This window comes from Humulus lupulus, chromosome 6 (genome assembly GCF_963169125.1).
Source record: "Humulus lupulus chromosome 6, drHumLupu1.1, whole genome shotgun sequence".
Classification (NCBI taxonomy): Eukaryota; Viridiplantae; Streptophyta; class Magnoliopsida; order Rosales; family Cannabaceae; genus Humulus; species Humulus lupulus.
Window position 1 is genome coordinate 11694828 of NC_084798.1, and position 70592 is coordinate 11765419.

At 35.3% G+C, this 70592-nt stretch overlaps 8 protein-coding genes, 1 non-coding gene and 1 pseudogene across 9 annotated transcripts; 7 read left to right on the forward strand and 3 right to left on the reverse strand.

Annotated features, from left to right (window-relative positions):
* Positions 1-9549: 9549 nt before the first annotated feature.
* Positions 9550-11065, forward strand: LOC133781662 (probable polyamine transporter At3g13620). Its single transcript, XM_062220722.1, has one exon. It carries the CDS (start codon positions 9656-9658, stop codon positions 11024-11026), a length of 1371 nt encoding a protein of 456 aa, XP_062076706.1. The 5' UTR covers positions 9550-9655; the 3' UTR covers positions 11027-11065.
* Positions 11066-13658: 2593 nt separating this feature from the next.
* Positions 13659-13730, reverse strand: TRNAG-UCC (transfer RNA glycine (anticodon UCC)). The gene has a single exon. It is a non-coding gene; the product is annotated as a tRNA-Gly (tRNA).
* A 99-nt stretch (positions 13731-13829) lies between these two features.
* LOC133781663 (uncharacterized) lies at positions 13830-16474 on the forward strand. Its single transcript, XM_062220723.1, has 3 exons — positions 13830-14013; positions 15089-15463; positions 15554-16474. Exons 1-3 carry the CDS (start codon positions 13848-13850, stop codon positions 16249-16251), a joined length of 1239 nt encoding a protein of 412 aa, XP_062076707.1. The 5' UTR covers positions 13830-13847; the 3' UTR covers positions 16252-16474.
* A 1537-nt stretch (positions 16475-18011) lies between these two features.
* On the forward strand, positions 18012-19976 carry LOC133781664 (phytoene synthase 2, chloroplastic-like). The gene is made up of 6 exons (XM_062220724.1): positions 18012-18458; positions 18555-18605; positions 18729-18901; positions 19037-19272; positions 19363-19555; positions 19638-19976. Exons 1-6 carry the CDS (start codon positions 18053-18055, stop codon positions 19824-19826), a joined length of 1248 nt encoding a protein of 415 aa, XP_062076708.1. The 5' UTR covers positions 18012-18052; the 3' UTR covers positions 19827-19976.
* Positions 19977-23865: 3889 nt separating this feature from the next.
* LOC133781665 (conserved oligomeric Golgi complex subunit 8-like) lies at positions 23866-29662 on the forward strand. The gene is made up of 12 exons (XM_062220725.1): positions 23866-24168; positions 24252-24404; positions 24665-24813; positions 26483-26560; positions 26674-26767; positions 26875-26949; positions 27116-27412; positions 27645-27712; positions 27818-27872; positions 27992-28130; positions 28515-28699; positions 29004-29662. The coding sequence occupies exons 1-12, from the start codon at positions 24046-24048 to the stop codon at positions 29304-29306; spliced, it is 1719 nt and encodes a 572-aa protein (XP_062076709.1). The 5' UTR covers positions 23866-24045; the 3' UTR covers positions 29307-29662.
* A 2327-nt stretch (positions 29663-31989) lies between these two features.
* On the forward strand, positions 31990-33780 carry LOC133784704 (phytoene synthase 1, chloroplastic-like; annotated as a pseudogene).
* Positions 33781-35127: 1347 nt separating this feature from the next.
* Positions 35128-46091, forward strand: LOC133784705 (phytoene synthase 2, chloroplastic-like). The gene is made up of 7 exons (XM_062223989.1): positions 35128-35551; positions 35652-35702; positions 35802-35974; positions 36113-36348; positions 36429-36621; positions 36707-36856; positions 45735-46091. The coding sequence occupies exons 1-7, from the start codon at positions 35128-35130 to the stop codon at positions 45777-45779; spliced, it is 1272 nt and encodes a 423-aa protein (XP_062079973.1). The 3' UTR covers positions 45780-46091.
* LOC133781667 (serine/threonine-protein phosphatase PP2A-3 catalytic subunit-like) lies at positions 38063-45782 on the reverse strand. Its single transcript, XM_062220727.1, has 11 exons — positions 45535-45782; positions 42607-42663; positions 41979-42062; positions 41478-41549; positions 40671-40742; positions 40310-40350; positions 39562-39628; positions 39174-39365; positions 38978-39067; positions 38782-38889; positions 38063-38596 (listed from the first exon to the last, which is right to left on the reverse strand). Exons 1-11 carry the CDS (start codon positions 45619-45621, stop codon positions 38531-38533), a joined length of 936 nt encoding a protein of 311 aa, XP_062076711.1. The 5' UTR covers positions 45622-45782; the 3' UTR covers positions 38063-38530.
* Positions 42627-45527, reverse strand: LOC133781666 (pentatricopeptide repeat-containing protein At5g66520-like). The gene has a single exon (XM_062220726.1). The coding sequence runs from the start codon at positions 44877-44879 to the stop codon at positions 43284-43286; it is 1596 nt and encodes a 531-aa protein (XP_062076710.1). The 5' UTR covers positions 44880-45527; the 3' UTR covers positions 42627-43283.
* A 9275-nt stretch (positions 46092-55366) lies between the features above and the next one.
* LOC133781668 (proteasome subunit alpha type-5) lies at positions 55367-59845 on the forward strand. The gene is made up of 10 exons (XM_062220728.1): positions 55367-55522; positions 55761-55806; positions 55905-55986; positions 56151-56231; positions 57104-57217; positions 57302-57403; positions 58344-58402; positions 58806-58908; positions 59309-59374; positions 59463-59845. The coding sequence occupies exons 2-10, from the start codon at positions 55793-55795 to the stop codon at positions 59553-59555; spliced, it is 714 nt and encodes a 237-aa protein (XP_062076712.1). The 5' UTR covers positions 55367-55522; positions 55761-55792; the 3' UTR covers positions 59556-59845.
* The last annotated feature ends 10747 nt before the right edge of the window (positions 59846-70592 follow it).

Genomic DNA, 70592 nt, shown 5'->3' on the forward strand with positions numbered 1-70592 from the left:
AGTGAGAAGTTTTTTTTTTTTTTTTTTTAACTCTACTCAAATTACTTTCTTGTTATGATTATATATATGATCAATGTAAACAAAAGGGGTAAAAAAAAATTTTTTTTTTTTTTTTCATTTATGTTTGATATCAACTAGCATGTTCCAGCTTCATTCTGCAAACCTAACATTTTTCTCAGCACACAATTTCTTCAAACTAAGATATAATGGTGTATATCTGTTTGAAGAAATTTCTTCGAATATTACAAAGAAGAAAAAAAAGAGAAGGTCTGAGACAAACATATTGGAATAATTAATTTCCACAATCAAGACTTGTCAATTTACATGACTTTTTGCAAGAAGACAAATAATGTTTTACTTTTTATGCATAAAAGTGATATTTTCTACATTTGGTGGGATCCATCGATTTTGTTTGATATACTTTCTTTTGTCTTTATTTGATCAAAAACTCAGTTCAATTTAAATATTTAATTGGACCACCAAAACTGTTAGTAATTAATTAGAAAATATAAAAAGTAAAAAATTCATGGATGAAAAGTTTAGAATTAGCAATCCCAACTAATACTCTACTCTATTCTTTAAAACATCTCACAAAAAAAATCTTTTTTTTTTTTCTATTCTTTAAATTGGTTTACATTATTATAAAAAATTAATGTATTGAGGATGAATGGCTAAGTCAATAATTGAGCAACGATTAAAGAATTATAGGAATGATCAAATTATTAGTGTTGAATAAATCCCAATATAAGCTGCAACAAACAAGCCAGTAACAGAAACAAGTTACAACAGAAATCAGCCAAACAACTACTCAACTACTTCAACAGATAAATAAAACTAGTTCACTCTACAGAAGAAAAAAAAGAAAGAGAAGTGATACACAATTTTAGATTCTTCCTAACTTCGGTTTTTTTTTATAGAGATAAGCTCCGTGAGACTTCTAGAGAGAAATGTGTTTGTAGGATGGGAGAGCTCAAGAGGACGACGTAGCCCTAATTTTGGGGGTGAACCTCTATAACTCTCCGTGTTTGATTTTCTCTTCCTTTCTTCTACTAATTTCAGCTTTTGTGCTTGCTTTGTCTATAGCGTGAGCCCTAATTTCCTTAATGTGATGCAGTGTGGTCAAAGATGAGTACAACTTTGCATTAGGAAAAAAATTTGGCTTAATTTGATATAGGCATTTACTTTTCCAATTATTTTTGTTCAAGATTCATGGTTAATTTAGAACCACACACGTATTGATTGTAAAAGAAGAAAAAGGTCATAAGTGACCTTGTGAATCTAATATTTGTTGAGTTGTATTGGTGTAGGGTATATATGGTAATTTCTCTATAGTGGTATGAGAGCCAAGTTCCTTGGCTGGAAGATTCAAAAATTGCAATAGAACATTCAAAGATTTAGGTCTGAACGAAAAGGAAACCAGCAAGACAAATTGAGTTATTGACCGATCAAGAGCAGAGGATTTGTTAATTGTTTTAATTTCATTTTATTTAATATGAGTAACTTCATAATGGATATTGACAAGTTTGATAGTTCAGGTGATTATAGAATATGAAGAAAGAAGATTCAAGCACTGTTGGTTCAACAAAAATGGTTAAGGGTGCTTGATGACCCTATTGAATGGCTAGAAAACACTGCCAAAACTCAGAAGGAAGAAGTTCTTGAAACTGCCTTCGGTATGCTAATCTTTAACTTGTCTGATTATATTATCAGATTAGTAGATAATGAAGATACACCATCCAAAATATGGAAGAATTGGAGCAGTTTTAGAAGAAATTACTCACCAACAAGATCTTCTTAGAGGAAAGGATTTTCATATTCAAGATGAGCCAGTCAAAGACTCTAGAACAGAATCTTGATTAATTTCTAAGAATGCATATTGAATTGGCAAACTCAAGAGAAAATGAGTCTTTAAGAGATGAGAACCAAGGCTATAATCATCCTCACTGCATGAATCCTATAGAGAAGTAAAGACAACTGTGGATGCTCAAAATTCAACACTGGTAAAGAACCCACATCTAATGCCTAAGGTCTCCGTAAGGTCCAAGGCAACCATGTTTGAAGTCCATTTGAACCCTCAAATTATTGCTCAAAATGACCCTGCTCAAATTGACCAAAATGACCCAAGCGTCTCGCGCACGCTGCCTGCGCGCGCACCCCACGCGCACGCCGCCTCGCGCCCGCAAGCCCCGCGCGCACGCCGCCTCGCGCCCGCGCGCACGCCGCCTCGCGCCCGCGCGCACGCCGCCTCGCGCCCGCGCGCACGCCGCCTCGCGCCAGCACGCCCCACGCGCCTCGCGCCTCGCGCCCGCGCGCCTCGCGCCTCGCGCCCGCGCGCCTCGCGCCCGCGCGCCCCGCGCGCCTCGCGCCTCGCGCCCGCGCGCCTCGCGCCCGCGCGCCCCGCGCGCCTCGCGCCTCGCGCCCGCGCGCCTCGCGCCTCGCGCCCGCGCGCCCCGCGCGCCTCGCGCCCGCGCGCCCCGCGCGCCTCGCGCCCGCGCGCCTCGCGCCCGCGCGCCCGCGCGCCCGCGCGCCTCGCGCCCGCGCGCCCGCGCGCCTCGCGCCCGCGCGCCCGCGCGCCTCGCGCCCGCGCGCCTCGCGCCTCGCGCGCCTCGCGCCTCGCGCCCGCGCGCCTCGTGCCCGCGCGCCCGCGCGCCTCGCGCCTCTCGCCCGCGCGCCCCGCGCGCACCAAGGGCTCGCAGTAAGGTCACCTCACCTCGCCCCCAAAGGCCTCGTCCAAGGGCCACGTGTGCCTCGCTTCGCTCACCGGCCACGTCAAAGGCCTCAAGAGACATAGCCTCCACTAAACACCCTTCGACCATGTATCAGGAGCCTCGTAGTATGGGGGATGCAAAGTTATGGTTTCACAAGATAAGCCCCTCATCTCATTTGTAGGCGTCATGCCTCCTCACACACGCAGCAGGCCCCGTTGAAGAAGCCTTATCTCTTTTCCTTAGCTTCCCTACCCTTAGTAGGACGAGGAGTAACCATTGGGTACATGTTACCCGTACGTGTACGGGTGCATGACGCACAACCATGGGGAGGACAGGAGCATGACCCTGACACCTGTACCACACAGGTAGTGGAGGTGCGGATCAGTCCAGAGAGTGGAGGCACTATATGCACGCCTCTGACTATGTACCAGGCTGACACTATGATCCTCTGCTCCACCACTCTTCCCACACCACTGCCACCTGTGCTATTACCCTGACAGGGTACTTTTGTACTATTTTGTCTCACGGGACCACCATGTATAAGGGGCCATTAGAGCCCAGCTATAAAAGGGGCTTGACCCCTCAGAATGGGGGGTTGGAAAATTCATTGTAAGGAGAGGCTATTGAGAAATATACGAGGACTTGCTCCATCATTTATCTGTGTTTACTTTTCCTTAAAGTTTATTCTTAGTTCTTATATAAACATCACATAACTTACCTTTGAGTTTTCCGATCTAATTTCGTTGACGAGATTTCACCGTCAACAGTTTGGCGCCGTCTGTGGGAAGAACAAGCATCAAGCCAGTGTTCTTCCATCACTTCCAAAAAAGAAAGATGCTAAGACGTTCAAAACGCCTACGGCAAATACAAGAGGTTGAGGCTCATCGAGACGAAGTAGAGCGAAGGGCCTCCAAGAAAGACTCCCCTCCGCCCGGGCATGGAGGTGGGCCGGAAGAACCTCTTCCCCCAGGGGAGGAGAGGGAAGCATCGTCCCCAGCTATCCAGCCCAACGGAGGTCATTCAGAACCACTAGTGCATCCACTTAATCGACCTCGGTTGACCCCACGCTCAGGCCACCAGGACCCCGGTCCCTCGACACACTGGCTAGGCAAGGGTCCCGGGGTACGCCCGGTAAGTTCCTACTCAAGGAAGCACTTCTACAAGGGCGAGATTCACGAGTTGCGTAAAAAGACTCGAAGGCTGGAATCCATGATAGAAAACATGCAGGAGGTTTTAAATGACCTACTACAAGGGAAGTCAAGCATACCCCTCCCTAAGCGTAAAGGGAAGGAGTATGAAAAAGGGGAAAGCACTGTCCCCGTAGACAATGGGGGAACCAAACTTTCCACCAGTAAAACCCCCCAGACAAAGTACCAGGAGGGACCTAGGCCAATGAAATGTCCCCAGGAGCCAAGGCGGAGGGAAGATGATGGTCGTAGGAACGAGGCCGAAGTCCCCTCACAAGAATCACCCCCTGGCCTAAGAAAAGAGCCCCATGGAGAGAGGTCAGAAGTAAGAGACGTACCCCCCGCGGTTCCCCCGAGGGACACAACCAAGGCAAGGGATCAGCCCGAGAGCACGCAAAACTCCTTATGCAAAAAGAGGAGGGGACTAGACACCAAAATGCGAAGCCCTCGGGGCAAGATCACCACTGCACTTGGGGGGTACATGGATGATGAAGAATTTGACCGTGAGTCACCCTTCACAAGGGAGATTCAGGTTGAGCGAATGCCCACTGGCTTCAGAGAGCCTCGCATGACTCCGTACGAGGGTACTGCTGACCCTAAATATCATTTAGACTCCTTCAATAGTCTGATGAGGTTAAGGGGGGTCAATAACAGGGCAAAGTGTCATTGCTTCGTCGTTACGCTTAAAGGAGTGGCGTATAAGTGGTTCAAGAGGCTAAGGCCAGGAACAATCAAATCATGGCAACAATTCTCTGATGAATTTCTCCAACAACACCATGCAGCCTGTGATTATGTCATGCCAACTACCAGCCTCGCTAACATAAAACAAGGCGAGAATGAAAGTCTGAAGGACTACATCCATAGGTTCAGTATAGAAGCTACAAAGGTGAGAGGTTTAACCAAAGCGGAGCACAAGATGGCTATTACAGCCGGAGTTCGTCCAGAAAGCAAGTTGTGGGGTAGCATGCTCAAAAGAGAAGTTTCGAATTTGGAAGACTTCTTCGAAAGAGCACAGAAGTACATACGTGTGGAAGAGGGCCATAAGAACATATATGTGGAAGAAAGCGAACCTTCCTTCAGTTGCCCTACTACCGATACGTCTGAAGATTCCATATAGAAGGGGGCGTCGTGTTAGAGGGGGCGCTAACCAAGCTTGAGATTGAACGAAGACCATCTAGCCATGAAAAGTCCCGACCCGAGGGGAGATCACCTCAAAAATTCAAAAAGGGTCTCCAAAGTAGACGCTTGCAAAAAGGATCTCCAAAGTAGACGCCCGCAAAAAGGGTCTCCAAAGTAGACGCTTGCAAAAAGGGTCTCCAAAGTAGACGCCTGCAAAAAGGGTCTCCAAAGTAGACGCTTGCAAAAAGGGTCTCCAAAGAAATGCCTGCAAAAAGGGTCTCCAAAGTAGACGCCTGCAAAAAGGGTCTCAAAGAAGACGCTTGCAAAAAGGGTTTCAAAGAAGACGCTTGTAAAAATAGTACTATGCCTAATGACGAGAAGGACGCTTCTCGCAAGATATAATAAGCGCGCGCAAAAACATATAAAAGGATAACTAGAACCCAAGGGGTCAATATATCCTTATAGATACGATCAAGGTCCACCAAAGAGAGACCTATCAAACCACCTTTCGCATGGCCTCCCAAGGACCTCGAGCATGACAAATATATATATAAAAAAAAATCTCCAGTGCATGGTTAAAATACAAGACTAAAGGTCGCTTAGTCACATTATCAGGCTCTGACATGTAAGTCTTGTGAAACTGGAAGATTGTCCCAAGGAAAGCATCACCTTACGAGCCGTGAAGTATGGCCTAGCTAGGCTAAGAGGCCAAGCTACGCATCACGAGAGGACAGGGGCACGAGGCCCTCCCATGGCGAGGCCCCGCTTATCTTGACGCTAAGAGATGTCGAGGGCACCAGAGCTGTGAATGTAGTAATTCTTCTTTTGTGAATTCCATCCAAGAGACCAACCCTCGCTACGCAAGGCTCACGACTGGCCTCCTACGCGCATCGTCTCTATGCGAGACATCGCGCCCTGCCTCCAAGTAATCGCATGGGGGCGGCCTCGCTAAACTTCTCGTGTCCGGCATGCATAGACTCACGCATCCAAACATAGATCCCAAAGGGTCGCCTAGCATTGCGAGACAGTCTAAGGGCCCTGAGTTCGGCACCCTGGAGTTCGGCTGCTAGGCTGGTGACCTATTCCAGCAACATCGTGGCCTTGGCAATTGCCCTCTCCTACTTTTTCGATGAGGAAGAAATTTTCGCCAAGGCCCTTTCTAACATAGACCTGGTTTCAGCAAGCTCCTAGACCCGAACCGCAAGACGGTCCCTCTCGGCATTAGACATGGAAAGGTTAAGAGCTGAGTCGGCAAATCGCTGAGCCACAGTATAAGCCTCGCATGGAGATATAAGAATTAAAGAGAATAGTCTACCAGAGCACCTAAAGGTCCTCTCCTAGACTGGGGGGCAAGTGTGGATGCTCAAAATTCAACACCGGTAAAGAACCCACATCTAATGCCTAAGGTCTCCGTAAGGTCCAAGGCAACCATGTTTGAAGTCCATTTGAACCCTCAAATTATTGCTCAAAATGACCCTGCTCAAATTGACCAAAATGACCCAAGCGTCTCGCGCACGCTGCCTGCGCGCGCACCCCACGCGCACGCCGCCTCGCGCCCGCAAGCCCCGCGCGCACGCCGCCTCGCGCCCGCGCGCACGCCGCCTCGCGCCCGCGCGCACGCCGCCTCGCGCCCGCGCGCACGCCGCCTCGCGCCCGCGCGCACGCCGCCTCGCGCCAGCACGCCCCGCGCGCCTCGCGCCTCGCGCCCGCGCGCCTCGCGCCCGCGCGCCTCGCGCCTCGCGCCCGCGCGCCTCGCGCCTCGCGCCCGCGCGCCTCGCGCCCGCGCGCCTCGCGCCTCGCGCCCGCGCGCCCCGCGCGCCTCGCGCCCGCGCGCCTCGCGCGCCTCGCGCCCGCGCGCCTCGCGCCCGCGCGCCTCGCGCCCGCGCGCCTCGCGCCCGCGCGCCTCGCGCCCGCGCGCCTCGCGCCCGCGCGCCTCGCGCCCGCGCGCCTCGCGCCCGCGCGCCTCGCGCCCGCGCGCCTCGCGCCCGCGCGCCTCGCGCCCGCGCGCCTCGCGCCCGCGCGCCTCGCGCCCGCGCGCCTCGCGCCCGCGCGCCTCGCGCCCGCGCGCCTCGCGCCCGCGCGCCTCGCGCCTCGCGCCCGCGCGCCTCGCGCCTCGCGCCTCGCGCACCTCGCGCCTCGCGCCCGCGCGCCTCGTGCCCACGCGCCCGCGCGCCTCGCGCCTCTCGCCCGCGCGCACCAAGGGCTCGCAGTAAGGTCACCTCACCTCGCCCCCAAAGGCCTCGTCCAAGGGCCACGTGTGCCTCGCTTCGCTCACCGGCCACGTCAAAGGCCTCAAGAGACATAGCCTCCACTAAACACCCTTCGACCATGTATCAGGAGCCTCGTAGTATGGGGGATGCAAAGTTATGGTTTCACAAGATAAGCCCCTCATCTCATTTGTAGGCGTCATGCCTCCTCACACACGCAGCAGGCCCCGTTGAAGAAGCCTTATCTCTTTTCCTTAGCTTCCCTACCCTTAGTAGGACGAGGAGTAACCATTGGGTACATGTTACCCGTACGTGTACGGGTGCATGACGCACAACCATGGGGAGGACAGGAGCATGACCCTGACACCTGTACCACACAGGTAGTGGAGGTGCGGATCAGTCCAGAGAGTGGAGGCACTATATGCACGCCTCTGACTATGTACCAGGCTGACACTATGATCCTCTGCTCCACCACTCTTCCCACACCACTGCCACCTGTGCTATTACCCTGACAGGGTACTTTTGTACTATTTTGTCTCACGGGACCACCATGTATAAGGGGCCATTAGAGCCCAGCTATAAAAGGGGCTTGACCCCTCAGAATGGGGGGTTGGAAAATTCATTGTAAGGAGAGGCTATTGAGAAATATACGAGGACTTGCTCCATCATTTATCTGTGTTTACTTTTCCTTAAAGTTTATTCTTAGTTCTTATATAAACATCACATAACTTACCTTTGAGTTTTCCGATCTAATTTCGTTGACGAGATTTCACCGTCAACAACAACCATCAAGTATGGAAGAATTGAGATTACCCTTGAAGAAGTAATCTTAGCCTTGAAATCCAAAGACTCTTGGAAATAAATGTTGAAAAGCCAAGAAATGGAGAACTTAAGCATTTATGTGTTGGTGATATTATATTATGAGTAATGATATGTGCACATACAAATTATACTCAAATATTATACACTCATGTGGTTTACTCAGTAGGATCCATCTTGAATAAATATGATTAGTTGAGAAAAATTGTTGCATAAGTATGTGTAATAATGTTTGAGTGTAATTTGTGTCTGTACATATCATTACTCTTATATTAGTTATGTGTGTAATATGCATTGATATGTGATATTATATTATTTATGTGTTTTTATGTAATAAGTATTTTCTTACTAGGCTTTGAAGCTGACTCTCCTTATGTTTAAATGTGTGCAGATTAAACTAGGTAGAACCTAGCTATAGTCTGATTATTGGTGGCGAGTTGATTTCGATTAGCGGTGAGTGTATTAGTAAGGGTCATATAACCAATGGTAATCTAGAACCCCACGCGAACCAAACTGAACCTACGTACTGTTGTGAGCTTTAAAGCTTAGTTATGCCCAAGCCGACCCAATGGGCCCTGATTAATGTGTATTATTGAGCAAAATCATTTGTATTAAGCTTCTATTAGCGAGCTAACCATGATTACATCCCTATTGGGCCTGGATTAGTCCGGCCTCAGTCCATTACACCGAACTGCATATAAATAGGATCAATTGTGTAATGTAGAAGGGATCCTGAATTTTCTCTTGAAAGCAAATACTCAGACTCGTGGACTAAAGCTCATTAATGCCACAACTCTGTTTGTTTATCTTCAATCTTTTCTTTTTAGCTCTCTTATTTATCATAATTCTAATTTCCGAAAAACTAGGTAAATACAAAGTATATCATTTACAAATTCTAAATCAATCATTTCTTTTTATTTTTCTAGTTTTGATATTCTATTATTAAAAACACACATTGATATAATATAATCAAATAAATTATATAAAATTATTGATATTTACTTATAAATTTATCACAATATTGTTTTTGTTATTTGATTATTATTTTTTTTAAGCATTGAACAATTTATTGAAAAATATAATATATACAAAGATACATAGGATATGTATTTTTCTTTCTTTCTTTCTCTAATTTTCTTAACAATTTGTTATCAGTTTCTCTAACCTTCTTATCAATCAGTTTCTGTGGAGGGTGTTTTATTTATATAAATGATTTAATAAACTAAATATCTTTATCAATTTGTTAATATTGTTTATATACTTCCTCAATTAAAATGGTTATTTATCCAGTTATCTAGTTATAATAAAGAACGTCTAATTATACACTACTTAAATTAAATAAGTAAAAAAAAGTGATTATTCACTTACCATATCTTCTTGTCATTGTAGATATTATTCTTATAACTTTTTAATTTAAATTCCAAGCGAAAATAATGCTATAAATATATACAAATATATAATAAAATTCAAAAAAAAAATCACAAAATTTAAATTTAAATTTATTAATTCAATTTGAAATTAAACTAAAAAAAATCTGAGATCTGTAATTATATAAATTAATAGATTCTTCCGAAGATATAAAAATCTCATTCTTCAGCAAAAGCAAAAACCAACCATGGAGGCTGTTCAATTACCAACCACAACCAAACCACCCACAAACCCTAAAAAGCTTACTCTTCTCCCTCTCATCTTCCTCATCTACTTCGAAGTCGCCGGAGGTCCCTACGGCGAAGAGCCGGCAGTCAAAGCCGCCGGTCCACTCCTAGCCCTAATCGGCTTCCTCGTCTTCCCATTCGTATGGAGTATTCCCGAAGCCCTAGTCACCGCCGAGCTCTCCACCGCCTACCCCGGCAATGGAGGCTTCGTCATATGGGCACAGCAGGCCTTCGGACCCTTCTGGGGTTCTCTCATGGGAACATGGAAGTTCTTAAGCGTCGTCATCAACATCGCAGCCTTCCCCATTCTCTGCGTTGACTACATGGAAAAACTCTTCCCTGTTCTCCAATCGGGTTGGCCTCGTTACGTAACCATTTTAGCTTTCATTATTATCCTTGCTATTATCAACTATATAGGCCTCACAATCGTTGGCTACGTAGCTGTGATCTTAGCCCTAATATCGATCTCACCTTTCGTGGTGATGACTTGTTTTGCTATTCCTAAGATCAGGCCTCGGAGGTGGATTAGCTTAGGGCAAAAGGGTGTGAAAAAAGACTGGGGTTTGTATTTCAACACCCTTTTTTGGAACCTTAACTTTTGGGACAATGTATCAACTTTAGCCGGAGAAGTTGAAAACCCTCATAAGACCTTTCCCAAAGCACTCTTCGTAGCCGTGATCTTCACCTGTTTGTCGTACTTGATCCCTCTTTTCGCGGTGGCCGGTTCGGTCTCCGTCGATCAGAGCCTGTGGGAGACCGGTTTCCACGCCGAGGCAGCCAGAATCATAGCCGGGAATTGGCTGAAAATCTGGATAGAAATCGGTGCAGTGCTGTCGGCCATTGGACTGTTCCAAGCCCAGTTGAGCAGCAGTTCGTACCAAATCCTTGGCATGGCGGAAATCGGAGTTTTGCCCAAGATTTTCGCCTACCGTTCGAAGAAATTCAACACTCCATTGTTGGGAATCCTGGTCTCGACTGGTATAGTCTTGGCAATGTCGTACATGGATTTTGAGGTGATAATTGCTGCTGCGAATTTCTTGTACAGTTTGGGAATGTTGTTGGAGTTTGCCTCTTTTGTTTGGTTGAGGAGAAAGTTGCCTGAGCTGAGGAGGCCGTACAAGGTTCCGATGGGGTTGGTTGGATTGGTAATCATGTGTTTGATTCCATCTGCATTTTTGATCTTTGTCATGGCCATAGCCACCAAAGTTGTTTATTTAGTCAGTGGAGTTATGACTGCTGCTGGAATTGTTTGGTTCTTCTTCATCAAATTTTGCAGATCAAAGAATCTTTGCCAATTCAATAGTAATCAATTTCAAGGAGATGAAGAATGAACACACTCAACATATATACAATATATATTGGATAATTCTCATATACCGGTGGCCATGGGTTCTTCAGTGTTCTAGACCGATGAATAGTTTTTGCATGATTTTTTTATGACTGCGTAGTTATAGCATTTGTTTACGATACCGAAAATTTACAGATGTTCTAAATAGGTACAATATACACTGTCATCCGAACGGGTCAAGAACACTTGCAGGACTCGGCTTTTTGTAGGTTGTACAATCAATTGAGATTATTGGTTTGGTTTGTGATTATTATTATATGGCCTGATTTTGTGCCAATATATGCTAATTAATAAGTTTATTTTAATTACCTGATTAGGTGGAATCTAGTTATCATATCCAGAGAGCATTTTTATAATTTTGAATTAATGAACTAAATTTGGAGATATCTAAACTAATAAACGAATAGTTACTAATTGGTTTGGTAAGATTATTGCTAACCCAATTATTAATTATTTTCACCGTTAATTAATCATTTATATATTCTCTTCAACAATTGGGAAAAGTAGTAGATTTGTTTGATCGATATATAAACTATATTAAAAATAAGATTCTATTAATCTTTTTTTTTAATTATCATTTTGATAAGGAATTAATTAAGTGACGTTACTTAGTAAATTACTATTTGATGAGAATAATTTCCTTATTATAATTGAAAAAATTGTTAACCCAATTTGAAAATTTTGCTTCTTAATCTAGTGTATAATTAATTTGAAAACTATTTGTGTCATTAACTTTTCTTTTCTCAATCAAAGAGCAGCATACATAGATGGAGCCAGACTTTACATTATGGGGGCTATTTAATTATGAGTTTAAATTTTCTAATAGGGTTTACTTGTTATTTTGTACAATTATATTAGAAATATTTAGTCAAAATTTTAATAATGTTAAGCAACTAAAATTTTGAGGTGGGGCCCTCAACCCTCACTCCCCTATCAACCACCAATGTCACTACATACAAATTGTAAGATCTACAAAATCCAGAATAAATCTCTACATTTTGAAAAAGGAAAAAAATACACACACAAATAATCAAATTTACTGAAATAATAATGTGATTGTCACCATTTTCTTTGCTCTGTTAATTCTTATTAATTGCCGACTAAATCAACATATAGATGCCGCATTCTAATTAGTCTATATGTTTAAAATAAAGAACAAAAAGAAAAATTAATTATTATAATCAATTGAGAATCTAATAATTATTTAAAAAATTTATACAAATTCCATTCAATATATGATTTACAAACACATAAAAACTTCATATTATCATAAATGTAGATTTCCACCCGGACAAGTGCACAAAGCACTACACCTAGTGGTACTATTTTATTTTTTTGCGAAAGAAAAGAACTACATTCAAACAACTGAAAAAGTGGTAGACACACATGGATCTATCTCCCCAAGTAAGTTGCAAGATACCAATCTTGTTCTGTGTCGCTGCCGAGGCAGCACACATATGGGCAGAAACATTTTTATTTCTAGGAATCCAAAACAAAGAAAAACCTAAATAAGTTCATAAAAACCAAAGTTAAAGTCCAGTTCACAATCGTTTTGTCTTTAATAGCCTCAACCAGAGTTTTGCAGTCTGAGTGGAAAATAACATTCGTCTTCCTTGTTCAGCACATAATTTGATTGCAGTCAGTAGAGCTTTTGCTTTCGCTTCTAGCGCAAATGTCACCTTGAATTTGTTGGATATCTGGAAAGCCTGAATGCCATCCTCCCTCGAGCCAAAAGCAACCATTCCTCGAATTGTTGCATCAACAAACACTATCTTTGATCACTGTAGAGATATAGCAGGGTCTTTTTTCGACATGGGAAAGGTTGGGGTGGATTTTGTTCCTCTCGGTGGGTGGAGTCTGTGAATTCCTTTAGGTCTGGATGGCCCATGCAGTCCACTTGGCTCCCTCATGGTAAGATTTGTTTGAACGTACGTATGATTGAAGGTCTCAAAATCCACTCTACGTCCAAGCCTGAGGAAAAGTGTAGAGAGTCGCTTCTAAGAGCCCAAGGGCTGCTAAACTATAAAGTTGTCTAGCCAGAGGACAATGAAAGAACAGGTGTGTAAAAGCGCCACTCTTTGAATCATTCCAAAACAATATATCATTTTTACCACTAACACTACAAAAAATTTTAGTTTTAGTCCCAATAAAATTTGTGATTACAAGTAAAAAAAATTATGACTAAAGAAAAATCATTTCCATATGTTATCACTAAAAAGTCAATGGCTAAAAGTATTAGTCACAAAAGTCATAATTTATTTGTCATCAAATATATTTTTAGTCACAAAAAACTTTATCGCTAAAAAGAATAAGTTGTTAATAAAACTACATTAGTGATAACTTTTAATTAAATATGACTTTTTAGTGCATGTAATTTTTTGTTGTGACTAAAAGTAACATTTAATCACACAAAATATATGTTGTGACTAAAAAGTTGTCAGTAAATAATATATTTATTTGTAGTGTAAGAAACTAGGAACAAACCATCTTCTTAATTCTCAATCTTCAAAATAATAGATCCAAATTTAGCAGTGAAATACACTTAATAATGTGACTGTTTTTTAAAATAATCAATCATAAATTATTAGTACCATAAAAAAGGTATAAAACAAAACTGCGTCTGCCGGGAGTCGAACCCGGGTCTATTGCTTGGAAGGCAATTATCCTAACCGTTGGACTACAAACGCTTCGATGAACTACAATTTAATTTATATTTACAAATATTATAATATTTTTATGTTTATGGAATTTTTTATTTTTTTAAAAATAAAAATAATAACCTGAGGAGTTCGGTTTGTGGAGCTATGGAGTCCATTCCGCTGAGGCATTCAATCTCTGCAACTTCTCAAAGCTTCGTTAGACGAAGGAAGGGAAACCATGGAATCCCTTTCTATCGCAGGAGGTTTCACTCACGACGAACTGGACTTCGTCGATTTCCTTCTATTCATTCCAAGCTATCTGATTACCAAGGTGAATTCTTTTCTTTTTTGTCTCTGTTTGCTCCCTGATAAATCAAAATGGGATGTTTAGAACCAAATAAGAAAAGGGTCATTTTCTTTCTCAGCTATGGAACTACTAAGCTTGAAAATTTTAAACTTTGGCAAGAAGTTGCATACTTTATGTCGAATAGCATCTATAGGGAACTGCTCATTCATCAAATTTAAAACTTGCTCACTTTGTTTTAGTCTTTCTTGAGTTTTTTTCAGTCATGGAAGTTGTTTCTTGTGAGACTGTTACATCCACTTATGTTACGTATGTGTGTGAAGAGATATAGAGAAAGAGAACAACTTTGAGTGAAGACTACTGATTCAATCATTTTTAATCTTTTGAAAAAATTTCAAAATTATGAACAACAGTAGATGTTGAACTCGAAAAGGAAACTAATTGTAACGATTCAAAAACATACTACAATTTCAATTACTGAAGCTTAAATAAATCCTAATTATATTGTTTTGCATCACATATTGCTTCTCTTTGGTAGAGCCTATTGAATTTTGTGAATTTACATGTGTGACTGTGTATCATAGATGTAAATAAGATTATGTTTGGAAAACTTTGTTGCGTGTATGTTTATATCCATAGTTGGCAAACTAAACAAATATAGATTGAAGTTTGTGGAGATTTAATACCCTTAAATCTTGGATTAAATCGGTCAAAACTCAAACGAACAAATCAGCACAGCAATTAGATTCAAGGATTACTCCCTCAACTCAAAGAGAACACAGAACACTTTTCTGTAGATACTCGTTCTGGGCTTGGTCTAAAAATTCACGTACATGACCTCAAGGAACATAGCCTTATATACATATTGAGCAACCAATCAGGAGAGTCTTTAGAGTCTTGGACATATGAGCCTTTAAACCAACCAACTAACCGAAATAATGAATTGTAGTCTCAATAGATGGTTATAACTAACATACCAGTCAGCTAGATAGATACAAATAAGGTGCATATCCAACATGAGCATTGAACAGAAGAGTCTGTTATTGATTTGTGGCCCTGGGGAAACCAAGGAAATTCTATCTGAAAACTCTTCTTATTACAGATTTCCAGGACTATGCAAAGCCTGCACGCCTTTTGCAAGCAGCAGAAGCTAAAATATGCACAGATAGCTTAACAGAAAAGGATTTCACTTCTCTTAGGAATGATGTATCTCAATCTTTGTATAAAGTTAAGTTAGATACTAGTAATTTCTCGGCCTCAACTCTGACTGACTTGAATGCTGGAGTTCTATTGTGTTTGATAGATGAAAATGGAGACTCTTTATTACAGAGAATACCTGCAAGTTTGGTTAAACAGAGGTCTGTTGATTCAGATAATGACTTGTTATTCCCTTTTCAAAGAGGTTCTGTGGATGAATTAACCTTTACCGGACCTAACTTAGAGAGAATTAAAGCTATTTGGATTGGTCTTGAATCAGGTTTGTAAGTCTATGCTAATGTTGAGATTTAAGCTTTAAAATTTTGCTTCGCTCACAAGTGATCCCTGTTTGACAATTCTCTAAGGTCAGGCCAATGGAGGTTAGGAAGAGCGAGCTTGGTGGTTGTTTCTGAGTCCCATCCTTCGTCCAAAAAGAAAGGCAGAGAAGATCTTCAGTATGTCAGTGTCAAGTATGAATTTCAAGCTGAGGATATCCTGCTTGGGGAAGGAAGTAACATTTCGATGCTAGAACTTAGACCTTGTCTTGCTACCGAAATATCTGGGGTTGATCCCTCTACCTTAAGCCTTCCTGCATCGACGACAATCGAAACCCAAAAGATGTCAAATGAGGAAAGCATGAGACAATATGCAGATCTTAAATTCTCCTTACTACTTTATGATGCCATATTGATCCTTATCGGTACATCAGCTGCATCTTTTTCGGCTGGAGAACATGCAGCTTTTGCATTTCTAGCCGGTGGGATTGGTGGCTTCTTGTATCTTCTCCTATTGCAAAGGTCAGTCGATGAATTACCAGCTCCGGAATCAAGTTCCCAGAACAAAGGAGCAACTGATCAAATGATTGGAGGGTTTAAAGGCCCCATATCTACCGTTGCATTGGCAGTTGGGTTTGCCTTATTTGCGGTTAAGTATAGCTCTGGAGATTTTCCCATGGATTTTACACCAAAAGATCTCATAGTTGGTATGCTGGGATTTCTTGTATGTAAAGTTGCTGTAGTATTGGCAGCTTTCAAGCCTCTGGAAAATGGTTTGAAGATAAACAAGTGAATTATTTTTCTACAAGACTAAATGTTTATATAAATACACATACAGGTATAGAAAGAAATTGATGGCTCTCCTTAGTTCCATGTTTATATTTTTATTTACCATTTAATTCTTTTTTTTTTAACTTTAGTTTTCACAAGTCTTTTTGTGTAAAATTTATCAAAGGAATTAATTAACTTTGGAAACATGGTTACACCAAATTGGTGATGCCTCAGTTTTATGATTACTTTCTGTCATCAAGTCTTTTGATCTCTTTTGTTGAACATGACTTTTTTATTTTTTGGGGGATATTTATTTGAGTGAGAGAGAGAGAGAGAGAGAGAGAGAGAGAGAGAGAGAATATAATTTATTTTATTGTGAGCCTGATCTAGAGTGACTTCAAAAGAGAGAATAAGATTGAGGAGCTATAATATAATAATATGAGAATGGCACTAAGAAAACTTAGGAGCTTCCTTTGAATAGAAAAAGACACCCCTTCATTATAAATATTATCATCAAATGCCTTGAATTTTATATTTTTAAAAAAAAAATTTCTTGTAAAGTTGTTTCATATAATCACTAATCAACAATTTTGATCAAAAGAGAAGGCTTATCCTCATTATTACTTGAAAATCACTATTATTTAGAAAATGGATATTGGGAGTGAAAATATTTAGGGTTTATGCTTTTTTAGTTCCTATGTTTTGGCTCATTACCTGTTTAGATCCTGAGTTTTGATAAATTACTTTTTGGATCCTGTATTTTCTAAAATAATTCAAATAGACCTCTTAATCCAATTTTGATCAAAGTTTTTTGAATTAAAATCACAAATAATTCATCAAACTAACAACCCAAAACAAAAATTCAGTCATTCTGCTTAAGAACTGTGATATTATATTCAATCTTTTGTTCATCAAAATTAGTTTTAGAGGCCTATTTGAACTATTTTACAAAATACAGGATCCAAAAAATAATTTGTCAAAACACAGGGTTTAAACAGATAATGAGTCAAAATACAGGACCTAAAAAAGTATAAACCCAAATATTTAACATATTTAAGCTTTTGTTAGTTACAGCAAGTATATGTGGTTCCCATTCTAATAGGCTTTCGGCAGTACAGTACACTCTTAAAAATCCATTGACAACTCTTAAAATCCAAACAAAACCAAAATCAAAATAATATTTATTAAAAAATAGAAAAACAAACAAACAAAGTAACAATAATAATGTTAATAATAAGCAAAACAAAGAAAGGCTTCCAATAGAGGAATCAGATTTGATAAAGATTCCAATAGCAAACTGCATAAGAAGACAATGATCTGCAACTATGCTTTGGACATCTTACTTGAAGACAAAACCAGCATCTTCGTAGTTTACGCTGTTATTATCCTTAGTTTCAACAAAATAAGAACATTTCAATGTTACTATCCTTAGTTTCAACAAATTAAGACAATGTTCATACGTAATCTAACACCTTAACATACTAAAATAACATAGAAAAAACAAGCTAATAACACCCTGTCGTACAAGTCACTTGCTTTTTCTCTTTATTTTTTTCACTTTGGCATCAAATCTTGGATACAACTATAAAATGTTTCATATTGTGTCATTTTCTGTTACATGATTAGTGGGGTCATATTTACATCATACATCATATGTATAATAATATATATTATGCCTCAAACTAGTTCTACTAGTTATATATAACATACTTACATTAGAGACAATACAAGAAAAAGTGTCAAGCTTTGAGTCATCTAACCCTTTAGGGAGTTATGTTATAATTCTCTTACTGAAAAAGAAAAGTGACAAAAAGACTGTTAAAATGAGTCCAACATTTTCCCTTGTATCACCTAAGCCTTGTAATATCAGACAAGGAAATGGTAAACAATTCATGTCACAAAACTCCTTTAATCTTTCTACCATGAGATCAGAAGTGATTAGTGTATCTTCTTCTATTAAGCCTCAAAAATCTATAAGAGCTGAACTTACTATTATGGCTCCTGCCAAGCAAAGTAGCATACCTGTTTTTCCTGAATTAACAAAACCAGGAATTCCCTTCTTCGATTTACGCTTACAAGAAGTTGTCAAAAGACAGTCTCAGAAGTCTCACAGCTTTGATGTTGATGATCAAGCTCGAAGAAAGCCGCAGTTCCATCCCAGCTTTCTTGAGGAGTCATATGAAAGGTGCAGGTGTATTTGTGAAGAATATGCCAAGTCCTTCTATCTAGGTTCCATTTCATATCCCTTAAAACTCTATGAATCTAGCTGATACAATTTGTTGGTATATTGATTTTGATTTTTTGCTATGCTTTAATGATGTGCAGGTACCATGTTGATGACAGAAGAAAGAAGAAAAGCCATATGGGCAATATATGGTAAGGATTTATTTCTTAAACTTTACAGCAGCTTATTACATAAAAAGTATGCATATTTTTTGTCAATATTTTGATAGTTGTTCCTTCTCAAAGTAACAAAATGTTGAATCTTGCGCTATGTAGTTTGGTGTAGGAGAACAGATGAGCTTGTTGATGGCCCTAATGCTGCTTACATGAGCTCTGAAGTTCTTGACAGATGGGAAGAGAGGCTTCAAGATATCTTCGATGGACGGCCTTATGATGTGCTCGATGCTGCGCTCACAGATACTGTTTTCAAGTTCCCATTAGACATAAAGGTGATTCTTCTTCTTCTTCTCTTCAATAAATAATCCTTTTTGAAGCTGAACTTGACTACAAAAGAGACATTCTCTAGTAGGAAATTCCCATGTTCTACCATCCATTTCGCGTTACTCAGCTTTCTTTGATCACAGCCTTTCAGGGATATGATTGAAGGTATGAGGATGGACACTAGAAAATTTCGATACGAAAACTTCCAAGAACTGTATCTTTACTGCTACTATGTAGCTGGAACTGTTGGGTTGATGAGTGTTCCAATAATGGGAACTTCACCAGAATCTTTGATCTCTGTAAAGAGAATATATGATTCTGCACTCTACTTAGGAATTGGCAATCAATTGACAAATATCCTAAGAGATGTTGGAGAAGAGTAAGTTCTAATAATCATTTCTTTCTTTCTTTCCCTCTATGCTGCAATCTCTCTCATTAGTATTCCTTATACTTATTTTCCTTTCTCTAGTGCTATAAGAGGGAGAGTTTATCTTCCACAAGACGAGCTAGCGCAGTTTGGATTATCGGACAAGGATATTTTCTCGAGAAAGGTTACTGAGAGATGGCGAGAATTCATGAAAGAACAGATAACAAGAGCAAGATTCTACTTCAACTTAGCAGAGGAAGGAGCTTCTCAGCTCGACAAAGCTAGCCGTTGGCCGGTATGACACTTTTCCAACTCCTAATCACATACATGGCTTTGGTTAATGAATTGATTTGAGGCTTTTTGGTAACCATTTTCAGGTGTGGTCATCCTTGCTGTTGTACAGAAACATTTTGGATGCAATTGAAGAAAATGATTATGATAACTTCACAAAAAGAGCATTTGTAGGGAGAACTAAGAAGCTTCTCATGTTGCCTTTGGCATACACAAGATCACTATCAACACCAAACATCAACATCACTCCATTCACCAAGTTGCTTAAGCAATAATATGATCAATTGGAGTGAGAGTCTGTAATCACCAAATTTCAACAATCACACATTCACTAAAAACATATGTGTATACTATACTTATACCTCTTTTAATGGTGAAGTTGGATCACCTTTGTAAAGATTGTACACATGGTTCCAATTAAAGGATTTTTTTGAATGTGTCCATGATCAGTGCACAAAAATACATATTTATTAATATTTATATTAGGAATTGGGATATTTGCGGCTAAAATACTTAAATTTTATAGATTGTGATACTTAAATACCTAAGTTTTTTTTTTTTTTTTTGCGGCTAAAAGATATTCCGTCAACATTTCTTAGCACCCGTAGGTGTCTGGCCATTAAGTGCTAGGTAAATGTCTCTACGTGGCAGCTTCTGATTTGTTCAAGTGGATATTTTTTATTTTAAAAAATTCATTTAAATATTTAAAAATCTAATTAAAAATAAAACAAAATAAAATGGAGAAAAAAAATGAAACAAAGCTGAAAGAAAGAAATAGAAAGAAAAAAATGTCGTTTTTTAAATAAAAGTCCAAAAAGGAAAATGGCATTTCTACCACCCAAGTCCATAGTTCAGCAAGTACATGCCTCACATTCAGTCAATTAACACTTGACATGTGTCAGGGTGTCCTAATAAATAAGAAATTACATAAGGACCCAGATACAATTTGTACTAATTTTATTTTAATTTAGTCTTTTAGCCTATAAATAGCTTTATTTTTCTTTAGAATTGGATACATCAATTTTAGGAGAACTCTAACTCTTTCTATTCAGCTCTTTGTGTAGAAATATGGAGAGTTATCCTAAAATTGGTGTGTCCACTCCTAAATAAATATCAATATATTTATAGGCTAGCAAAAAGGATTAAATTGTAATAAAACTTAGTACAAATTGTATTTAGGTCATTGTGCAATATTTTATTTATTGGGACACCCAAGACATGTGTCAAGTGTTAATTGGTTGAATGCTAGGCATGTGTCTGTGTGTGGCAAGCGTGTGATTAGTGATGCACACGGGGCGGAAAATTAGCAGAGAGTTCTCCCCTGTCCCCATCCCTATTTATAATTTCAATTCTCGTCTCCGCCCCATCCCCGCTTATTCCTCGTCAAGGACAGGGTGGGGAATCCCCTATTAGGGTGGGGAATCCCTACGGGGAACCCATTTATTTAAAAAATTAATTTTAGATTAAAATTTTAAAATAAAAATAGTAAATTATATGTAAGTTAAAATATTACACAATATTTATGATTTAAAATATTAAACATGATCTCAAATAAAATTTAAAATGTTAAAAAAGTTACTAATATAATACAATAACACATAAAAAAAGATATATAATACATATAAAATATTACAAAAATATATAATAATTTAATCGATGCCCCTTCGGGGGGAGTGTCATCCCCGCTCCCGCCCCATTTAACATTCGGGGATTGAAAATTATCTCCGTCCCTGCCTCGTTTCCTACTTAAATGGGGATTCCCCACCCCATTAGGGGTGGATCCCCACGGGGCCCCATCCCGATGGAGAAAATGTGCATCCCTGCGTGTGATAGAGTATGACAAGCGTGTGTCATAGACTTAGCCTTGGACTTGCTGAAATATGGACTTGGGTTGTATAAATGTCATTTTTTCTTTATGGACTTTTCTTTCAAAAATGTCACTTTTTCAACTTTTTTTTCTTTCAATTTTGTTTCATTTCTTTTTCTCCATTTCAATACTAAAAAAATACATTTAATTCCTACAAAATAAACATAAATTCAATTAAAACTAAATATTTCTATTAATACAATATATCACATTAAATTCATGGAAATATGAATAAAAAATTAATTTATTTTAACATTAAAGATTAATAAATATGTATTTTCGAGCACTAATCACAACTCCAACCAACTTATTGCTAGTCTCTAGCAATTCAATCGAATAAAAATAATTATCAAATTGAAAGGTTTAGTCAAGTGGAAATTGGATCTTATACCCATTTTAAATGATCCATTTTAATTTTTACCCACTATTTTTAACTCTTATTTTAGTACCCAAATTTTCAATTAATGTACCTATTATACCCCTTCAATTACATGTTTTTTTTTCTCCTTAAACACACTACAATTAGAATGTATTTCTAATTTAACTATAATATGGCACATATAATACACATTACAACAACACTTACAATCATGTACTCAAATAAGGGTAATTTGGGAAATCTCATGATAATAATGGGTAAAGTTCAACTAAATATATTTAGTGTCTAATTTTAGTTAACTACTCCTAAAAATGGGTAGTTCTCAACTTTTCCCTTTAGTCAATTATGCAAAACTACTAACAAAATAATTAGTGAGAATTTAAAAAATGTTATTTAAAATTATCATAATTATAATTTGAGAGTAAGAGCATGTGTGCACCAAACCAATCCTTCTAATTATATTCCATAACATAAATAGTATCGAAAAAAATTGTTGAAGAATAAAGTCTCAACTCCAAAATCCTCACAAGTATTGAAAGTATTTTTACAAAAACGGGTTGACTCTTGGAGTTGTAAATATATTAATTAACTCTCAAATGGATGTTATATTTTTAGGACAAATAATTTAAACAAATATTAATCAATAGATAGGCTAATTAGGTATTTGAAATTTAAATGACATATTTCCAAGATTTTACAATATAGCACCTAAAGCCAAAATTAAATATAAAAACAAATATTATCACTGTCTTTTCCTTCTCTTTTTTATCCTTTTTTTAATACTAAATTTACAAAGGGATGTATAATGTTTCTTTTGATATAGTATTTAATTCAAACAAAACTACAAATGGTGAAAAATGAAAATGTTGCTGTTATTCTTTTCTTTCAATTTTTTTAATAGTATTTTTTTTTTTTTTTGACAAGAGACAGCATGTATTCAAAGAAAAATACAACAAATAAATGTTACATATTAAATTCCAAAATTTAATTTTACTTACTCAAATGATTATTAAAGTTTTCAAAGTTATTTTCTCATTCTCACAACTCACAAAAAGTAAAATTTTTAAACTTATGATTTTTATCAACGGAATGTGTTAACAACTTTTCTTACCATATGTTCGATTGTACATAAAATTACTCTCAAAACTACTTCCTAAAAATAACATAAACTTGCTCAATCTATTAATTTTGTTATCACACTTAAATGAGGCATTGTCTTCAATGTCCAACATTACGCGCATGCTAAAAGCAAAACAGATAAATACTTCCAAATTATTTATTAAAATAAACACATAAAAAAAATACGCAAAAATAAAATTACTTTACTTAAAATAAATACATGCTAAAACAAAAAATAACATAACTTAAAGTGATAACAAGGAAAGAAGAAGAAGAAATTAAGGTCGGCTGGAATGAAACATAAGAGAAAATAAGAGAGGAGTGTTTTTTGAGAGTTTAATTAAAGTGTGATTTTTAATTATTTTTAAATTTATATCAATTTTTTAATTTCTAAGTTAATAATTATTTATACTATATAATTTAATTCATTAATAAAATAAAATTCATAAGTATTTTATTCATATTGAAAAAAAATTAAAGAAGTAATATTTGTAAGAAAATTTCTATGGTAGGGTTTCAAGAAAAATTTATTGGTGGGGCTCTTTTATATTCTCAACTTGTGAATAGTTTTTAGCGCGATTTTTTTTTATGATAGTATATATTATAGTTATTTAGAGCATTCTGCAAAATTTTAGAAAATTTCAAATAATTTATAGTGCCGAAAAAGTACTAGTTTAAAAACAATTTATTGCACGCGTGACTAATTTTTGTATGGGTATAAAAAATAGAATATTTTAACTTAGTTTTCGATCGTGTAAATTATTCAAAAATTTTTAAAAATTTTTAAATAACTATAATATACACGATTATAATCTACACCATCATAAAATAATAGCGCCAAAAATTACCCCAGGATCAGAAATACAAAATAGTCAAACACAACATTCAAAATGATATTTTTCTTTTTTTGTTTTTAATTAAAACAAGAGCAATATTTAACAAAAACAAGAACACAAATGAAAGAGATGTCTTCTTTATAGGAAGCTGGAAATTGAACCAGTTGAGTTGTCCCTTGCTTCAAATATATCCATTTTCAAACTTCCATGAACTACTGATATCAGATCGGACAGCAGCGACGATTGCTCCACCAGATCCAACCCCCTACGAATCAATCTCCTTCGCCATTTCCATGGAGTTCGATAATGCGGCGGAGGACTCCTCCGCGCTCGGCGGCCTTCTCCCTCTCGCCTCCGCCTCTCAGCAACCCTACGTCTCCGAGCTCCTTTCCTTCACTCTCGATCGCCTTCACAAGGTTCTCCTCTTTCCTCTCACTCACTCTCTCTCTCTCATTATCGTCATGTTTTCTTCGTTTCATTGGTTTGATTCAATTTTCAGGAGCCTGAGCTTCTTCGAGTCGATGCCGAGCGAATTCGGAGGCAAATGCAAGAGGTTGCAGTCGGTAATTACCGAGCTTTCATTGCTGCTGCTGACGCCTTGCTCGCGATTCGGGGGGAAGTATCTTCCATTGATAAGCATCTTGAATCCATGGTGTGCTGCTACCTTCTCTATCTCTGTTTTTTTTTTACTTCTGACATTAAGTTTGTTATGTCAATTTGGTGGCATTATTGTTTAAATAAAATTGTTGAAATTTTTTTTTTAACTTTAAATGTTAATTCAAACTAGAGAGTCGCGTACATTGCTCTGCATTGCAAATCTGGACTTGGTCTTTGCTAATGTAAATTTCGATGGGTAGAGCTGAAATTATGGTGGATTTAGGTCTTGCTAAGGTATATTTGTTTTCCTTGTAGATAGGTGAGATCCCAAAGTTGACATCTGGATGCACGGAGTTCGTTGAATCTGCAGAGCAGATTTTGGAAAAGAGGAAGATGAACCAAATTTTGCTAGCAAATCACAGTTCTTTGCTTGACTTGCTTGAAATTCCTCAGCTTATGGACACGTATGTATCTGAATATATTGTCGAGGTCTTTTGTTGAAGTTGGATAGTTCACTTTCAGGGGATTCTTATGAAATACAAGTACATTTCTATTTGGTCAAGTTTTTCAATGTACTCTTTTTTCTAGTTATGTCAACTAAGTGGATATTCTACGACTGAGTCTGATAAGTGAAGCTATAATTAGTTGCTATTTCTTAAAACATCTGTTTTGGAGCCAATTAGACAAATCAGGTCTGAGAACTAGATAGTGAATTTTTAAGGAATGTGATCAAGAATTTTTCTTATTGACTTCACTTCTTATACAATCAAAGTGAGTAGATTAGTATTTTTGTATGCATTTTTTTAAAAGCTGTTATCTGTGCAGCTTTCCCATTCTCATTTAGTTGTCTACTATGCTCATCGATGTTCAGTAGATTGTGATGAATTAATGAATTATTTGAGTTCACTCTTTATTATTCTCTTTCTTTCTCTAAGCTTCCTCAATTGATTTTCTTCCATCTTTTAAAATTCCTTTATTTTATTTTCTTGTCTGATCTTCTCTAAGTTCTTATTGTCGCTCAATCTTACTATTAACTCTTTTTATTTTCTCTCTTGATTTTATTGGTATCCAAGCTTAGTATTTTTCTTTCTGCCTTTCACCAAAAAAAGTTCTCAAGCCTTATTTTTTTCTTACTGCTGCCACAGCATAGGAAAATTTTCCTCAATGTTTTAGTGTTTAATTTTGAATTTCAGATTAAAAGAAAAAAGATCCTAAAGAAAAAAAAGACATAACCCCATATCTACCTGCCTCCGATTAAGCCCCACCAGCTGCTTCCTTCCCCCTGGCATCACTAACTGGACATCAAGTACCCAGAAGTTTCAAAACTTCTCGATGTTTTTGCCAGTATTGACACCTCCCTGTGTTCTTATTGCTGATGCTCTCTCTCTCTCTCTCTTTTTCACGTTTCCTATTGCTTTGTTCTTTCTGTTTGATGTATGAAGCATTATTGTATTTGTATTAGACGATGATCATCATATGTGTTGAATGCACACAAATTGACATCAAAGGATAATAGGGAGCCAAATTTGCGTATGAGATTGAGTTAGAATTAGAGTTTGGGAAAGATCAGTATGAGTGAGATTTCTTGTAATCGTTTTCTTCTTCTTCACAGTGAAAAGTTGCTGCTATTAGTGGATATGACTCTCATATTGAGGATGAACTACTATGCATCCTATTTGTGTGATTGCTCATTTACCGTTTTATTACTAGGATTGAGGGCATTAATTCATGACACTTTCCATTCTTTTATTACTGTTTGTATGATATTTACCATTCACCGTGACTGCCAAGGGAGTATAACAAGCTTTTATTCTTTACACCAAAGTGGATAACTTTTGAACTACTATGCAGCCTAGTATTGCCAAAATATGTTTGAATGATGTAGAATAAGAAATGAATACTATATAACTATAGGAATTATTATTATTTCTATTAACTTGGATTTAATCTTTATTCTCTAATTTTGTCTCTTGAATCAACGTCTGTTCTTCGTAAATTATGCAAAAATTATTACTGAAATTATAAGAACATGACAATTTTTTGGTTTTACGTAAGTAAGGGCAATGTTTAAATTTTTTAGTGATTGTAGCATCTTGTTTAATAAAAGCATTATTGTTATCTCTCCTTTTTCAGATGTGTAAGGAATGGGAACTTTGATGAAGCTCTTGACTTGGAAGCATTTGTTAGCAAACTTTCAACTATGCACCCCAAGTGAGTTGTTCGTGTTATTCTCTTGTCTACCTCTTCTTTGTACGAGTTGTCAACTTCATGAACGACCATAATATGAGGCTTAATCCTCTCTCTACCGTCCTTTTGTCCCTTAGCTTACCAGTCATTCAGACACTGGCTGCAGAAGTGAGACATACCACCCAATCTCTTCTTTCTCAGCTTCTTCAGAAACTTCGTTCTAACATTCAGGTATGATCAAATTATAAGAGCACATACAAGCAAACAATTTGATTCCTCTAGGCATGCAGTTTGAGAGTTTATGCATCATTCTGGACGTATAACTTTATTTCTTGCAGCTACCGGAGTGTTTACGAATTATTGGATACTTGCGTCGAATTGGAGTCTTCAGTGAGTATGAAATGCGTTTGCAGGTAGGATTATAATTGATGTATGTTTTTTGGGGGCATAATTTCAGTAAATATTTGGTGGTGATAAGTGTGTGACATGAATGTTTATTGTTTTAGGGCTTTAAGTTTGCTCATATACTCATCTTGGTACATTCTTTTAAAAGATTTTATCTGACAAATATTTCTTCAGTTCCTGAGATGCCGGGAGGCATGGCTTACTGGAATGCTGGAGGATCTGGACCAGAGAAATGCTTACGAGTACTTAAAGGGAATGATAAGCTGCCATCGGATGCATCTCTTTGATGTTGTTAATCAGTATCGAGCAATATTTGCTGATGATACATCAGGAAGTGAAGAAAACTATGATGGGGGGCTTCTCTTTAGTTGGGCCATGCATCAGATCACCTCACACCTCAAGACTCTTAAGTTCATGCTCCCAAAGATAACCGAAGGAGGATCTCTGTCAAATATATTGGATCAATGCATGGTGAGCATCTTCTTCTGAATCATTTTCTGTATGCATAGATCTTTTGGTGGAAAGTACATATTCCTACAAAAAAACACATGCCAAAATGTAGTGTTTTGTTTATATTTTTTGGCTTTTAAACTTACTGATATGTGCTCGTATATTGTCAATAATATAGCTAATAGCATTATATGATCATTCTGCAACTAAAATGGTATTTATGTTGACATTGTTAGTTTTTTTTTACTTTCAGTATTGTGCGATGGGCCTTGGTTGGGTTGGACTAGATTTTCGATGCTTGCTTCCATCTCTTTTTGAAGAGTAGGTTTTTCTTTCCCTTTTTTGTTTTGGTTCCTTTTCTTAAGATAGGGGTGTCTCTTTTCAAACCTATATTGTCTTGAAACTACGTTTCCTATTGCATTGCAGGGCTGTGCTGAACTTGTTTTCAAAAAATATGAGTACAGCAGTTGAGAACTTTCAGGTAACTAGACAGTGATATGAGTATTAATATCAAGTACACAGATCAGTATTGAATCAGGATGAAGGCGTCGTTTTGTTTTCTATAAACTGGTGTGAATATTAATTATTCTGTTACTCCAGTTAGTCTTGGATTCCCATCGTTGGGTCCCTTTACCAGCAGTTGGCTTTCCAGTAAATAGTTCGGGTGAAGAAACTCAGGATGAGGTTAATCCACCATCTCATCTTATGGAGCATCCACCACTTGCTGTTTTTGTCAATGGTAAATTCAATATGTCTTCTCAGCTGTCTCTCTGTATTTTCAATGTATATTTCTTTTGATATGCCTAAAACTGTGAGGTTCTGTGTTCTTATGTTGCTGTATTATTTAGATAACTTGTAGCAAAAAAAGGGTTCTATGGCTGATGATTTAATATAAAAATGAAGTTACTGTAAATCTTCTTCCATGCTAATGCAAAAGAAAATAACTGATTCCTGAGCCATAGGAGACAAAAAATATATTAAACCGAAACAATGACCTCTATTTTTCGTGTTTGCTGATGCAATTATTGGATATATATGAAGTGTTAAATGGGGCGGTTGCCTTTAACACCATGGATGAAGAGGATTGATTGAATTGACTATTCTCTCTGTGTTTTGGCAACAGGTGTATCTGCAGCAATGAACGAATTACGCCCTTGTGCCCCGATAAGTTTGAAGCATGTGCTTGCCCAGGAATTAATCAAGGGATTGCAAACTGTTTCCGACTCTTTGTTGAGGTACAATACGACTCGGATGCTTAGAGAGAACGAATCTGGACTTTTCCTCTCGCTTTGCCGGGCCTTTATTGAGGTACTCCTTCCACCGAAATGACTGGTTTTCATTTACACTGTGTATCTATGTTTACCTTAACAGTCTTCGCAACACTTGAGTAATGAAATTGAAAAAAAAACCATTTTCATTTTATTTATTTATTTGGTTGCAATTTAAAATACTGGATTATCATTCCAATATAATGATTTTTCCACTGTTTGGACATTTCCATGCATAATGAGAGAAAAAAAAATTACTTATTTGTATATTAAATTTTATTCTATTTCTATTCTTCTATATTCATTACTCGTAACCATACGTACCATTACTTCATACTTCATAGGTTGTTTACCCACATTGTGCCACATGTTTCGGCCGTTGTTACCCTGGCGGAGCTGCTCTTATCATGGATGCAAAGAGTTTGTACGAAGGAGTTGGCCGACTTCTAACAGTTTCTTCGTCAAGAGAACTCCCGAAACCTGTCATCAGTAATGGGGAAGAGGGGAAAAGCACGACAGAGATTGGCGAATTGCCTTCAGCGGAAAATGGAACTGCTTCGGTTGAAAAAACTGGGGGTGATAATGATGATGATGATGATGCCGATCGAAAAGAGCAGAAAAGCTCGAGTTTGCAGACAGATGTGTGACCAGTTGTTGATCCAATGTTGCTGTTGTAGCTCACCAAGAAAAAGAAAAAAATGAAGTCGATTGTTTTAGTTGGCTGTGATTCATAACAAGTTACATATCAAAGTAACAAAAAGCAATTTTTTCTGAAAAAAAAAAAGATGAGAGAAAATTTGATTGTAGATGTTAATAACACATTTTTGTTTATTTGTAATATAATAGAGATTTTTGTTCACCAAAATAATTATGGTGTCTTGTAATGTCTATAGGTGAGAGAACTAGAACGATTGAGGAAGAAAAACACTTGAATATTGTTGATTTTCTATGTTACTTGAACCACTGAAAAATACAAGAGATTTATAGGCGTAGCTTTGAATAACTATGAACCTCCAGAGGTGATTTCTTTTTTCTTTTCTTTTTTTAAGTTAAATTTTAGCTAAAATAGCAGGAGTTATTTTTGCTAATTTTTTTAACGATGTAGGGAAATCTAGAATAAAAATAAGTAAAAATTCAGTATTTACAATAAGAGAGGTCATAACTGAATTCATTTTGGTTTCTTGGGCAAATGATTTGCAAAATTTTCTATTCTTGAGTTTTATATTTCTGGGACTAAGCAACTAGTTCTGGTTATTTTTGTAACTCTTCAACTACATGTCTTAAGAATTATTATTTGATGTAGGCATCATTAGCTTAGATGGCTTGTTGTGAGAGAATTCAATGAGAAGTTGAAAAGAACTTAGATTTGAGTGCAATGAAAAGAGGCAAGTGTTCCAAAATATTTATTTTTTTAGAAGGAATAAGGAGATTGGTGGTGTGATGACAAGGGAACTCGTCCCACGTTTTCTTTGATGATTATCTAAGAAGTCCACTAACATTGGAATCCATACATGGTAGGTTTCGATTATTATCAAGAGAGTCATAATAGGTTCATCCCTTACCATCATATCACCGTGATATATAGTAAGTATTTAAAAAAAATATATTTATAGGCAACAGATATTTTTGTTCTTATGTTGTATACTTATTTTGAGTAGCCAAGTACCTCAAAAGTATTCGTCGTTTTAGATGAAAGCACCACATACTATTATAAATAAATTTTACAATATTAAATTCTTATACACAGAGGCCGACCGACGTGCCAAATCTATGAGCCAGAACTTTGGGGATTTTTACCCTCGATTCAAGAGATAGAAGTGAAAGTGTTTTCCTATGCAAACTTTATAATTTAAAAAAATATATATAAAAAATTCAATGCAGCAAGTGCCAATCACTCACTTTGAAATATTTATTTTAAAACATTTACAATTGTAAAAGGCAATGATGGAGCCAAAAGACCACTAGTTGAAGAGAAAATCTTAATAAATGATTAAACTAATTAATCTAAAACGACTTTGACCTAATCAGAAGGGTCTAGCCTCTATCTAGGTCACCCTCTTTACGTTATAACAATTAATATGTTATAAAATAAGGCTAAGAAAAGACTCATTGCGTGCAGACCATGGAGAAATCTTAACATTATAAACTTCTGTGGCTTAAATTATAAGTCAATGCCAATCTTTCATTCTTAACCGTTGGATTAATTTGACCAATCATACTCAATCAATCAAATCCCAAGTTCATCAGCACGATATGAATAGTAATTGTACATAGGATTAGTAAATGTATATTAAATAATATGATATGATTTATAAATATATATATATATAGGTTGATATGACACAAGTACAAGTGATAACACAATATACAATACAACACACAACACTAAATAAACATAACAATCAAGACATTACATGCACGATTAGTCATAGTAATAATATTTTATTTGTAAAAAATATTTAAATTATATAATTTTTTTTTTAGAATGAAATAAAATTAATTCGGCACATAAAATTAAAAATAATAGTCACTTGCCAAAATGGTTTATTTTTTTAAATCATTTTGCAACCTAGACTGGTTTTAATAATTTTTCGCAAAATAATTTCTCATAATTTAGACAGATGATCGAAAAATTTAAATAGTCGATCAAAAATTTTAAACAACTGATGGAAAAACTAAGATAACTGGTCGAATTTTAAGCAAATGTCATTTTGTAAAAAATTATCAAAAGTAAGCTACAGTGCAAAATCACTTAAAAAAAATTATTTTCACCAATTTATCAAAATAATACAATATATACATATATTTAAATCACAATTCATGCTATTACACTATTATAAAATATTTAGAGCGTAGAGTCAAGCTATAATAAAATATTAGTGTATAACGTTACAAACACATTCAGTATTAAACTATTAAAAGTTATTAGAAAAATGGAAGCTATTAACACCCTGTCCCACACTTTGAATTTGACAAAGTGTCAAATTCAAAGCTTTGAATCATCAAATCCTTCATTTTCTTTCTAATTCTTTCTTCACTCATTCAAGTTTTAAGAGTTGTTTTATAATTTTCTCTTGAGAAAAAAGGCTGCTAAAAATGAGTCCTGCATTTTCCCTTGTATCAACCAAGCCTTGTAATATCAGAGAAGAAAATAATGGTGAGCAGTTCATGCCACAAAACTCCATTAATCTTTCTACCATAAGAGCAGAAGTGACAAGTGTATCTTCTTCTATCAAGCCTCAAAAATACACTAAACTCTCAACCACAAGAGCTGAGCTTACCATTCTGGCTCCTACCAGCCAAAGTAGCATACCTGTTTTTCTTGATTTACATGTACAAGACATTGTCAAAAAACAGTCTCAGAAGATTAGTCACTGCTTTGACAGAGATGTTCAAGCTCGAACAAAGCCGCTTTTCGATCCCAACTTTCTTGAGGAATCATATGAAAGGTGCAGGGGTATTTGTGAAGAACATGCCAAGTCCTACTATCTAGGTTCCATTTCATATTCCTTGCCTCTGTGAAATCTGGCTATTATATCTTGATTTTGATTAGTTTGCAATGATAATATAGTTTGATATCTTCTATGCTTTTATGATATGCAGCCACATTGTTGATGACAGAAGAAAGAAGAAAAGCCATATGGGCATTATATAGGAAGGACTAATTGGACTGATTTCCTCAGTTCTCTCATGTCAACAAAAGGGTCACTAGAAACAAAAAAGAATTGAATAATACTATTTTTGGATCCTTTATTTTGGAAAATACTTTTTTTTTTTTTTACCTTAATTGTCTTTTATAAATTGGTTAAAAATAGTCTATTTTTAAATATGACTCATAAAGATCAATGTACGTTGGAAATCCAAGTATTTCTCGTACCAATGATCTCGTAAATAAAACTCGAGGGCAAAAATACTTTAAGCGAAATGGAGCGAGGAGACTCTTTTTAGCCAATTTACAAAATATGGGGTCCAAAAAAGTATTATTCATAAAAAAAAAATAAAAGAAAAAGCTCTAGAACTTATATTAGCTTATCACATAAGTATGCATATTTTTTTGTGATTTTTATGTAGCTTGGGGTGTAAGGACAGATGAGCTTGTTGATGGCCCTAATGCTAAGTACATGAGCTCTAATGCTCTTGACAGATGGGAAAAGAGGCTTCAAGATATCTTCCATGGCCAACCTTATGACATACTCGATGCTGCACTAGTAGATACTATTTCCAAGTATCCTTTAGACATTCAGGTAATCTTTCTCAGTAAATCTTTTGTTAAGCTCAACTTGACTGAAAATTCCCCATGTTCTACCATTTCTCATCTTTCTAATTTGATCACAGCCTTTCAGGGATATGATTGAAGGTATGAGGATGGACACTAGAAAATTTCGATATGAAAACTTCCAAGAACTCTATCTGTACTGCTACTATGTAGCTGGAAGTGTTGGCTTAAAGTGTGTTCCAATAATGGGAACTTCGCCAGAATCTTTGATCTCTATAAAGAGAATTTATGATTCTGCACTTTACTTAGGAATTGGCTTTCAACTGACAAATATCCTAAGAGATGTTGGAGAAGAGTGAGTTGTAATCATTTCTTTTGTTTGGCTCTCTCTATCTATTCTGCAATTTCTCTCATTTGTGTCTCTCCAACCAGTGCTGCACTAGGGAGAGTTTATCTTCCACAAGACGAGCTAGCGCAGTTTGGATTATCCGACAAGGATGTTTTCTCGAGAAATGTTACTGAGAAATGGAGAGAATTCATGAAAGAACAGATAACAAGAGCAAGATTCTACTTCAACTTAGCAGAAGAAGGAGCTTCTCAGCTTGACAAAGCTAGTCGTTGGCCAGTATGAAACTTTTCCAAGCATAGTTATTGTGATATTTTACTCCTAATAATGGCTATCCTTTGGTTGATTATTTGATTTGAGTTTTTTGGTAACCATTTTCAGGTATGGTCATCCTTGCTGTTGTACAGAAACATTTTGGATGCAATTGAAGAAAATGATTATGATAACTTCACAAAGAGAGCATGTGTGGGGAGAAGTAAGAAACTTCTCATGTTGTCTTTGGCATACACAAGATCACTATCAACACCAACCATCATCTTTCATTGACCAAGCTGCTTAAGCAATAATATAATCAATGGAATTAATGTGTAAGTATTTCATTGTTTCACTGGTTAACTAACTGGTTCTTTTGTAATAAAATATAGACTTCTCCTTTGATAACCACATTCAAGCATTTATAAGAACTATGGATTTAGATTCAAGCATTTATAAAAACTGGGGATGATGATGATGATGATGATACCGATCAAAAAGAGAAGAAAATCAATTGAAACCACTTGTTGTTCCAATGTTGTTGTAGCTCACCAAGAAAAAGAAAAAATAAAGTTATTAGATGTGAAAAAATTCCACTATCGAAAATATATAGGAACAACAATATCATTATAAAGGAAAGTGTTAATCCACTTAGTCTCAATTGGTTTTAAGATGAAACTCCATTCCTAGTCCTAGTGGCCTTTCCCCACAATTGTAATATGGTATCAGAGTCAGATAACTTCCGCTCCACTCCAAACTTCAGTTTGGGACATTTTCAATGTATGTCGATTCATGTTGGATTCCATGATTTGTTTCGGACGACGTGTATACCCATAAATATTAGTGTCATTCTATCAAATATTCACGTTCGGCCATATTGTATCAAAGTTGTTCATAATATCCACACCTTCAGGCTCAAACGTAAGGGGTCGTATTAGATGTGAAAAAAGTCACACATGGAAAATATACAGGAAGAACAATATGCTTTTAAAAAAAAAGTTACTCCACTTAATACCAATTGGTTTTAAGATAGAACTCCAATCCTAGTCCTAGTAGTTTTTCCCACTCAAATTGTAATAGAAGTCGATTGTTTTAGTTGGCTGTTATTCCTAGTTACATATCAAAGTAACAAAAAGCAATTTTAGCTGTAAAAAAAAGAGAGAGAGAAATTTGATAGTAGATGTTAATAACACATTTTTGTTTATTTGTAATATAATAGAGATTCTTGTTCACCTTTGTTTTTTTCTCTTTTGCTGAATCACTCTCTTCACTTTAAATGGATTTTTTAAAACATAAGTTTCACATTCTGCTATTATATTGTTATAAAATATTTAAAGAAAGTCAAGCAATTATATATTATTATATAACACCCTGTCCTACATCTCACTTTCTCTCTTTATTTTTTTATTAATCACTCTCCTATCAAATCTTCATCAAACCTTTCTCATTTTCTGATACATGATTTGTGGGCCATATATACATCATATACAATATATAACTTACTTATAATATTAGAAATTAATTCAAGACAAAGGGTCAAAGATTTGAATCACCAAATCCTTCATTTTTTTTTTGTTCTAATTTCTTTCTTCCTTTCCTTCTTTATGTCATAATTCTATCTTGAGAAAGAAAAAGTGACAAAAAGGCTGCTAAAATGAGTCTTACACTTTCCCATGTATCAATCAACCCTTGTAAGATCAGAGAAAGAAATGGCAAACAATTCATGTCTCAAAACTTCATCAATATTCTTTCTACCAAAAGAGCAGAAGAGAGTAGTGTATCTTCTTCTATTAAGCCTCAAAAGTCCATTAAACTCTCAACCACAAGAGCTGAACTGACTATTGTGGCTCCTACCAAGCAAAGTTGCATACCTTTTTTTCCTGAATTGACAAAACCAGGAATTCCATTCTCTGATTTACATGTAGAAGAAGTTGTCAAAAGGCAGTCTCAGAAGATTCACAGCTTTGACAGAGATGTTCAAGCTCGAACAAAGCCGCTTTTCGATCCCAACTTTCTTGAGGAATCATATGAAAGGTGCAGGGGTATTTGTAAAGAAAATGCCAAGTCCTACTATCTAGGTTCCATTTTTATACTCCTTGCCACTATGAATCCAGCTGTTACATCTTGATTTTGATCAGGAACATGGTTTGATTTCTTCTCTACTTTTATGATATGCAGCCACCTTGTTAATGACAGAAGAAAGAAGAAAAGCCATATGGGCAATATATGGTAAGGACTTAAAACTCTCTCATGCTAAAAAGAGGGTTATTAGGAAAAAATTAACAGCTTATCACATAAGTATGCATATTCTTTGTCATTTTTGTATAGCTTGGGGTGCAAGGACAGATGAGCTTGTTGATGGCCCCAATGCTGAGTACATGAGCTCTGAAGTTCTTGACAGATGGGGAGAGAGACTTCGAGATAACTTCGAAGGACGACCTCATGACATACTCGATGCTGCACTAGTAGATACTATTTTCAAGTTCCCTTTAGATATTCAAGTAAATCTTCTGAGTAAATCCTTGTTTTAAGCTCAACTTTTCTCTAAAAATTTGGCATTCTTTAGTAGTAAATTTCCTCTTGTTCTTCCATCCATGTCACGCTACTCAGCATCGTAAAATTTGCTTCTTTGATCACAGCCTTTTATAGACATGATTGAAGGTATGAGGATGGACACCAGAAAATTTCGATATGAAAACTTTCAAGAACTCTATCTGTACTGCTACTATGTAGCTGGAACTGTTGGGTTGATGAGTGTTCCAATAATGGGAACTTCACCAGAATCTTTGATCTCTGTGAAGAGAATATATGATTCTGCACTATACTTGGGAATTGGCAATCAATTGACAAACATTCTAAGAGATGTTGGAGAAGAGTAAGTTGTTGTCACTTCCTTCCTTCACTAATTTGTATCTCTCTTACCTGTTCTAGTGGACTCAATTTCCATTTTTTTAGTGCTATAAAAGGGAGAGTTTATCTTCCACAAGACGAACTAGCGCAGTTTGGATTATCCGACAAGGATGTTTTCTCAGGAAAAGTTACTGAGAGATGGAGAGAATTGATGAAAGAACAGATAACAAGAGCAAGATTCTACTTCAACTTAGCAGAAGGAGGAGTTTCTCAACTAGATAAAGCCAGCCTTTGGCCGGTATGAAACTTTTGCAAGCATAGTTATGACATTTTAAGACACAAATAATAGTAAATTCTCTTCGTTTTTTGGTAACCATTTTCAGGTATGGTCGTCCTTGCTGTTGTACCGAAGCATTTTGGATGCAATTGAAGAAAATGATTATGATAACTTCACAAAGAGAGCATGTGTGGGGAGAAGTAAGAAACTTCTGATGTTGTCTTTGGCTTACACAAGATCACTATCTACACCAACCATCATCTTTCATTGACCAAGCTGCTTAAACTAGAGCAGCCATAGATCACAGAAGCATAAAAGTTGAGAGCATTCAGCAGCAATGGTCAGGTAGTCTCCAGGGTACAAATGTCAATAATAAACTCGGGGCAAATGTGTAACATTAATAAAAGGCTATTTAGGATTTTTGCCTAATGAACTATGACTTATACATTATTGTGACTTATACATTATTGTGCTTTCAGGTTTTTTTTTGTCGTTAAAAATTCTCTCTGAACTATTCACAGTGTTGTAAAGTGGGACTTCCGTCCAATTTTGTCCAATGTGGGGACTAACGACATGCTGACGTGATTTTTTCTTGTTAATGTGTCTTGGTTACGTTAACACCACATGTAATTTAATAATATTAAAAATTCTTGTTTCTATTAAAAATTAATAAATTTAAAATAAATCATTACACTTAAAATAATTTAAATTAAATAAAATCTAACAAAATAAATTTTTTGTATACTTTGCTTTTACAAAATTAACAAACTTGGGTATTTTAAGTAAAAATCTCAAAAAAAAATCTCCATTGGTTTGTATTAGGCTGATTTTGTTTAATTTGGGCAAGTAGAGTGGACTTGTTATTAAACATTACACTCAGTGATGTACCAGTTTAGTCTAGTCAATCACATTTATTAAAACTGAAACCCACTGTTTTAAAAAACAGTGACACGTCACTGTGTATAATATTTGGGTGCATAATTTGAGTGCACATATCATTACTCTATTTTAAAATAGAATTAAATTTTTAATTTGTATACACTAGTCATTTTGTACAAGGTCAAATATGTAATTAACTTTCTAGGGAAATAGTATATTTATACTAATTGGGAATAGGGGTACAAATATAACTCCCCTTCATCAAACGTAGGAATATCACAATATCAAATGAAAACTCACTTGCCCAAATCATCAATCCAATTCCCATTCCCATTCCCAGAAAGAAAATCATCAATCACAATATCAAGTTTCTTATGCGACAACGACAATGGTGGAATAGAGACTCTATAATCAATGGAATGAGAGTTTTTCTGTAATAAATTGTCATATGAGGAAATTTGCAACGAGCAACAATTAGAACATAAGATCGAACTACTTATATAGAACTGGTCAAAGTTGGTCAACCTATTCGGAAGAAAATTTGATCCATACTAAATGAAAATATATATATATATATAATATATATATAAAAGCACCATTATAATTTAAGAGAAAGCATCATCCCTCTACAAAACCCCAACCAATTAAAAAAAGAAAGAAAAAGAAAAGAGCATCCTAATACAGAAAAATAAATGTGAGGAATGAGACGAGAATGGAAAACCAAGTAAAAGAGAATATTCCATATTTGTCCTCTGGACATGGTACACTCACTAAGCTGCAAAAGTGTCCCCAGCCATATACTGTGCCTTCCCTTGCAGAGACACTACCTGAGCATAAATCACGAGAACCAATCGTAGTAAGCTTCGCCTGCTCGCTGCACATGCTTGTTCGCTGCCCGATCCCAACCGCCATTACCACCGCCGCCACCACTACCACCACCGCAGCATAATGATAACCTCACTACTATATATAAAATGCAGCTCTCAAAACATATGTAAAACAGCGGTCAGGCGCTACCCACCGGAAATTCAGCAACTAATTTACTGTTACATCATAGGAAATAATCGGGTGTTCTTCGCGTTACATCCGGCTCTCCTCTCCTTGGGGCCGGCTCAAACTGAAACCAAGAACAGGCAGACAATCAAGCTATTGGCGTGAAACTAGTGCATATGAAGCAGCAATCAATTAAGTTTTACGATGTAAGAGTCTGGAAAGGAATTGATGGAATCATACAACACAGAACAATGATCAAATATATAGACATATATATATATGTGCCCCATAAAGAATAGTGAGAGGAACCTGAATGAATGTGTGGTTTTTGCAGTCATCAACTTCCAGAATGGATGCCATGTTTCCACAACGATAGCAATAATTAGGTGCACTGAATATAGTGACCACTTTTTGTTCCTGTGACAAAAATAGGAAATCAGACAGTTCCCAAAAAAGAATATATTAATTAAAACCTCAGCAACAAATATAGGGTATAGATACATACATGACCCCAGTTATACCCTTCCATAACCAGCTGATGTGCTCTAGCAATAAGCTTCAAGTTATTGGTGTGATTGAACTGTTCAGATATGTCCTGCCAAACCGAATTTTATCGAGGGATTAGTTTGAATGAAGCTTCATAGAGATAGAATCAAACTTCGAAATCACCAACCCTGAGGAAATAGCAAAATGTAAAATACCTGTCCAAATGTGTATCCAGCACCTCTTGGAGAGATACCCCACCCACATCGATCATCTGGGTCGGACCATAGAAGATCACACATAGGACCCTCATGGGGAACCTCTTGAACACGATCAAAATTGCGAATGTTATCAAGTGTTTCAATGGATGGTGACAATCCACCATGCAAGCAGAATATTTCGGATTCAACCTGCAAACAAATGAAAAGTTTAAAAATGGACAAAAATGAACTACTTTTTGCAAAACTCCAAATCTTTACTAACATTAGAAATGATAGCCAAAGAATAAGCAATTAAACTTTTTTTTACTTCTAACAAACAGGAAAGGAACCAATTGCTTTGACAATGACAAATATTCAAGAAAAAAGAATATCTAATTAAACTCACCAAAGCTGTAAGTGGAAAATAGTCAAATAAATCTGTAAAGATCTTCCAAACATTGGCATTGCCATACCTACACATAGAAAGATTCTCAAACTTTAAAAATGACATCACAAAATACTGAATATGGAATGCAAATGTGAGATGGGTGATATAAGTAAAATAACAGAACCCCAAAATGTCATCAAATCACAACAAAAATAATCACATGTACTTTCCAATCACTGGAGACTCGGTGAACATACGAAAGACAATTTATCGTCAGTAAAGGAACGAGTTAAAATAAGTATAGGCGGCAATGCAATTATCACAACAACATTAGATGCAAATAAATTAGAGCAGCAATAGATCAAAGAAGCATAGAAGTTGAGAGCATTCTGCAGCAATAATCAGGTAGTCTGGGGTACAAATGCCAATAAGCTCTTAAGAAGTTTCTTTTCAAGACTGCCTACTAGATGTCATAATCCTGATGCTGAACAGTTATCATTAATTCTGACAAACCCTTGACAAGCATCGCCATCACAAACTGGTCACCTGTATCTTTGTACCACTGACTTACAGACTTGTACGGCAAAACAATTGATAATATGATGATTAAAAGAAACAAGAAAATGACATATTTACTCTTTTTTGGGGTGCTACAACAGCAGCAAAGCATATGGTAAGGTTGAAGGTATGTTCTTAGACGAAAGTAACAAGTTACTTTAGTATCTTATTATGCTAAACACTCTTAAGAAGGTAGTGAGAAACTCACTTCCGCAGGCATTCATCATAAAACCCATAAACTTGAGTAATCTGCAATGAGGAAGAAAAAAAATACAAGTCATTCAGCACCCAAAAAACAAATAATAATAAATATAATGATAATAAACTCAGTGCAGATATATATCATTAATAAAATACTGGCACTTGAATTTCAAAACCTTGAAAACCCCTAGGAAGAGGAAAACATCAGGTAAAAGGCGATAAAATCGAAAAACATTATCTCAATATTAGCTCCTAAAGAAAATAGCTATGATCAAACCACTTTCTAAAAAGAAACAAACATACAAAACACCCCACAGTTTCAAACGTCATTAAGAAGCAGATCCATAATACTAAAATTAATGTTATACCTGACGACTTTCATGATTTCCTCTTAAAATAGTAATCCGTTGAGAATACCGCACTTTCAAGGCCACTAGGAGCTGGGAAAATAAAAATCGAACAACCGTATTATAATTGACTACAAAAAGAATCATGTCAAGTAAAAAGTCATTGTAAAGCACTGATTTATTTTTTTAGGATGAAAGCAAAAAAGCAAGATTAAGAATGCAACTTAGGTCCATAACCAAGAAAATTCAACAGATACAGGAAGCCATTTAAAAAAAAACCAACAAGCAAAAGCAATCACGATACCCATTCAAATTCATTGATTACAAAATCCACAGTTTCTCATAGGCACTCTACTTAAAACATCTATATCACCTTTATAACCCCCTCAATAAATATGAACAGAAAAGACCTCCATCAATTACTCCCTCACCTGACCTTGGGCAAAAACATCTTCTCTAAAATCTCCACAACAAACTTAAATCAACTGAAATCGTCAAAAAGAGCAGTTAAAAACCCTATGGAGCATCATTTTGAATCGCATGATAACAAGTTTCAGCAAGTCAACTAACTACCCATTACCTTATTGCTACAACTTTAGGTATTAAAACACATTTCAATCAAAGGAACCTTGCATGACCTGTACAAAAAACCTGGATTGCATGCAGAGGCAAACACAATAAATTCAAGGAACCTTTTGATCTTCCTAAACCTAATACTTCTAGTCCTAGAAGTAGAAATAAATACACATGCACAATCAACATATACTAAAAATGATAATAGAATCTATATAGAAAAATTGTTAGTTGAAAAGAGCTAGTCATACTTACTGTTACAGTCTCAACCGAATAGTAGCCACGATCAACATAATCTCCCATAAACAAATAATTTGTATCCGGACACTACAACAAAATTGAAATTGAAGATTAATATAATACTAAGAGACAACAAATAACCAAAACATCAATATGGAAACAAAAATTAGAAGGTGCTGTGTGAGAAGGCAAAGGAGATATTAATGGATACAAAATTTGTTTCTATATTCAACAGAAGTACTAATTGTGAAAGACATCATTGATAAAACAGCAGCGAGAGATTAAACAAGAAATGTCTCTAAATATAATGATACCACCTTGCCATTTATTCATTCACTACTTTATAGGATGCCAAAAGTTCTAGCACTTTCAATCGTGAATAAGCGACAATTAAGTATATAATTCCAACAAAATAACACTACATATATATTATCTGGATTAAAAATATACAGCTCTCCTAGAGTATTTCAATGGCTAACATAAATGCAGTCAAAGGCCGCCAAACATAATGAATACCTTCCCTCCAATTCGGAAAAGCTCTGCCAGATCATGGAATTGTCCATGAATATCACCACAAATAGTAACAGGGCTCTTCACAGGCTGCATAAAACCAAACAGTCAATATTGACACGTTGAAATCGTTATAAAATAATACTGAATATACTTTAGTATAGAAACAAAAACAATGCAAACTAATTTTAGATCCACTAATAATTGGGTACCAAGATCATGCAACCAACAATAGATAATAATTCCCAACAGAATATACCTATTATCAATCAGAGCAACAAATAAGCAGATATTAAAAAATATGTACAACCAAAAACAAGCGGACAAGAAAAAGATGGCATACAACTAAAAACAAGCAATAGAAGACATACCAGCATATCATAGTGCATTAAGTAGAAATTTAGAAAAGGATAAATATGCAGAGGTACCTCCCAAATGATCTCAAATAGTCCTTATTGACAAGCACAGATGTCTATAACTAACCAGTCTTCTCATTATTGGATACCTCAAACTTAAAAAGACTTGTTTTTGAGGTGTGTGATAATAGATGTGAGATAAGTTAAGCAAGACAGAGTTTGAATTAAAAAAGTTATTTATTATGAACGATGATCATTAAATATGGCAAGATAAGCACCTGAACATTGCTTTCATCCATTAATATCTCCTTAGCCTTCTCGCACAGCACCCTTACCTACAGTGAACAGTTAAGATAAATTAACAATAGTTTCAACCAATGAAGACAGAAAGCTTACACAAGGGAACTTCTAGGCCAGGGTGATAAAGGATTTTCTATAAGTTTGAAAAAGAAAAAAAAAAACTTTGCAAGCTACAGTTACATCAAATTTGTAGCACCATATTGAATACACAAACTAAAAAAACACCATCTGGGATAAGCTGGAGCATTCCCACCAACTTCATTAGTGAGGATTGTCACCCTAATAGAAAAGGGCACGCACTTGTTTCCTTACATCATATTTGAAACTTCTAAAGTTATTAGAAAGGGAAAAAAAAAATCGTTCTTATATTTTCTTTTTTATTTGTGTTGGGAGTCAAGGGAAGAAACCCAGATTGATTAAAATAAACTACTATTAATAAAACTAAATGTCCGTACCACATCACTGTATTAAAAAATGTTTTTTAAATAAAACAAAATGGACAGATCCCAGTGAAGTCAATATCCAACATAAAAAAGAAACTCGCTACAGAGCAGTGCTAAAACCATTATAAATGCATTAAATTAGAAGAGAAAACTTTACTCAAATTATTGATACAGAAGATAAAAATGTAATGATAACTAAGGAAACAACAGCTCTAGGGTGGAACACAATCAGTAATCTTGTTATCATCACCATCATCAAAACAAATAGACTTTAGATGTCTGTCCATGGCAATTAACAATGATATTATCTCCTGCATGAGCACATGGGACCTGTCTCCAGCAACAAATTCATTAACCGAACCATCAACTTCAATTAAACTACACCCTGGCGCTTTTATCAACTTCTTCCTTTCCATTGTCTCTCTTACTGTTTTGACATAATCCCATCGGTCGGCAGAGGCATACATATTTGAAAGAAGAACATGAACCCCACTATGGTCCAGTCCTTGTTCGGCCAAGCACTCAACCATTTCTTGACCCAACTCAACATCGCCATGAACTCTACATGCATTGAGCAGTGCACCCAACACATAAGAGTCCGGCTTCATAGGCATCATTCTCACAACCTTCTTTGCCTCATCTATCATGCCAACTCTCCCAAGAAGATCCACCAAACAACCATAGTGTTGGACCCTAGGCTCAACTCTATAAATAGTACGCATGCTTTCAAAGATCTTCAACCCTTCATCTACCAACCCCATTCTACTGCAAGCACTCAAAACACCTATAAATGTAACTTCATTTGGTAGGACTCCTTCATTGTGCATCCTCATAAACAAATCAATAGCAAGTGTGCCCAGACCATGATTAGCCAGGCCCGAAATCAAAGAAGTAAAGGCATAAACATCCCTCTCTGGCATCTCATCAAATACAACACAAGCAGTTTCAATACAACCACACTTAGCATACATGTCAATAAGAGCAGTGCCCAGCATTCTGTCTAATTTTATTTTGTTTCTGTTCACATATGTATGTATCCACTTTCCCTGGTCTAATGCACCAAGAAAAGCACAAGCAGTCAGAGCACCCACTATACTACTATGATTAGGAGCAAATCCAGAAGCCTGCATGTCACCGAAAACCTCTAAAGCCTCTCTGAAAAAGCCAACTTGGCAATAACCATTAATCATCGCACTCCAGGATACATAATTCTTTTCTGGCATTTGGTCAAACAAGTCTCGTGCAATCAAAACTTGACCTGACTTGGCATACCCATTAATTAAGGATGTCCATGTAATAACATCCCGATTCCCGCTCATATCAAACAGTTTACGAGCTGGATCCATACAAAAACAACTAGCAAAAAAATGGATTAATCCATTCTGCACAAAGTCATATGACTCCCAACCCAAAACAATGGCTTGACCGTGGATCATTAGACCGAGAGATAGGTCAGAAAGCTCAGTACAAGATCTAAGAAGAAAAGAGAAGGTATAGTTGTTTGGTAAAAGGCCATTCTCTCGCATATTCTTGTAAAGAGACATGGTTTTCATGGCTTCATTTCTCTCGGCAAAGGCTCTAATCATTGTGTTCCAAATGTAGGTAGTACGGTAAGGCAGACAACAGAAGAGCCGATATGCATGACAAACATCACCAATATCAGATGTTGCACAAAAGGAAATAATCTTCGCAGCAGCATAAGGATCAAAAAGGGTGCCTGAAATAGTGAGATGTGATTGAATTTGCTTGATTTGCCTCAAGGTGATACAATGGTCCAGGAGGGAAAGAACTCTCCTACTGGATTTCATATGATACTATTTATGGCCCAGCTCAATTAGCTGCCAACTAGAACTAACAATAGGTTTTAAAATCCAATATCACAATCATTTGAAAACCAAGCCTATATTAGTCAAGACAATATACGATGTTTCAGTTTCCATGGCTCGAATGCTGAAATTTGCGCGGCTGTATACAAAATGCGCGAGTGCACCCCAACCCAGGACAGCTCGGAAACTAAGTATGGTCTATAATGCTCCCATCGCAAACCCAAATCCAACAACAAAAGAAACTATAACTTGCATTTCGTAATATCTTTCCTACCAAGGTACAAACTTTTTAATGCAGGACTGCCCAATACAACCAAAGAGAGAGAAAGATAGGAAGATAAACAGGGCTTCAACGGATCTGATAAATAATCGCCAAAGACAACAAGAATCACAAAAAATGTGAATTTGCACAAAAAGATCAGCCTCCGAAAGACTCTAATTCAGCTCAAAATCACAGATCACAAATCAGTACAAGCCACGAAATCTCTCGATCTGAATGGCATTAACCCCAAAACAAAACAAAACCTAATCCAACCCTAAAATTAACAATAACAACTACCGAAAACAAAATAAACGCAACATTTCTCACAACATTTTCACAAGAAAGAAAAAAAAAACCTAAAATTAATCCAAGTACCTCTTGTTCGGACAAAGGCTTGCACTGCATCAACTGAGCAATCTGCTCATCGAGGTTGCCATGGGAGTTCGAAGGGACCGAATCCATAACAAGTCGTTCTCCTTCCTCCTCAAAATCGCTCCAATCACAGATCAAAGAATCAAGATCCTTCTTTGCCTTCTTCTATGTATCCCTCTCCTCAGAACCTAGAGTTATGTAACTCCACAACAAACCCTAGAATTCGTCTTCTTCGAAAAGCTCTCTGATAGAGAGAGAAAAAGAACAAGAGAGAGAAAGAGAGCGGTGGTGAACAACCCGATGTTTTTAATTATGTTTTTTCTTTTTTATTTTTAAATTATTTTGAGCCTTTCCCTCTATTTTTCTCTTTTTAGAAATTTTGGAAAATTATATATTATAAAAATTTGATATTTTAATGTGTTTTCTGACGTGGCAAATATTATTGGTTGGATGTGTGATCTGCATTCTTTTATTATTTTTGCAATTTTTCTTGGGTCGGGAAAAGAAATCTTCGGTTGAAATTGTTTCAAATATGATAATTAAAAATTATTTTTTTAAAAAAATATATAAATATATGATATAATTCAAAAAAATATATATAAGACATAAGTTTTAATCAAATAGTCATTGTGCTACGGGAAAAATAGTTGTAGATGTGTCGTTAAAAAAAGTAGTTACAACTGTAGTAGGGAAAAATTTATTGAGTGTTTAGTAAATAGAATTGTTAGGTGTCAATATCACAAAGAGGTGGCATATTGTTATTGGTGTAATCCAATATCAGGTCCTTTATATTTGAATTTAATTAATATTATGAGATGTCGCTAACCAACCATAGGGTAGCACTTCATGTAGTGTTGTACACCTTAAGGTAACAAATAGTAACATTCTATAATAAATTATAAATTTTAAAGTGTTGTGAGTTGTAAAAATTGTATAGTGTTTGGTAAAATATATGACTAAAGGGTAGTTAAATTATTAAAAGACCAAAACTTATATCATATTTATTAGGGATATTGGCGGTGATAATACCAAAAAAAAATTCAAAAGTTGCACTTTAATACCCAAATTTTTTTTTTTTGTGGTAATAATACTTAAATCTATAATTTTGGTACATCTGTTAGTATTCACCGTTAATTGCTTGTTAAATATCCACGTGACACATTTTTATTAGTCTAATTAGTAGCGATAATACCCAAATCTTTTTAAAAGTTACACTTTAATACATTTTTTTGCGGTAATACCTAAATCTATAATTTTGGTACAACTTTTAGTACTCGCCGTTAAATGTCATTACATGTGGCACATATGGATGTTGGGATGATTTTAGACTAAATTCTTTAAATATTATAAAATAATTTTAAAATTTTAAAAATCTACAACATTATTAAAAGCTAATTAATAATATGGTTTTTGGAATGATTTTGAGTTTCAATTTTAATTTGGGTTATTTCGAATTTGTAAATTTTAGTTTTATTAATTAGTTTATAATAATCTTTTATATTTTTTTAAATTTAAAATGATGTTTACAATATTTAAATAATTTAAGGATATTGGCAGCGAAAATATCTAAATTATTTATAAAATTACACTTTAATACCTAAATTTACGAGTATAAAAATGTGTCACGTGGATATTTAACGACAGTTAACGGTGAGTACTAATGGTTGCACCAAAATTGTAGATTTAGGTATTATTACCGCAAAAAAAAATGGATATTAAAGTGTAACTTTTGAAAAAAATTGGGTATTATCGCCGCTTATATCCCTATTTATTAAATAAATTTACACATGCTAAATAGATTTCAATAAAAAATATTGTATCTATTTAAACATGTTAAAATTATAATATGTTTTTTATAAGGAACTAATAAAGTGATTGTAATGCATCGAAATCCCTAATGCGGTTTAATAGCTGGATTAGTAAGCCAGGAGGGTCATACTTGTTTAATTGTGTCATTAAATGAATATATGCATGTTTATGTGAATTATATTATAATATGATGTTATATACATGAAGTGGGTCCACATTTGTTTATTAAACTGTTTTGGCAATTTGGGTTGTTTAGAGCATAATTGTGCATTTGGGTGCATTTTGTGATTCATGAATGAGATTCCATCATTATGAAGATATATTCGAGTTATTTGGCATGAGACGGTCATATATAATAGATTAGCGGTTTTGTCATAACGGGGTCAATTATTTAGTAATAAGAATATTTGTTTGATGATAAATTTGGAGTATTTGAGATCAGAAGGAAATTCTGAAAGTTTTGACTATAATATCCTTGGGGTTACTTAAGTTTGAAGTAGCTTGTCAGATAGAATCGTACGTTAGAAAACATTTCCTCTCTCCTTCGTTAGCTCATTTTACCGTTCGAAGCCTTTTTGAAGAAATCTCGAGTTCTAGGAGTCGGAATCAAGCGAGGATCGAGGCATAGCGATCCTAGGAAAGACCGGAAGCGTCTTAACTAAAGGATTTGACGGAAAACAATTCAATCGAAGGTAATCTAAGTTTAAAGTTTTGAGTTTTTAGAGTTTCTAAGCTTTGGATTGGCTTTTGTGAATTGTTGAGTTTTTGGTTTGATTGAACCTTGGGTTTTGATGGTTTTGGAGCATTGGGAAGCTTGGGAACTTTGTTTTGATGATTTGGTAATGTTTAGGCATGATTTTGGAGGCTTTGGGATGTTGGAAAATCGAGTTTGGGTGTGTTCTAGGTTGGGCGTCGCGGCCCTGTTCTTGGAGTGCCGCGGCCCTAGCTCGAAGAAACAAGTGGGAGGATTTGTGCTTGCTGGGCGCCGCGGCCCTTGTTTCAGTTGTGACTGGGGGCCACGGCACAAGGTGCCAGGGCCACGGCTCTTGAGCAGGGTTGAGTCCATTTGTGTGTTTTGACCTCGGGAACATAGTTTTAGGCCTCAGGATTGTTCCTACTGCTTGGATTAGTTTGGATTGATGTCCCGGAGGCTAGATATTGGTTTGGAAACCTATGTTGTTTATTTTATTGAGAGTGTCCCTTATTTGGTTATGATTAGGTGACCGCTAAAGGACTGAAAGTCAGATTGTTCTCAAGGGTCATTTTTTATTCATTCTAGCTCGAATCAAATGTAAGAAAACTGCACCCCATATGTGACATGCATGGTTACTCTTGATGCATGTTGGATGTTTAAATGTAAACATTGATAGCATATTGAATTCTTAGCAATCTTGCTCATTTGTATATGGTTATTACTGAGGCATGATGGATGATTAAGTGTGATGCATGTGATGCACGAGAAACATGTGATTAGGGCATGCCATGAACACTGACTGTGAGATTGATCAGAGCTTGAGTCTCTGTGTTTGTGCATGATCATAATTGTGCTAGCAATTGTTAAGTAAGCATGTTGAGTGCCTTACGTTTGAATATTCGACATATGACAGATGTTTGATAGCATTGCTTACTTGTGCATGGCACTGACTAATTAGTCAGAAATGGCAAAGGTGTCAGTATCAACTATGAAATTGAGACTCATTAGTCAGGTTCGGCAGTGGTACTGGGCACTGGTCACACAGTGCTGACTCATAAGTCAGGACAGCCTTAGCGTGTTCAACGCAAGCCAACAAAGATTAGATCTAATCGACATCTGCATTGAATGACTCAAAGAGCATTAATGTCGGACCGACCTCAAGTCTGATGAATATTATAAGCGCTTTCAAATATAATAACTTCCAAACCACCAAGTTCTCATTCAGTCATTCCTATAGATGGCTTATCAGATCAGACTACGCACACATCACAATTATTGGTGGATTCGGGTTGATTATAGAAGTTTATGGGTACTTAGTCAACTACTCACCATGGTAGCTAGATTTTGGTTTAACTGTTAGGGGGGTTTTCGGTACAGGTAAACTAAAGGTGGGAATGAGAATTTAATATGTTTGGTTCAAATTTTAAGGGGTAAAATTAATAATTTATGCGAGCTTTACATGTATTTTAAGGGCAAAATGAACATTTTTGTACACAAAATTACCTCCATCCTAAGACTATCTATAATTTCTAAAATAATTCAACTACTCAAAATAAACACCCCGTTTAACAAGCGTGATCTCTTCTTTCTTAAGACGTTACTGTCGTTCTGGAAGTTCGTAGAGCTTTCTTCGTTTTTCTTATAACCCACCTAACCCGAAAAACCACATTCGGGTCGGATTGGGAAACGACATAAATATATGGTATTTTTTTTAGAAGGAATGCTATGGATTCTGATCTGAGCACCGAGCCAAGCCAGAAGGTAGTGGTAACGACTCTCTCCTCCCTGCCACACCCTCAACCTTCTCAACCTTTATATTCTTTCTTGGCAACAGCAACTGGTCTAACCTAGGATGTCAACACTACCAAATACCTATGGAACTATCTCTTCTCTTTGTTCTCCTAGTCTTCTCCCTCCCAACATCGACAACTTGGCCTTTCCCTATTCTCAGGTTCTACCCGACAGCACGCACGTCTGCATTGTACAACATACTATTATTCTCTAGTGGTTTCTATGCATGTCAACTTGGGGTTCTCGTGTGATTTCTCACATTTGTGTTTTACTTTCCATTTTCAATCTTGGTAAAAAAGTTCCTTATTTTATGTTTAATGAGTAATTTTTATGTGGAAGTTCTACTATTTGTTCAAGGACCAGCTCAAGCTCGTAATTTGAGAGACTATCTTGCTGAGGCAAAGTCTAATATTGTGGTAAAGGTGATTTTTCTTTTCTTTACTTGCTGTTGTTTGAGGGTTTGTTGTTGTAACGTCACAAATTACCTAATAAGACTTAGGGCCTTGATTAGGGGGTCATGATGAAAAATTATAGAAATTACATGCTTATGTGTTTTATATACGTGTAAATATGTGATTATGTGAGTTATATTATTATATGACTTGATATGCATGTTTAGATGTATTAATTAAACATGTGGGCTTGTTTCTTATTAGAAGGGCAATTTTCGTAATTTTGCCAATTATGGGTATATTTGGCATATATGTGTGAGACCATATTATTATGTGGATATATTTGGATTATTCGGCACGAGGTGATCATAGGGAGCAAGCTAGTGGGAAAGTCACAACGGGATCAAATTTTGACTCGGTGTGAGTCAATGGGTATATTGGGTATTTAGTACATTACTGGGATATTGGGTAATGAGAATGATTATTTGATGATATATTGGGGGTTAATGAGATCGGGAGAAAATTCTGGGAATTTTGACTATTTTATCCTCAGGGGCGTTTTTGGGACCCCGAGCATTGGGATTTACTTGAGGTTACTTAAGCTTGAAGTAACCACTCAGAAAGAAAATACGCTCAAGATAATTTTCTATCTCTCCCATTATTCCTTATTATCGTTCATTGCATTTTCGAAGGAAACTCGAGTTTTAGGACTCAGATTCAAGCAAGAATCGAGTCATAATAATTCCAGGAAAGATTGGAAGCTTATTAACCGAAGGATTTAGCAAGAAATGATATAATTAGAGATAATTTAAGCTTTGAATTTCCAAGTTTCTGTTTCCTAAAGTTTCTTAAGTTTTGAATTGGATTCTATGTTTTGATGAGTTTTTGAGTTGTTTGAAGCTTGGGTATTGATGGTTTTGGGCCATTGAGATTGTTATCCCTGTTTCCCGCGTGGGCTTGGGACCGCGATCCAGGCCCACTAGCTGGCCAATTAAGGTTGGGCCAGTCCGGGCCGTTGGCAAGGAGTATGATGGATATCGACAGCCCAATTCTGGGTGAGGCTCAGAAGGCGTCCGGGGAGTATTGTCCGGGATGGTCATCCGGGAGACGGTACAACTGGCTGGGGGTAACAGTCGGGATCGATGCGAACGGTCCCGAAGCCTGGTAAACGATATGTGCTCCTGGTGGATGATCCGGGCTTGCGGTAAATGGAGAGGGATATAGGTAAACGAACCTGGGTCGGGTCCCCAATGGTGGCAGGATAAAGCATCCGTGACCCTGACTTCGCCTCATGAAGCGTGGGAATCGTCCCCACGTTTCACCTGCGGAAAAGGCCGCCTCGGGATTATTCGTCGCTGGTTCAGACCTGTGCCGCCACTGCTCTGACCGATCTTGTCCCCTGAATCTGTCTCATAACTCGAGATGCCCAGACCAAAAGCTCCAATTTGTCGGATGATAGATACGGTTTGGGTTGGCCCAATGGGCTCAAGTTAATGTTTTTCTTTTATGTTTTAATTCTTCTGTATTGGGCTTCCGGCAGAGAAGCCAGCAGTATTTATACATTTATTGGGCCCCGGTCAACCCGACCCACGCCCAGTGCACCTGTAAACCTATAAATACATGTAACAGAGCACTGGAGAATGGACCTTTTGGGGAGCGGATATACAGTTACTCTGCTAAAACTAATAGAAAACTCCATTGTTATAGATTCTCTAAGCTCTAATACAACTGTCTCGTGGACTAAGACTCATTAACGCCCCAACCACGTAAAAATATCGCGTACAACTTCTAAACCCTTTCTCTTTAATCTATCTTATCGTTTATTATTATAGTTTCCGAAAAGCTCAGTAAACAGAGATGATTAGGAACTTTGTTTTTGGGATTTGGATATGTACAGATAGGTTTATGAAGTGTTTTAAAATGGAAAAAACGAAGGTTTTTGGCTGAGTTCCAGGTCGGGTCATGGCCATGTTCTTGGGCGCCGCAACCCAAGCTTAACGAAGAAGAGAGGCTGACGGGCCTTAGGGCCGCGGCGCGAGGTGTAGGCAGAAAAGGGCAGGGGCCTCTATCTGGAGGTGGGTCGCGGCTCAGGGGTGTGGGGCTGCGGCGCTTAAGGGGAAAGTTGGCCTTAGGGAGGTTTTAAGTGTGGGAACTCAAACCTAAGGGCTCAGGGTCTATTCTACTACCCGAATTAGTAGGATTCGATGTCCCAGAGGCTAGGACTCGGTTCAGAAGCCTTTATTTACTCATTTTTTATGAGATTCTATACTTGGATGTGACTAGGTTATTGTTAGGGGCTTAGGATCAGAATCGTGCTTGAGGGTCGTTCATATTTTACATTATACTTGGACCTGAGGTAAGAAAATTGCACTCATTATGTGACATACACGATTAGGGCTTGGCCCGAATACTGAATGTGGTTTTGATTGGGCATTGGCCCCTGTAAATGCGCATGATTATGATTATGCATATGATTATTGATGAAGCATGTTAAGTACTTTATATATGGTTGTCTGTTATATGATGAATGCCTATTAAACATTATATACTTGAGAAAAGCATTGACTTATTAGTCAAAGACGACAATAGCGTTGAGCGCTGGTTGTAAAGCACTGACGCATGAGTCAAGGGCGGCAATAGCACGCTGAGCGCTGGTCGATATGATTGGATCTAATCAGGAGCACATTACACGCTTGTTCGACCCATTGGTCGTAGAAAACTACAGTGTCAGGTACACTAGGTCAACTCCAATGCTGGTTATGCAGATGATAGGGCAATGGGCCCCAGTGTGACTTATTAGTCCTAAATCCGAGGGCTCTGAGACCCCAGTGTGACTTATTATTCAATTAATTATTTAACATTATTTATTTCCATTGCACTAGTCAATATGATATTTTTATAATTAATTATTCAAGACTACTAGGTTCATTTTGATAAGAGATGACATGAGAACCATGGTTCTATGAACTCAAGCTCCAATAAGTTACCCTGAGTTTATTTATAACAAATAACCATCATTAATTCCTCGTGATTCCACTATAGATTCAGAATTGCACTCTTGAATTCATAGAACGCTTTACACCAAATGTAAATACGTTATCCATTGTTATAACCATAACCATCATTCAATCCTCTATATATGATCTATTAATGAGACAGGTGAAAATTACCGTTTTACCCTTCATTGGTATTTTATCCTCAACTCCCACAAAGTTCCTTATAAATGATATTTCTATAAATTTAATTACAGAAATGAGTACTCTGTCATTTAACACTTGAACCAAGCTATAAGAAAATCATCGTTTCACTTCTTAAACATAAGCAATAAATTTCATATCTATGATAAATTCTCACACTCAATTATACTACCAAATCTCCAATATGTAAGTAAGAGCTAGTCCATAGGGTAAGCTGGTAACGAACAAATCAAATGACTTGAATAATACAATTAACATAATATTAATCACTTAGAATTAAGATTGAATTGACATATGATCAACAATGTGATATGATTAGATTATATAATAACGATACTTACTTATCTTGTCAATAATCAATATCGGTCCAGTCCAATGTAACAAAATACATCTGATCTTATCTACTTGGTCAATGTCCTAGATATGACATCACAACAAATGTGTAAGTAGATCTTATCGTAGTTACCCAATCAGTAAAAATCCAGTATATTGATTTAATCTTAGGTCAAAATACTTTTGAACATATAATTCTAATTATAATCCACTATGACCGAGTCACTATAATTGTAACTATACATATGTTCATGATTTTATAAACATTTGTATTAATAATAATTAATCATGTAATAAAACATGTAAACAAAACAATTTGATTGAACAAAATGATTTCTACTACTTTATTGATAATGAATGAATTACATAAGAAATGTAGTTTTATAAGGGCATAAAACCCAACAGAGCTCATGTTGGGTGGATTACTTCTTTTAGATTGAGCTTTACTCTTTAGGATAACGTTCCACTAGACCATGTTAGGGGTTTGAGCTTGTCTTTCTTGACTTCGAGGTCACGTCTCAATACAAACGATAAGTGTCACTCATGAGTCGATAACTCTGCTACAATGATGAGAAGATTGGCTTTAGTTGCACAAGAGAGGGTTGTAGCATGCAAGCAAGTTAGGAAAGCGTGCCATATTCCACTAAGACTTGTCACTTGGCTAAAGGGTTTCGCCCCCAACCTTCATATTGGTAAGGGACAATATTAGACTACGGTGTCATATTCCACTAAGACTTGTCACTTGGCTAAAGGGTTTCGCCCCCAACCTTCATATTGGTAAGGGACAATATTAGACTACGGTGTCCCACATGGAATAAGTATAAGAATATTGAACCATTAATAAAAACATGTATAACTTCACTAATCACCAATTAATTTTTAGATGGAGCCTCATGATTCTTATCAGGCAAAATACTTTTTTCTGCCTAAGAATTGACATCTTCAATTAATCTCCGAGTTCAACATTAACACGAGAAGAGCATCTAAAGTCTAAACATTGCAAACTGACCATATTTTTAACATTGTAGTGGAAAGAAAATTTTGCACCATAACATAAACAAGCGAGAATTTTATCGTCAAAATATTAGATAGGAGTTTAAGTGAAACAATCCAAAAAAAATTAGGACTAATATTTCTATGTGTACATCAACGTGGGTATTATATAACCATTTACTTATATTCATTACATTATGGAAGAAAATATATAATGTTGGACGTAATTTCCAATAGCAAGAGACTAGTGTTTATAAAAAGTGTGTTTTTAAATCTTGTTTCAATGAGTGTTTGATGGATTAAGCATATAAGAATAAACAATTAGAAAAATCAAATTTAAGATTATATTTTTTATTTTGAAGTTTAGAAATTATTTAAATGGATTTAGAAATATGCTTTTAAAAGGTTTTCATTAATATCATCATCATTCATTTTCTAACTAATTAAGAATATAAGTGCAATTTTGAAAGAAAAAAAATTAAGAAAGCCATTATCCCAAATAATTAAGAGATTTTTGATAAATATTTGTAATCTAAGGAGCACATTGAAATTTACTAAAAATATAGGGGCGAATGTACAAATAATCATAATATCCATACTCTTCTTCTCCAACAAGAAAACTTTACACAGAAAATTAAAAAAAGAAGAAAGAGAAGAAGAGACTCATACATAACCCTAATATCCTCACTCTAAACTCTTCTTCACTTCTTCTCCGATCTCTCTCTCCGGCGATTACATCTTTCTTCCGTCACCGGCTTCGGCTGGATTCTTCGTCTACGTTGGTAAGAATTAGTTTCGATGAATGCGATAACTTATTTTCATGTTATGGTATGACGAATCTGAACTTTAAAGCTTCAAAATAATGAAATTAAAGTGGCAAACTATGATTAACAATATTTTTCCGAAATTGTTTTGCTCCATTGAAGCCATCAGGGCTGTAGTATTTTCCAGACCCATTTTATTGTTTGGTTCAGATCAGCTGTTATGCTAATGCTGTTTATGGGTTTTACTGTTTTGCAGTTTCTTTAGGTTTTTAATCCAATCAAGCAAAAATGTTTCTTACAAGGTTCGTGCACTGATTTTTTTTTTTTTGGTTTTCTTGTTCAATTTCGAATGTTATAGTTTTTGTGATATTTTTTTTTTCTTGGTTTTATGCATGTGAAGGACCGAGTATGATAGAGGGGTGAACACCTTTTCTCCCGAAGGTCGATTGTTTCAGGTTGAGTATGCCATTGAGGCCATTAAGGTGTGTAACTTTTCTTTCTGCTGTAGACACAAATATTTTCGAATTGAATGATGAAAATGATGGTTACCATAAGCACTCATATTCATAAATCTGAGCTTATATTTCTGAGACTGCTTTATGTAAGAAATAACATGTAAACTGATTGGGTATTGATTGAAATACAGTTGGGATCAACTGCAATTGGGTTGAAGACGAAAGAAGGTGTGGTGCTTGCAGTTGAGAAGCGAATCACTTCACCATTACTGGTCTGTCTAATACCCTGCTTGACTTATTTTCTTACATAAATAGCATTTCATATTGCTTGGTAGGACTTGGACAGGCCTTTGCCAGCCCATCTATATATGTTAGATATTCTGGTTTGTTTCGAGTTGGTTGAAACTTAATTTATGTTTTGCACTGTGTAGTAGTTAGTAAGGAATTACGAAACGAAGAATGGGAAAAAACTAATTTTTTTTGGCTCATCAGTTGCATTCCAATGTACTGTCATGATGGAAACTACATTTAGATTATTATTATTATAGTGTGTTTCTTCTTGTCTTGCTGATATGGTTTTTTATGGAAGAAGCAATCAAATTTGATCTAAATTAGGCTAATCTTGAGATTGACTTAGGTATTACAAGGTTGTTTCAACATGACTCTTTTCCCCAAGTAAAAACTGATATATTTCAGTTATAAGTTGCCTAACTAATTGCTGTTTCTTACTGCTAATATACTCTCAGCCATTTCAGCAAGTATTAACAGTAGTTGAACACTACTAATGAATTGCACAACATGCAAACATCATGTACTACTAAAATCATCCCATTTTACAAATTCTCTTGGTTATTCTTCCTTCTACGAAAGTGAATATTATGATAGGAGGCCTATTCAAAACTTTATCTTGATAGGAGACCGAGAAACTCTCTTATTTTTTATTGCTCTTTTTATCTTCTCTTTATTATTCTTTTGTTCTCTATAGAAAAAAAAAGTTAAGTAAGAAACGGGTTCCTAATTTGAGATTGGTTTTAATATGATTTTATAATTATAATTTCCTTTTTAATTTGTCAGTGCTGTCATTTTTGCCTATAGTAAAGAATATTGAAAATTTAATTTGGATGTAAATTTGTGTCACTTTCAGGAACCAAGCAGTGTTGAAAAGATAATGGAAGTCGATGAGCACATTGGATGTGCCATGAGTGGATTGATTGCTGATGCCCGGACACTTGTTGAACATGCTCGGGTGGAAACTCAGGTGATTTTGTTGCTCTTGTTCTTTTGTTTTAGTATGTATTATTCATGGTATTTTATATTTATTTTCGAAGTTCAATGTTTGCAGAATCATAGATTCTCATATGGTGAGCCAATGACTGTAGAGTCCACAACGCAGGCTCTTTGTGATTTGGCTCTGCGGTTTGGTGAGGGTGATGAAGAATCCATGGTAATAATGATTCAGTTATTATTATTTATGTTCTCATTTTTTTCTTTGTTTTTTTTTAATTTTAATTTGGGTGTCTCTTAGCTCATTGCCGCTGATGTTTTTAGCCATCTTCAATGCCTATTGCTGTGTTTAGTTGTAATTCGAGCCAGCCAACCATCTTTTTTTAACTTTAGTGCTTTATTCATATAGTTGAACCATTCAATCAATCATTAAATAGTTAGAGTTTTTGGTTTTTTCTGCTTGATTGTTTATTTGGCGTGGTGCATTTTCTCATTGAATTCTTGTTAAGTTGTGTATTGTCATTTCTTCATCTGACTTTGAATTTTTTGGTTGTACCCGATGTATAATTGTGATTAAGTTAATAGAACTATTAAGCAAACAACATCACTTGTTGTGAGATCCTGAGTTAAATTTTAGTTTGCATAGTTATATGATGTGATCTCTGGCAAGGCTTAAATTATATTAAAATCCAAATCATAATGGTCAAGCTTTTGGTCCAAAACTCGTTTTCAATGTGTGTTGTACTCAAATCTGTGCTTTATATCAAGTTCTTGTGAGAATTTTACTCTGTTGAGTTGTGCCACTTGAGGCTAGCTCAAGTGGTTGGGCGGGTTAGTGTGTGTGTGTGTGCCTGTGTGAGTGAGTGGTAGTAGGTTCAAGCTCGCATAAATGTATCTTATATAAAAAAAAAGGAAATTTTTTTTTGTTAAGCTGCCATTAAGAGTCATCAAGATTAGAAAATGGTCCTGTGTAATAATACCTTTGATTTACCTGGTACCCTTTTAAAATAATAAATTAATCAAAAAATTGACGAAGACCTTATAGCCTGTGCTTTTTATGTTGCTAATCTGATATTTTTTCTTAATGTATAAACTCTAATGTGATTTGTTGAAACCATTCTTGTATCTTTTCTGATGTGTTACTGAATTATCACATGCAGTCTCGTCCCTTTGGAGTTTCTCTTCTCATTGCTGGTCATGATGAGAATGGCCCAAGCTTGTAAGTGTTAGTTTGTATTTTGTATTTGCTGTCTATTATAGGCACGTGTTTTTGTTTTCAAATCATCAATGGCCATGAGTATGTGCCAAGCCATTGATATCCGTAGCTGTAAGCTTTCTTTGAATTGCTAAGTTTTGGGTGTAAAGGAAAAATAACTTTTTAAAGCTCAATATTAGGAAAAATTTATTTCTTTCAAGTTGAATCACTGGTAAGGTCAAGCAGTTAGAAAAGGCTTTTGGACACTTCAAAATTATCTACTGCTATAACTGTATTTTGAACAGTCGCAAAATAAAGAAGAGATCAAAGGGGAAACAATGTTTTTCAAACATGTACATGACACCATAGATTGTATGAGTTTTCTTATTTGAAGTAAGAATTACAAAGATTTTATTTGTACCTGCAGATACTACACCGATCCATCGGGCACATTTTGGCAATGCAATGCAAAGGCCATAGGTTCCGGTTCAGAAGGAGCAGACAGCTCTCTGCAAGAGCAATACAACAAGGTATCTTTGCTATAAACTGATTCCCAACACGACTCAATAATATGCTTTGTGAGTGCAAATGGGCTTTGGTGGCATTTTGATTGTTTTGCAGTTTTCAAGGTTGCTAGGTGATGTTTATTTATCTATAAACACAGTCAAGGTTGTTTTTCAAACTAGTATACCTCATTTACTCATTTCACAACTTTTAAAACAAAAAAATAATAATAATGTAGCAGAGGGCCAGTGTATAGAAGAACAAACGAAAAAACCCCATCGAGTCATTCTTTTCCAATTCCACTAATTACTAATTATGTGAGGATTTTGCTAAAATATATGCTCTATTGTATTGCAGACACCATCAGTCCCCATCTCTCATCTGAAAATGGCTAAAAATAGATAATTGAATATTTTGATTTTGCAGGACCTAACTCTTAAGGAGGCTGAGACCATTGCTCTTTCTATTCTCAAACAAGTCATGGAAGAGAAGGTAAACCGTTACTTCCTGTTTCTCCTCTTTCTACCTTCCTTTCTTGTTGGCCATTACAAGACTTATCGACTCTGATTCCGGCGAACAGGTGACACCAAACAACGTCGACATAGCGAAGGTGGCACCAACATACCATCTGTACACTCCTGCTGAGGTAGAAGCTGTCATTACTCGCCTATAAGTTCCAAATCCAGACCACCATGGCCGCCGCCGGAACCTTTTCCGCTTACCGACGATTGCTTCTCTAAACTTGTTGTCTTTGCTTCTCTAAATTTCTGGGAATGATGATGAGGATGATTTGCCTTTGCTTCCGATTGGTGTTCTTGGTTGTTGATCTGATGCAAAGGCTTCGAACATTGTTTCCAAGTTAGAAAAATTATACATTATGGTGGATCTTTAGAACGGTTAACATTTTGATACAATTATATTTTCTCCAGTGAAAAGAAGCCTAGAACAAGTTTGTGTTTTTAAACATAATATTTATCTAAGCACTTGTTAAACATAGTTAAAATTGAAAACAACCATGGAGACTACTTTTACCCCCCTAATTTACAAGTAAACTAATTTAGAGAATATAACATACAACTATATTTGATGGTTATTTAATGCTGATAAACTTGTAGAAAATGTATTTAGTTGATTTTTAGTAATTACTATCGATAGAAAATCTAATGGTTATAATAAATTATTTTTATTAAATATTAAATATAATGTTGAATTATAAAAAGGAGCAAATATTTATTTTTGAAAGGACCAACTCTTGATGGGTTTATATTTTTTAGCATTCTATGTTAATTCTGTGTTTTGATAAATTATTTTTTGGATTTTATATTTTGTAAAATATTTTAAATAGAACTTTAAAGCTAATTTTGGTCAAAAATAAAATTCAACTAAATTCATAAAAAATATTATTCTGCTTAAAAATTGTATTGTTATATTCAATTTTTTATTCATCAAATTTGATTTTAAAGATCTATTTGAACTATTTTACAAAATATAGGATCCAAAAATTTTAAAACACAATGTGCAAATAGATAATCGAAAAAAAATACAGTGTCTAAAAAAATATAAATTTATCTTTATTAAAGTAGTTGATATTTATATTTTATACGCGTATAAAGGAGCCAACCCAAGCTTAGATATTTTAGGGCCAGAGTGAGTGAGTTAGTATTAGTTGTGAGATTGAATTAAATGTGAGAGTACCCTTCTATGTTCTATTCCACATATTTTGAGATATAATTGGTCATGGTTTTACTAAATCATTCCCATATTTTCTTGTTTTATATTATTTCATTTATGAATTTTATTTGTTTTCCAAACTTTGAAATGTCTAAATTGATAAACTACTTGTAGTTACTATTTTGGCAATTTTACGATATCATTGGTAACTATAAGTTACCAAATTAGTAGTCATATGTTATTATACACCAATTTTGAAAAACTAGAGAAAGAATATATATATTGGATAATTATTCTATAGGGGCTTCACTTTAAGCTTTACCGGTAGGGCTCTCAGTGTTTCTCGATTTATGAACAGTTTTCGGCGCAACTTTTTTTTTATGACCGTGTATATTGTAGCTATTTAGAGCATCCTGCAAATTTTCAGAAAATTTCAAATAGTTTACAGTACCGAAAACTAGGTTCAAATATGTTGTTTTCCACTTGCATAAAAAAAATTAGTCATGCGTGCAACAACATGTTTGAACCTAGTTTTCGGTACTCTAAACTATTCGGAATTTTCTGAAAATTTGCAGGATGCTCTAAATAGCTACAATATACACGGTCATACAAAAAAATCGCGCCGAAAACTGTTCACGGGTTATAAATATTGAGAGCCCTACCGGTAGGGCTTAAAGTGAAGCCCCTATAGAAGAATTCCCCTATATATATATGATAATTCTTATGTAGAGGCTTTACTTTAAGCCCTACCGATGAAGTTTTCAGTGTTTTTCGACCCACGAACAGTTTTCGGTGCGATTTTTTTTTATGATAATGTATATTGTAACTATTTAAGGCATCCTACAAATTTTTAGAAAATTCCGAATAAAGAATCCCAACAATAAAGTTTAAAGTTAAACTCCTATGAGAGAATTCCTATTAATATTTATATACACACATAATGGAGATTGAATATGGTTGTATATAATGACAATTGAACTATAAATGATGGGACCTATCATTGATGTGTGGAGATGAGATTAGATGGCAAATTGGTATGTGTGGGCCTTCCCTATGGGAGATAGATGATGAGTGAAGGGTTTTAGTGAGTTTTGTTAGTTGAATTAATTGCCCTTTTTTATGTGAAAATGATCGACCTTTTGTATATATTAAATCACCCATCTTTAACTCATTTCTTTTTCTTTTTAATATTCATTAGAAAAAAAAAATTCTAAATAATAATGGCAATTGATAAGGTATGGCTAAGATATCCATATTCTAAAAATAGATTTGTGTATATATTATTTTTAGGATAGAGTACGAATATTATCCTAATAATTATATAATAACAAATCACCATAGTTATTATTAAAATATAAAGATCAAATAAAATTTGATATAACTATATTTATCAAAATTTAAACCCATAATTTATAAAATGAAAAAAATCTATAATCATAAAAGTCTAAAGTTTGTAGCAAAATAAAGTGTAGATTTTATAAATTTGACCAGATTTGAATTATAATTACAAAAGAAAGAAGAGTGTAAGTACACATAAGCACTTTGAGTGGAGTAGCGTAAGATTACATACTGAATAGAACGATATACAAATTTATGAGACAAGTATGATTAAAACCACAAATAACAAAGATAGCCAAAATTACAAAGTTTGGAATAATTGGGTGCATGAGATACCAAATAGTTTAGAATACGAGGATGTGAGATCAAAAGTAGAGTGGGAATCTAATTTATAAGGTAAACAATATTTTAGAATAAAGAAGACTAGTATTATAAAGACATAAAGACTTAAGTGAGAAAAGATAAATCCAATTTTAACTATGAGGTGACGACGATGCTCAAAATACCCAATACGTTCTTGTGTGGAAAAGAAGTAAAGTGAGACACTTCGCTGGTGGCTAAGAAGGTGGTGAGTGATTAATTTTCTTCCAAATTATTAGAATACATCGTGATAATTTTACTAAAAGTGATTTTTAATACCAAAAATGAATTTTAACGATGATCTTAAAGAATACAAAATTATCAAATACATGATATTTTTGTTGGAGTGTGTAAAACTAGTTATATTTTGTAAAATGATTAACAAAAAATAACATAATATTTAAAATAATTAATGAAATGAATATGAGATGTGCATGCAAAAGAGAATATAAATTCAAGAGAAGAAAATGTGATAAAAGTTGAAATTGAAAATGTTGACTTTTACTACATTGACATGAATTGAGATTGAAATTTTATGTAATAAGACTATAACTCTAACTTAAAAGAAGAGACAATATTCTTAAAAATATAGGGTGATAGATGACCTAGCTAGTTAATGATGCCACCCAGACAAGGTGATCTCCATGAACGGAGCCAGCTTCACAAAAAAATAATTAAGGGAGGCAAAAAAATATTTTTTTAAATAAATCAAGAAAAAATCAATAGATTTTTAATTCTAGAGAAAACCATTTCCCGATGTCATGGTATTTTTTTTTAAAAAAGAAAACATAAGCAAATTTGAACAAATAAATTTTTTAACAAAAAAACCAAATGCAAACTAAATTCCAAAATGAGTGCTCTACTGGATATTACAAAATATATCACCAAAACATATATATTTTATAATTTACATCAAAATTTTTAATTATATCATATATCAATTTTTTTATTTTTTCTCTATCTTATTTAAATATTATATATTTTTTTAAAAATAAAATAAATAAATATAATAGTATATATCATATACATATACATGTACTAGATACAAGCACGTTTGGTTAGTTTTATTTGTAGAATTTATTAATTATTTTTATTAAATTTATATTAATATCATATAAATTTTAAATAAATATCATATTTTAATTAAATAATTTATTTATTTTTGTTTAAGTTTATATTTGTTCTAGTTTTTTAATTTGAGAGTGACAACAAGATATTATATATTATATGTTTAATATAATATTAAATATTATATGTGGATTTTAAATTTAAGTTTCTTACTACTTTTTAAAAAAAACAATTTGTTGCTAATTGAGAGTAGATTATATTATATGTTTAATATGATATTATTCTAATAAGTGAGTTTAAGTTTAAATAAATTTTATTTAAGTTATAAAATATATGATTTTATTATTTTTAAATAATTATTATTGTAAAATATCTCAAAAATATATTTTTTAATTATTTATTATTTTAAAATAATTATCATTGTAAAAGATCTTTAAAATATCATATTTTAATTTGTTTAATTATTTCTTATTTTTAAATAATTATCATTGTAAAATATCTCAAAAATATCATATTTTAATTTTTTTAATTATTTATTTTATTTTATTTAAGTTTAAATGTTTACGAACTATCGTTAAATATACGAATATTCTGTTAAATATAATAATATTCTGTTAAAGTTAACATTAAAAAAATAAAAAAGCATTAAAACTAAGAATTTCCGTTATCTACACATTTATTATATATAATAAATATGTAGAAAAATTTATAAAAAATTAATTTTACATATATAAAGAAATACTATAAAAAATATATATATAAAATTACGTCACCCACGTAAAGAAAATAAGCATATAAGCAAGAATCCTAACAAAATAAGAGGTATATTAAAGGCTCAAATACATTCCAAAAGTTAGAGGCCAAGACAATCAACATGACATCACTTGAGGCTGCATTGGAATCAACAACCAAAACAAATTTCAAAACAAAAATGAATTGGCAAAACTACATCAAAGTTTATACTACTAAAAAAAACAAATTAGTAGAAATGGAAGGCATCAACGAAAAAAGATATATATATTTTTTTATCACAGTTATTTGAGTGTGTAGTATAAGTGATTATAATTTTTTCTCATGACTTGTTCATAGTCATAGTGATGCACATCGGTGGAGAATGGGTGTGAAGTGCTTCCTCTGTCCTGTCTTTATTTATAATTTTAATCCATATCCACGCCCTATCCTAGCTAATTCTCTGTCGGAGACAGAGTGGAGAATCCCTTATTAGGGCGAGGAATTCCCAGGGAAACCCATTTATTTAAAAAATTAATTTTAGATTAAAATTTTAAAATAAAAATGGTACTTTGGCAAAATGACTTATTTTTTAAAGTCATTTTGCACTCTAGCCTAGTTTTAATAATTTTTTGCAAAATGACCTCTCATAATTTAGATAGGTGGGCGAAAATTTAGACAAGTGGTCAAAAAATTCAAACAGTCGGTCGAAAAATTTAGACAGCTGGTCGAATTTTAGACAGAGGTCATTTTGCAAAAAAATTATTAAAAGTAGGCCAGAGTGCAAATTCATTTAAAAAAAGAGGTTATTTTCACAAATTTCTCAAATAAAAATAGTAAATTATATATAAATTAAAATATTACACAATATTTATGATTTAAAATACTAAATATTATTCCAAATAAAATTTAGAACATTAAAAAATGTTACTAATATACTGCAATAACACATAAAGAAAAATATAAAATACATATAAGATATTACAAAAATATATAATAATAATTTAAACAGGGTTCCATCGGGGCTGGGAGTGCCATCCCCGCTCCCGCCTCATTTAACATTCGGAGAATGAAAATTATTCTCGTCTCCGCCCCGTTTTCCATTTAGACGAGGATTCCCCTATTAGGGGCGGGTTCCCGCGAGACCACGTCTCCATGGAGAAAATGTGCATCCCTACTTGTGCATCTCTTGAATCCAATAATAATATTAAAGTAAATAAAAAAATACACTAAATAGCATTAAAAACAATAATATATCAATGACTGGTTTGTTAATGATCATCAATTGCCATTATTAAGCTGTAATGCCATTTAGCCATAATAAAATTACTATTGTTAAGGGGCACCAGAGGTACCAACGTCAGGTAACATGACATACTGTTATTGATGCAATTTAATATTTGGGAATATACTCATTTGGTACCCTATGTTTTTGCAAAATATTATTTTGGTATCTTCTGTTTTCAATAATGCTCATATGGTACCCTGTATTTTAAAATCGTACATATTTGATACCCTAAACTCAGATTTAATAGATAAAATTTTGTCAATATGATCAAACTGTCATCAGTTATATGTAATTATGTAATTAAATTTGTAACTTACATAATTGACAGTAGTTTGATTAAATTGACAAAATTTTATCTATCAAATCTGAGTTTAGGGTACCAAATATGTACGATTTTAAAATACAGGGTACCATATAAGCATTATTGAAAACAGAGGATACCAAAATAATACTTTGCAAAAACATAAGTACCAAATAAGTATATTCTCATTTATATTTATATATATAAGTTAAAACTGCTATCGAATCGAGCAATGATTGTCTATGGAATCATGCATTACTCGATTCCATAGCTTAATACATAAAAAAACACCAATTTTGATGCATTTTTAAGGACTATGGACTCAAGCGTTGCTCAAATTCATAGCCTTTTTTTTATAAAATCAGGCAATACCTGATTCCATAGAGTAAAGGTATGGAATCAAGCCATACTTGATGCCGCATAACCCTGCATATATTCACGAGAGATGTGAAAAATGTTTTTTTAGTAGTGACATAATAATTAGATAAGATTTCAATAAAATAGTTATTACAGCAACACAATTGTAAAATAAAATAAGATTTTCATTTTTCATAGTCGAAACACAAAGAATATTACATAATGAAAAAATATGAAAATAGTAGAGATGTGGATTTGGTATGAAGGATAGAAAGACTCACGCCATCTCTAATAACAATATTTGTTCCACCATAAGATGTGTGAACGAAAAGATTATTGTTTAAATCAGCAGTGACATGATGAGATATGCCATTATAAAAAAATCCAATTAAAAGTAATAGAAAGGTTGGTGGTGGTAACATTAGTCCAAGATTGCTATCGAGTACCACTCAATTATTGTTGTTACATATGTGACAGTTGGTTGCAATAGATAGAAAATTTTAGTGAGAACATGCCCTTGGACATCACACAACTAGTAGTAACCAAAGAATGGTTGCAGAGGAGAAAGTCTATTTCAATTTGCGGTATAGGAACTTGTGGATGCCAAAAATCTGCCAACGAAAATAGTCCAAGCTCCAGATATAATCCGAGAGGGTCGAGGCGCGAGATTTCCTCGTGTGAGCGTGGAGAGCTGTCCTGACCAATATTAGAAACAAAGTCTAAATATAAAGGGGCGTGGAGCTACCTTGCAACATTTGCACCCAGAGCTTCACCTCGTGCATGCCTCGGGAGGCAAGACATTGCCATATGCCATGTAAGTTCCCACCTAGAGGGAATCATGTTCAGCCATGAGAGTCCCTCTATTACTATGAAAAATGACCCCAGAAAGTATCTCAAATGGGACTTCACTACTAAAGGTCGGATGCTTAAAGACCTCGACATGAGGCCATTACCAAGAAAGGCCTCGCTATGCAGGCCACACCCACTAAAGGACCTCAACATGAGGCGGTTACCAAAGAAGGCCTCCCTATGCAAGGCCTAGCCTTAGATGCTATACGAGGGCCTCACTATGAGAGGCCCAAACCTGTACATGAGGGGCTTTACACAACAATACCTACGCAAGTGCCTAGACGTGGGGCTAAGAGGGTCTCGCTATGCGGGGTCAATACTTGTACACGAGGCTCAAGCCCAGTGCGCGAGGTCGAGCCTATGACAACTGCCTAAATTACATCGAAGCCTCGAACCTCAACGCCATATATGCGAATACCTGGATGTCGAGGACACCTTGCCAAAGGCGTGATGCCATGGTGAAAGAAGGCCTCACAACTTGCCTAAAATTCCAAGGCGCGATGATGCGTGATGGGAGGCCTCGCTATGTAAGGCGCTACATGCCCAGGTGTTGATGCACGAGACACTCTCTTGCCCAAAGTGTTGAGGCGCTAGAACGTGCGATGGGAGGCCTCACTATGCAAGGCGCTACATGCCCAGGCACCGATGCGCGAGATGCTAGTCCGTCCAAAGTGCCGAGGTGCTAGGTCGCGCGATGAGAGGCACTTAAGAAGAGCCAACGCGCCTCATCTCGTGAGGCCACACGACACAACACCTCGGCCATCACCCCACCTCGCGAGGCCATGGACCTCATATTGCAAGGCCACACGACACGACATCTCGACACCCACCTCATTTCGCGAGGCCATGCGCCTTAACACATCACATCTCGCCCTTATAGACCAACTTGTAAAACCATTATCCCCCACACCTCTTTGAAACAAGCATATGCCTCGCTGATGAGACCTTGCTCTATTTTCTAAGGTAGGTGTCACCAGTGGGGTGCGACTCCCATATGTATCTCAACCAAGGCCACAAGTAGTCCAACACTTGTTAAAATATAAAGAGACTTGAAGAATAGGCATGTATTGGAAAAGTGAGAACAACCATCAAGTACAAGGTACGTGTACGGGTTCAAGATGTACAACCACGAGGAGGAAAGAGGAGTGACCATGACATCCGTATTAGACAAGTAGTGGTGGTACGAATCAGTACAAAGAGTGGTGGCATTACATGCATGTCTCTGACATGTACTAGGGCCAACCACCACTATCCTCTGCACTACAAAAACATGTGCCATTACCCCTGTAGTGTACCTATGTACTATTTTGTCCTCTAGGACCACAATGTATCAGGAGCCATTAGAGCTACACTATAAATAGATCTTCATCCCTCTAGCAAAGGGGTTGGAAAATTCTTGTAACTAGACTTTTCTAAGAGAAATTTACAAACTTTCTCCATTTTTCTCTGCAATTCTACTTCAAGTTTTCTTTCTAAGTTTATTTTCTTATCAATTTTTGAGTTTTTTGACCTAACTTTGTTGACGAGTTCTCACCGTCAACATAACTTTACTAGGCCTTTAAGGAGAATGAGTTAAGAAAGATTGCAATAAACAATTGTTACTGAGAATATATCTTGTAAGTTGATTGTTTTTATTGGCCATCATTAAATAAATAAACAAAGAAAGATAAAAAAAATAAGAAAAATCAATGGTTGGTAAAATAGAAAGAGTACAAAAGGTTTTGCTCTGATACCATATTAAATTTAAGAAAATAAAGAAATTAAAAAATTATGATGCTGCATTATTATAAAGTATTGACCTATTTATATATATATATTATAAAGAAATGAGAAAATCTAATTCTAAGCTAATAAGAAAACCATTCAAATTAAGAACTATACCTAAAGCTAAATATAAACTACTTGAAAGATGATAATAAATATATCTAGATATATGTTATATTTTTGAATATTTTTATCAAATCTGTAAACTAGTTATTATGATTTTACATAAAAATAATCGATATAAAACTATGATAAATTTGCAGTATAAGTTTGATAGTTTGATAAAAATTCTAAACAACGTCACACCTCAACACCTACACAATGCTTAGGCAATAAGGGTAGGTTTTTTTTAATTTTTTTTATCCAACATTTATAACACTTACAAATTTAAATAAAATAATTGTAGGTTAAGAAAAACTAAAAAAAAAAAAAAAAATCATGTTATTGATATGGTTTCTAAACTAGTGATACTTTAGTGTACACATTGAGAAAAATAATTGGAGATTTTTAATGAAAAATCTCCACATATTTAATAATAATAGACGTTACTGAACTTTTTTTTTTGGTCGAGATCGACGTTGCTAAACTTAATTGGTCAACTATTACTAAATCCAAAAATAAATCGGGAAAATCTGTCATTGAAGAAATTTCCAAATTCGTATTCATACATAGAGCCACATGTATAGCATGGGATGAAGTCGCCTTCCTTTTATTTTATTTTTTCCTTATTATACATATAAAATAGAAAGTAAATCCCTTGATTTTAAAAATAAAAATATCCCATTAGCACTGCTAGTTGAAAGTGGTCATAGACTTAGTACTAACATTAATATCGGTATACACGTTTAAAAAAAAAAAAAAATCCTCATTGAAAAAGTTAGCTCTATCCTTGCTTCCATGCATGGGTATACACGTTTAAAAAAATAAAAAACAAAATCTTCTAGTATTTAATTTCTAGACAACTGAATTAAATTGATCATTTTTATTATATTTAAATTAAAGTTAAAATAATTAACTAGAGTTGAGTTTGTGTATATATAATGGTTCTTGAAGCCATGAACATAGAACATCCAAAACTAGACAAAGACAAAGATAGAGCTCTCTTACTTGAAATAGTGAGTGTTTCATATGGAGGAGCATCAATCAATTATGAAGAAAGCAATTAACTCAATTATCCACTTCATTACGGTAATTAATTTCCTCTATTTCTTCCTATCACTTATTTTTTTTTTTATCAAAGATTTATATGTGTGAGATTATTCATTCTAATGAGAGTTTATATATTTTTGGATTATGTGTTTTATAAATTATTTTTTAGACCTTATGTTTTGTGAAATAGTTTAAATAGAACCCTAAACACGATTTTGGTCAAAGTTTTCTCAACTGAAATCACAAATAATTCATCAAATTAATAATACAGAACAAAAATAAAATCATTCTGCTTAAAAATTGGACTGTTATATTCAATTTTTTCTTAGTCAAAATTGAGTTTATGAGTCTATTTGAACCATTTTACTAAATATAAGATCCAAAAATAAATTTTTTAAAACACAAAATCCAAAAAAATAATCGAAAAAAACACATGACCATCCTATCAATAATTTTAGTTTAGAAAAATATCATTGCTCCTTTATTAATCCAAATAGTTTTATTTATCAAATTTAGTCAACAATGAATTAGCATGATGACATTTTCCATTATTATTATTGTTATTATTATTATTATCACGGATTCATTCTATTTCCACATGACCAATCTTTTGTTTTATTTTCCAATTTGTGAGTTACTTATCAAGCCAAAATCATAATAATTAGTTAAATGATAAAAATCATAGTGGTCATAATGACTTTTAATATTTGTTTTTTCCATTATCGTTTCATTTTAGGAATAATGATTTGGTTTTTCATAATTTCATTTTTTTTTCGTATCTTAAAAGCTCATTGAAAATTCAAATCTCATTAGTAATGGTTAATAATGTAATGTTT

What these genes read in the sequence shown, in the direction of transcription:
- LOC133781666 (XM_062220726.1), bottom strand. Translation starts at nt 44,879, where the DNA reads ATGAAATCCAGTAGGAGAGTTCTTTCCCTCCTGGACCATTGTATCACC.
- LOC133784705 (XM_062223989.1), top strand. Translation starts at nt 35,128, where the DNA reads ATGAGTCTTACACTTTCCCATGTATCAATCAACCCTTGTAAGATCAGA. An exon ending in TGCCAAGTCCTACTATCTAG is followed by an intron (nt 35,552 to 35,651) that starts GTTCCATTTTTA and finishes TATGATATGCAG; the next exon opens with CCACCTTGTTAATGACAGAA. An exon ending in AGCCATATGGGCAATATATG is followed by an intron (nt 35,703 to 35,801) that starts GTAAGGACTTAA and finishes ATTTTTGTATAG; the next exon opens with CTTGGGGTGCAAGGACAGAT.
- LOC133781668 (XM_062220728.1), top strand. An exon ending in ATGCCATTGAGGCCATTAAG is followed by an intron (nt 55,987 to 56,150) that starts GTGTGTAACTTT and finishes ATTGAAATACAG; the next exon opens with TTGGGATCAACTGCAATTGG. An exon ending in GAATCACTTCACCATTACTG is followed by an intron (nt 56,232 to 57,103) that starts GTCTGTCTAATA and finishes TGTCACTTTCAG; the next exon opens with GAACCAAGCAGTGTTGAAAA.
- LOC133781662 (XM_062220722.1), top strand. Translation starts at nt 9,656, where the DNA reads ATGGAGGCTGTTCAATTACCAACCACAACCAAACCACCCACAAACCCT.
- LOC133781667 (XM_062220727.1), bottom strand. Translation starts at nt 45,621, where the DNA reads ATGGATTCGGTCCCTTCGAACTCCCATGGCAACCTCGATGAGCAGATT. An exon ending in CTGGATACACATTTGGACAG is followed by an intron (nt 39,068 to 39,173) that starts GTATTTTACATT and finishes TCGGTTTGGCAG; the next exon opens with GACATATCTGAACAGTTCAA. An exon ending in AAGGGTATAACTGGGGTCAT is followed by an intron (nt 38,890 to 38,977) that starts GTATGTATCTAT and finishes TTTTTGTCACAG; the next exon opens with GAACAAAAAGTGGTCACTAT.
- LOC133781663 (XM_062220723.1), top strand. Translation starts at nt 13,848, where the DNA reads ATGGAGTCCATTCCGCTGAGGCATTCAATCTCTGCAACTTCTCAAAGC. An exon ending in CAAGCTATCTGATTACCAAG is followed by an intron (nt 14,014 to 15,088) that starts GTGAATTCTTTT and finishes TTCTTATTACAG; the next exon opens with ATTTCCAGGACTATGCAAAG. An exon ending in TTGGATTGGTCTTGAATCAG is followed by an intron (nt 15,464 to 15,553) that starts GTTTGTAAGTCT and finishes CTCTAAGGTCAG; the next exon opens with GCCAATGGAGGTTAGGAAGA.
- LOC133781665 (XM_062220725.1), top strand. Translation starts at nt 24,046, where the DNA reads ATGGAGTTCGATAATGCGGCGGAGGACTCCTCCGCGCTCGGCGGCCTT. An exon ending in CTCTCGATCGCCTTCACAAG is followed by an intron (nt 24,169 to 24,251) that starts GTTCTCCTCTTT and finishes TTCAATTTTCAG; the next exon opens with GAGCCTGAGCTTCTTCGAGT. An exon ending in CTTTCAACTATGCACCCCAA is followed by an intron (nt 26,561 to 26,673) that starts GTGAGTTGTTCG and finishes TTTGTCCCTTAG; the next exon opens with CTTACCAGTCATTCAGACAC.
- LOC133781664 (XM_062220724.1), top strand. Translation starts at nt 18,053, where the DNA reads ATGAGTCCAACATTTTCCCTTGTATCACCTAAGCCTTGTAATATCAGA. An exon ending in AGTTCCCATTAGACATAAAG is followed by an intron (nt 18,902 to 19,036) that starts GTGATTCTTCTT and finishes CTTTGATCACAG; the next exon opens with CCTTTCAGGGATATGATTGA. An exon ending in ACAAAGCTAGCCGTTGGCCG is followed by an intron (nt 19,556 to 19,637) that starts GTATGACACTTT and finishes AACCATTTTCAG; the next exon opens with GTGTGGTCATCCTTGCTGTT.